The sequence below is a fragment of the Pelodiscus sinensis genome, chromosome 1 (genome assembly GCF_052426305.1).
Source record: "Pelodiscus sinensis isolate ZL-2025 chromosome 1, ASM5242630v1, whole genome shotgun sequence".
NCBI lineage: Eukaryota > Metazoa > Chordata > Testudines > Trionychidae > Pelodiscus > Pelodiscus sinensis.
This window is the reverse complement of record NC_143052.1, coordinates 129,301,489-129,362,436: the sequence shown is the minus strand read 5'-3', so window position 1 is coordinate 129,362,436 and position 60,948 is coordinate 129,301,489. Positions and strand designations below refer to the sequence as shown.

Sequence of the window (60,948 nt, the reverse complement as noted above, 5' to 3'; positions counted from 1 at the left end):
CCTGCTTTCATGAAAGACCCACACAAACGTGGGAACAAAGTAATGGAAATAACTGTAAATTACTACACAAAGCACACTGGGAAAATAGATATACATATATTTTTCTGAAATCTCTTTTAGCTATGGTCATGTAGATAATTATTAACTTGGTCCACAATTAAGCCTCATAGATAGTAAAAAAGATATTAATAGGTGGTTACAAAAGTTCATAGGTATAACTTCTGAAAGCAGCATGGCAGTGACAATACAGACTTTCTCAGCCAACCTGCATCAGTCTTGGATGGCCCACTTTAGGTGGAAGGAATAGTTCATTCTTGCTATTGGTCTAGCTGGCCTTGCCACACAAGGGCCAGTTTGTGCCAGTCAGAAAACTGGGGCTGGAACGAATCTTGGAGAGATAATTTAGCCTACTTCCATCATCTGGAAGCATGATTAAAACATTCCTAATCAATGTTTGTCTAACCTACTTATAAACTTCAGTAACAGGAATTCAACAACTTTCCCAGGTGACCAGTTGGTTTCCTTGTGCCAGACTTTCTTGTCACTTTTCCTCTTAATGTGGTGTTATGGCTTTTTTCTTCTTCCTAGCTGTCATGTTCTTGCTGTAGAATAGTGATAGAAATGTAGCCGTGTTAGTCTGGGGTAGTTGAAGCAAAATGCAGGACAATGTAGCACTTTAAAGACTAACAAGATGGTTTATTAGATGATGAGCTTTCGTGGGCCAGACCCACTTCCTCAGATCAAATAGTGGAAGAAAGTAGTCACAACCATATATACCAAAGGATACAATTAAAAAAAGTGAACAAATATGAAAAGGACAAATCACATTGGAGAACAGAAGAGAGATGCGGGGGGGGAGGGGGGAGGAGGAGAAAGGAAGGTAAGTGTCTGTGAATTGATGATGTTAAAGGTAGGGAGAGTGGGATGTTTGTGAGTTAATGGTATTACAGGTGATAATTGGGGAAACTGTCTTGGTAATGGGTGAGATAGTTCAAATTCTTGTTAAGTCCTTGTTGGCAAGTGTCGAATTTTAACATGAATGACAGTTCAGAGGATTCCCTTTCAAGTGCAGATGTAAAAGGTCTTTGTAGCAGAATGCAGGTGGCTAAGTCATTTAGAGAGTGTCCTTTCTGGTTAAAGTGGCAAGAAACTGTTTTCTCTTTGTGATCCTGTCTAATATCTGTTTTGTGGGCATTAATCCTTTGGCGAAGTGTCTGAGATGTTTGTCCAATGTACATAGCAGACGGACACTTTCGGCACATGATAGCATAGATTATATTTCTGGATGCGCAGGAATATGTGTTCTTGATCTTATAACTCACTTGGTTAGGTCCAATAATGGTATCAGCAGAATGAATATGTGGACAAAGCTGGCAACGGGGTTTGTTGCAAGGGAAGGTACCAGGGTTGGTATTAGTGTGGTATGTCCTGTGGTGGTTGGTAAGAATCATCTTGAGGTTAGGTGGTTGTCTATAGGAGACAGTGGGTCTGTCTCCCAGAGCCTCTTTGAGTATGGTATCCTGTTCCAATATAGGCTGTAGTTTATTGATAATGTGTTGGACAGGTTTAAGTTGGGAGCTGTAGGTGATGACAAGTGGTGTTCTATTGTTGGTTTTCTTGGGTCTGTCTTGAAGTAGATGGTTTCTAGGTATTTGTCTGGCTCTTTCAATTTGCTTTTTTCTTTCTCTGGGTGGGTAGTTGAGATTTATAAATGCTTGGTAGAGATCCTGAAGCTTCTGGTCTCTGTCAGTGGGATTAGAGCAGATGCGGTTGTATCGAAGGGCTTGGCTATAGACGATGGATCGTGTGGTGTGTTCTGGATGGGAGCTGTATGCATGTAGGTAACTGTATGAGTCGGTGGGTTTTCTGTAGAGAGTGGTGTCTAATTTTCCATTGTTGATTTGTACGGTGGTGTTCAGGAAGTGGATCTCTCGTGTAGAATGGTCCAGGCTGAGGTTGATGGTGGGATGTAGGTTGTTGAAATCTCTGTGGAATATCTCCAGTGTTTCTTGGCCATGCGTCCAGATCATAAAAATGCCATCGATGTACCGTAGGTAGAGGAGGGGTGAAAGGGGACGGGAGTTGAGGAAACGTTGTTCTAGGTCAGCCATAAAGATGTTAGCATACTGTGGGGCCATGCGTGTACCCATGGCTGTGCCGCTGATCTGGAGGTATAAGTTGTTCTCAAACTGGAAATAATTATAAGATCAAGAACACATATTCCTGCGCATCCAGAAATATAATCTATGCTATCATGTGCCGAAAGTGTCCGTCTGCTATGTACATTGGACAAACATCTCAGACACTTCGCCAAAGGATTAATGCCCACAAAACAGATATCAGACAAGATCACAAAGAGAAAACAGTTTCTTGCCACTTTAACCAGAAAGGACACTCTCTAAATGACTTAGCCACCTGCATTCTGCTACAAAGACCTTTTACATCTGCACTTGAAAGGGAATCCTCTGAACTGTCATTCATGTTAAAATTCGACACTTGCCAACAAGGACTTAACAAGAATTTGAACTATCTCACCCATTACCAAGACAGTTTCCCCAATTATCACCTGTAATACCATTAACTCACAAACATCCCACTCTCCCTACCTTTAATATCATCAATTCACAGACACTTACCTTCCTTCCACCCCCTCCCCCCCCCCCCCCGCATCCCCCTTCTGTTCTGCAATGTGATTTGTCCTTTTCATATTTGTTCACTTTTTTTAATTGTATCCTTTGGTATATATGGTTGTGACTACTTTCTTCCATTATTTGATCTGAGGAAGTGGGTCTGGCCCACGAAAGCTCATCATCTAATAAACCATCTTGTTAGTCTTTAAAGTGCTACATTGTCCTGCATTTTGCTTCATGTTGTTGCTGGTGGATCTGTAGAAATGTTGGCTTGGGGGCATGATTGGAACAGGTGGAATTAAGAACTTATAAGAAAGCATAAGGATAAGCGAATAAGGCAAGTCAACGCTAAAAGATTTTGCTGATATAGTAATGTCAGGTAGGGACACAAATCATTTATAACAACGTTTCTTTACCAGAAAAAGCTTATACTTCTGAAGCTTAGTGTAGGACCCTCTACAGCCTGAGCTACAAAGCCAGCTGGCACTCAGCTTTGGCTGTAGAATTCCCTTGTTCTTACCTCTCACTGTAAGTAGTCGAAGCACCACTACATGGGACAGTGAACTACACCTACCTGGTGCGTGGGACACATAAGCACTGCCAGATAACTACTTCATTTCCTAATTAAAATCAATATTTTTATATTCAAAAAGCTTCTTACATTAGTAACTGGTCATAGCATCTAATGGCCTGTCATTGTACGTTAAACATCTTACTATTCATAGAAGAATGGTGCCAGGAATCAGATACGGAGATGTTTGCGTTTATATACAAAACATTTGCAAATAAATACTGCATAGGAAGTGTACACCACTATAAGTACTTGAGGGACAACAAAGGTTTTCACATTTAACAGTAAAGACGAGTTACAAGTAACCAATATTGTCTGTAAAACATTTCCCACACATAGATAAAGACGTTAGCACATGGGTGGACAATATCGTTTGACCGGAGGCCACTTCAGAAATTTTTGAAGTGGCCCTGGGCTGTTCTGGATGGGGCAGAGCCTCTGGTGAAAGGGCAGGACCAGGACACTTCTGCCTGTTCCCCTGTCTGTAGGCCCTGATTGTCCTGGAGGCTTGGGAGTGGAGGACCCCCATGGGCCAGATCAACCCGCTTGGTGGGCTGGATCTGGCCCGTGGAGGCCCTTTTGCCCACCCCTGCTATAGCATGTTTATAAAAGATCAGTTTCAATAGGGCTATGCGTAGAATTAATTCTTTGTGTATTTGAACTACTTTATCTTGCAAATAGGAGCCATTAAGGGGGTTCAATTTTACAACTGAAAGTACAGCTCTGATAATACATTGTAAAGATGACTCATTTTGAGGCTATTCTGAATAAAAAAATATTCTTACATTATTTTACAGTCTCCATGATCTTATAGACTTTGTCTTCGTTAGATAAAGATAACACCTTAATCAGAATGGTGTGTTGTATAGGACAGATGTTTCCTTTACTTTGATGAGATATTCTTTGGTTGATTGATTCCATAGCTCCTAGATTTACAAGCTGCCACGTACAGGACATTTACAACTTGTAGTTATAGATTCCTGTCAAATCCTTTATACTAGTTATGGGCAACCAAGCTTAAGAAGCTATGTCTACACAGCAGCATTATTTTGGAAAAACTAACATTATTGCAAAATGACATAGTGCACGTCTACACAGCAAGTCCATTAATCTGAAATAAATTTGAAATAACGTCTTCTTACTCCAACTCCCATAACCCTCATTGTATGAGGAGTAAGGGAAGTCAGGAGAAGAGTGCTCTCTTTTGAAATAACTGCTGCGTAGACTGCGCCAAAAGTCAAAATAAGCTATTTTGACTTAAACTGGTGCAATTAGCGAAGCTGAAGTTGCATAGCTTATGTTGAGTTTAGCCCTGATGGGTAGACGTGCCCTGAGTGGCCCTCCTTCAACTCAGTGGGCTGCAGGATTGAAATCAGGCCTGTGCACTAACCATGACCCCAAGAATATGATTAAATCCATTGCACTTGATTTTCCTTCTTTTTCATGCCCTTTTCAATACAAAGAGATTCATTATTAGGGGTAAATTAAGTTGCCAGCAAAAGCGACATAAAAGAAGCAGAAGGTGCACATGGCTCTCACAACACTGTGTGTGACGAGCACACACCTTATACACATTTAAAGCGAGGGCATGTGCAACTTCTCATTTTGCTTGGGGCTGCTTGACCCTCCCCTCTGTTACATCCCTTCCCTCAACGCCCCCACTTTGCCTCTCCCTTTTCTCCTCCCCCATGTGTGTCCTATCACTACTCTTACTCTTCTCTCCCAGAGCCTGAACATCATGAATGAGATGATTCTAGCTCTGGGATGTACAAAGAGGAGCGAAGATGGGACATGAATCAGCTGATTTACAGCATTCTGGAAGTTCTGGGAAGAAGGAGAAGGTGAAGGAAAGTGCAGAGCTCCCTAACATGCGAGAGAAAAGGACAGAAGGGGGTTGCTGTAGCCCTCTGATGGGCTGCATGTGGCCTGTGGGTTGCCCCCCACTTCTCTATAATAAAGCATGAATCATAGTAACTATACCCATTTATATCTTTCAAAAGTAACATAAAAGAAAATAGAAACTATCATAGCAAAACGGAAGTTTTAAATGTAATAAATATGGTTTTGTGGTTATTCTGACACATTTGTTGCCTGTAGCCAGGAAATTGCAATTTGTTGAACATTTAGTTTAATTGAGTAAGCAACAAGGTCATAAGCATGTGAGCTATAGGTCATGTATATGAAAATAACTGTTTACTGCTAAAACTCAGTAAAAGCAGGCCAGTAGTAACCTAAAATTTTTTATAACCATTTTTGCATCAATACTGAGATTCCTGCCCTTTACCATGGAAATGCAAATCTAGTCACTGCTGCAGCGTGGATGTGCTGAAATCACATTCATTGTAATGGTGCTATGTCATATTGGCAATTCTCCAGTGGAGCACCCCTTTCAGCCAGGACATGACATTGCAAGAATTCTTCCAATATAGTGCTGCCTTTTGTATGTCATTCTGGTTCTGCAGTGTTATTGTCTTCTGAAGAATTTCAGCCAATTGGCCAGGTCATACTTACAATGCTGTTCCCTCCCAGCGCAACACAACTCCACCTAAATACCAAAAACAAATTCTTCTGCCCCACTTGTAATTGAGCCCTATCTCCCAGGGGTTTCTCCCGGGAGGCCCTCATCCCCAGAAGGTTCCACTGACTTCCCTCCTAGGAACTACTCTGCTTCCTGCCTCAGGGCCTCCCGCAGAAGCCTAACCAACTCCCTTTGGGTATGTCTACACTTCTACCCTAGTTCGGACTAGGGTGGCTAATGTAGTCATTCGAACTTGCAAATGAAGCCCGGGATTAAAATACCCCAGGCTTTATTTGCATCTTCCCAGGCACCACCATTTTTAAATGCCCTGTAGTTCGAACTCCCTGCCTGTGGCTACAAGCAGCACGGACTAGGTAGTTCGAATTAAAGCTCCTAATTTGAACTACCATTAAACCAAGGAGGGAAATCCTAGGATGTTTAAAGGTTGTTCGAATTATGAGCTTTAATTTGAACTACCTAGTCTGTGCCGCGTGTAGCTGCGGGCAGGGAGTTCTAACTATGGGTCATTTCAAAATGGCAGCGCCTGGGAACATGCAAATAAAGCCCAGGATATTTTAATCCCGGGCTTCATTTGTAAGTTCAAATGCCTACATTAGCCACCCTAGGGTACGTCTAGACTACATGCCTCTGTCGCCAGAGGCATGTAGATTAGGCTACCCGACAGAGTAAAATGAAGCGGCGATTTAAATAATCGCCGCTTCATTTAAATTTACATGGCTGCCGTGTTGAGCCGACAAACAGCTGATCAGCTGTTTGTCGGCTCAGCGCGATAGTCTGGACGCTCCCCTGCCGACATCAAAGGGAGTTGTCGACAACCCAGGTATGCCTCCTGGGATGAGGCATACCTGGGTTGTCGACAACTCCCTTTGATGTCGGCAGGGGAGCGTCCAGACTATCGCGCTGAGCCGACAAACAGCTGATCAGCTGTTTGTCGGCTCAACGCGGCAGCCATGTAAATTTAAATGAAGCGTCGATTATTTAAATCGCCGCTTCATTTTACTCTGTCGGGTAGCCTAATCTACATGCCTCTGGCGACAGAGGCATGTAGTCTAGACGTACCCCTAGTTCGAACTAGGGTGGCAGTGTAGACATACCCTTTGTTCTTATCACAGTTTCCTCCTGACACGGATTTCTCAAGCACTATTACTTTGAGCTCCGGGAGTTTTCATGTCTGACCTCATTAGCCCTGCCCTCTCTGGCTGCAAGGCAATTACTAGTTACGGCAGAGATCTAGCTAGATCCATTGCTCCCTAAAGGGGCCAGGCATACTACAACAGTGGAGTGTTGAAACATGGTCTATACCAGGGGTCTCCAAACTTTTCTGCCCGAGGGCCGCATTAACTATCAAACAGCAGTTCGGGGGCCGACTACACACTTGAGGTCCAAATAAAAAACAATCAAAAAATGGATGTTGTTTTAAATTATTGATTTAATATTATTTTATTCAGTTATTATTTAATAACACATTGATACACTACACATGAACACCTGTATTAGTGTGAATGGTGAAATTGTTTCCTGGATGCCAAAATAGCAGACATTTCTGGCTTTAGAAATCACTGTTTGAAATTGGGGGTGGTGCTTGTCCTAGTCCTGCAGGAGGGGCTCCAGAACGGGGAAACTGCTGAGAACTCATTTCCACCTGCGCAATGTGATGAAAATTGCAAGCAACATAATCCTGGCAATATGTTCAGCCTAAGACACTCACACTTGAAGAGATGTGATCGCTCTCCTATCATGCAGGGAATGAGGTGACAATTTGTAACATAGCCCCATGGAACAAGGGGCATGCATTTTAATGGGAAAAGCTGGTTTGAAAGCAGACACGTTATCACTTGGTAAAGGAAATTGGAAAGCAGTGCCCAATGCTCCCACAGACTGATATCCGGCAGGGCGGTGCTGCTCTGGGTTGTGGATGAGAGAGACCAGTCGTGGAAGGGAGAGGGATGTTTCTTCAGGGCGCACTGCAGGGACCAGGGCAGTGCGCTAGGCATGGCACAGCGTCACCCAGAGGCTGTGCCACAGCAACCAGACCGCCTCCTGCAATGGGCACCAGCTCCTCAGCCCCGCCCCCGGAGAAGTAGCCCCTCGCTCCTAGCCCCTGAGAAACCACCGTCGGGTTTCCTCCCCTCCGTCCAGCCTCCCGCGATCCTCTGCCGCCGGGTCTGATCCGGAGCCCGCCTTCGAGACCCCCCTTTTTCGCCCGCCCGGCCAAGCGGCACGCGGAGCCGTCCCTGACCTGGGCTACCTGCTGTCCCGTGCGCGCGCTGGGGCCTCGCGCAGCCGCCTGCGAATCCGTTTCTCCCGCTGACACCAATGCTCGGACTCAAGCGCCTCAGGGATAATCTCGCCGGCATGCGGAAGAAGGCGGGGCCAGACAAAAAGGTCTCCACGGGCCGGATGAGAGGGCCTCGGCCCGCGGGCCGTAGTTTGGAGACCCCTGGTCTATACAAACAGGATTCCAGGCATGGAGACAGATCCACACGTACAGTAGGAAAATTATCCATTGCTGACCGGGTTGCAACTGATTAGGGTAACTGCAGCAAAGGCCAAATAGCATTCAACTATGATGGTTTAACCAGCTTTTACGTGTGTGGTTTCTGATATTCTGAATGCAACTTGTCCTTGGCTATGCTTGGTAATTAAACAACATGCAGCATCAACATAGTTGTCCCTATGGCTAACAGCTGGTATCTACAATTGACTTTTCTTCACATAAATGAAGTCCTACCGAGCTGGAACCATGATTCCTAAATGCAGACAAGGTTTCAGGTACAGAGAAGAGGCTACCAGGAGTTCAGTTGCTCTGCTGACCCTATGAAGTACTAGTCTCACTGGTCATTCATATGTGTGTGCCACTGTCTATGAACTGCTTTTCCCTGAAGCAGTTCAATTGTGCAACTGGTGTTTCTTATGGTTTACCATGGTATGGGGCAATATTAGCTCTCATATCCCCCATGTCCCACATTTATCATTGACTGTCTTGATTCCCAACCAAAGAGCTGACAAAACTTAATATGCAAATAATACATGTATTAATTAGGTGAAACTATGTAGTGTCAATCTATTACCCACAAGCAAAATTGATAAACTTAAGATAACTCAGCTGCTAATTCCCTGACTGCCTCTAGAATGTACAGCCCAGGTGACTAGAGTGTTGGCCTTATAAAACCTCCTGTTGTCAGGCAGATTAGCCAGTCACATGTCCTTTACATTTCCCGCCCTCCTGCTAAAAAAGCACCAAAATCAAAAAGGGCATTAAACCTGGGTCAAGAAGGCGACAAACATGGAGGCCAAATAACACATAAAACCCAAAATGGCCTGCTAGGTAATAAACTTTAAAAGCTAAACCTGAGTGAAGAAGGGGAACAAATACGGACGCTAAAACAACAATACATAATAGTCAAGATGGCCTACTAAGAAATAAACTTTTAAACCCAGAATTTTTCCCACATTACCCTTATTTAAATAAACTAACAATACAAGGGTAAGGGTGCTAAGGAGGCAAACATGCTACAAACTCAAACTTGGCATGAGCTGGAGTACATGGCATTAAATGAAGCTATTAATATAATAGACATGACAGAAACGGTGCATGGGGAATAATCAATGGGATGAGGTGATAGCAGGGTACAAAAGATATAGGAATGACAGATTGGGACTAGTTCATGCAAGCTAGGACGGGGGGGCTGGCACCCTCTATGAAAGACAGCATAATGTCAAATAAAGTAAAAATCTGAAATCACTCAAACTGTATCAAAGAATCTCGATGGATATAATTTCCATGCTTGAACAATAAGGCTGCGTCTAGACTGGCCGCTTGATTTTGCGCTAAAGCACTGACGTTCTACTGTCTGAAATCAGTGCTTCTTGCGCAAATGCCCATCCGGGCAAAAGCTCTTTTCTGGAAAAGTTTTTGCACAAGAGGGCCAGAGTAGACAGCTAAAAAGTGTTTTGCGCAAAAAAGCCCTGATGGCGAAAATGGCGATTGGGGCTTTCTTGCGCAAAACCGCGTCTAGATTGGCACGGACACTTTTCTGCAAAAAGTGCTTTTGCGGAAAAGCGTCCGTGCCAATCTAGACACTCTTTTTCGCAAATGTTTTTAACGGAAAACTTTTCCGTTAAAAGCATTTGCGGAAAATCATGCCAATCTAGACGTAACCTAAGAGCATAATATTCGGCATATACTGCTGGCCACCTGATCAGGATGATCATATTGACTGTGAAAGGCTTAGGAAGATTAGAGAGGTTACAAAGCAGAAAACACAGTAATAATGGGGGAATTTAACTATTCTCACGGTGACTGAGTAGGCAGAGGGAGAGAGAGATAACATTTCTAGACACAATAAATGACTGCTTCTTGGAGCAGTTCATCCTGGAACCTGAAGAAAAGATGCAATTCTTGATTTAGTTATATGGATAGCGCAGAATTTGATGTAAGAGAGTAATATAGCTGAACTGATTGGTCATAGGGAACATAATGTAATTAAATGTAATATATTTGTAGGGGAGGGAATGATGAAGAAACCCACCACAGTAGCATTTAATTTCAGTTGAAATTTAATTTTTTCAGTTGTTCACCATGACAAACATTTGCATATGACAAACAAATACAAGCAGTAAGAATGATTAATACAAGAGGAATTACAGCTGACCCTAATCAAACAACAAATGTACAGCAGAAAATGAAGCAGTGTTGTGCTGTCCACTTGACTCACACCAAAAAGCCTAATTTGCCTGAAATCACCTCTGTTTATCAGGGGTGAGGGAATATGGTATCTACTTATTCAAATACATTTACTCGCCACCATAACCAAAGAGGGAGGCAACAGCATGAGGCCTCCATACCAATAATATGTTCCCCAAAAAGTTATAAAGTCTACCTGAGATAATCTCCATCGTTTAATGTACCTAGCAGCATAGAAAAAAATTCTGCACAACATTTTTTCAACAGAACTTTTATTCTTCTTTGGAAAACTCTGAAGAATATGTTTTCCTGGTGACTCCAATTTCCCCACTTCCTTGCATCAATACTTTGAAATAAATAAGCTAACTTGAGATTCCATCATCTCAGAGTACCTGTCTTGCCCCAGTCCTTAACTGTGTATTGAATATTCCATTTTTGTCCAGTGCAGTTCTGCATTACAAGCCTGTATGCTGAAGATGGATTATCCTTTACAATTTCGAGGCATCTCTTAGTTTTCTTGTTCATTACGGATGATCCCTGTAAAATGAAACAAGCACAAGCATGTTGCTGTCTATGTTTCAGAACTGAGTGCCTACACAGTAAACAATTATGTATGTGATGTGTTAGGTCAGTGAAAATGTTCTCTGCACACAGACAGAATACATTTTTGTCATTGAATTTAGCTTGACTGTGGTCAGAGGTTGGAAGTGACTGAGTGAACCAAAAGATGCAGCTTTAGAAGGTGGAAAGTTATTACCCTGGAGTGAAATTAGTATCAAGATACCAGTTAGAAATAAATTAGTAACAGAAAGAATACTTTGGTCTCATTTCGGTTGCTGGATTAGTGGGGAGGTGCTGCATGCAGCCCAGAGCCTGCTGACCAGGAGGTTAGATTCGGTGACCTAGGGATTCCTTCTGGGTCTTAAAAATCTGTGCCTCCATAAGTTAGCAAAGACAAGGACAAACCAGTGAGATACAAAAGAATGATCAAGTTATTCAAGTTTTCAAAGACTAGATGATATTTACAGATGTAGTCCCTATAAATTAATCTGAGATACAACATATACACCTCCAGTCTTTTCTGGTAAACAGAAGAGTCTTCATATGTACTGACAAAAAGGAACCTGTAAGCTATGTCTTGACTACAAAGAAAAGCAGAAAAAGATATGCAAATTGCAAACCTCAATTTGAGTATCTTTTTCTGCTTTTGTTTCGAAAGAGGCTTTTCCAAAATTTGGCACGTCTACACAGCACCAAATTTCGGAAAAACCTCCTTTTTCAACACATCCCCTCTTCCTCATAAAACGAGGTTTACAGGGATATTGAAAGAATGCGTCTACTTTTCCAAAATATTTTTTTGGAAAAGTGGACGCATTCCTTGGACACGGCATTGCTTTTCCGGGATACCTCTGGTATCCCGGAAAAGCTCTGCTGTCTAGACGTAGCCTTAAAAGGAAATATCTAAAGCCTATTAAAATACAGTTACCTTTTTTTGAGTTCAGATAAACCACTCAATAGCACATGTTGCACAAGCATCACCCTAACATCAAAGGGATGTATTTTCTCAAGGCGATACTAGAAAGGGAAATGTTTTGTATAGGGTGGGGTAGTATATAGAAGTAAATCTCAGAGATATCAATACACTGCCAAATCTTAAGGATTGATATACTCTGCTTCAATGGACTCCACTACGAAACTCAACTTTTTGTGTGTCCCAGGATAACCTAGTTAGCAAATGACTTATATGAACTAAGATGGGTCTGGCAGCTTTTCAAAAATATTTGTTCATAAGAACGTAAGAATGGCCATACTGGGTCAGACCAAAGGTCCATCCACCCCAGTACCCTGTCTGCCGACAGTGGCCAGTGCCAGGTGCACCAGAGCGAATGAGCCAAACAGGTAATCATCAAGCGATCTCTCTCCTGCTATCTATCTCCACCCACTGACAAACAGAGGCTAGGGACACCATTCCTTACCCATCTTGGCTAATAGGCATTAATGGATTTAACCTCCATGAATTTATCTAGCTCTTTTTAAAAACTGTGCTATAGTCCTAGCCTTCACAACCTCCTCAGGCAAGGAGTTCCACGGGTTGACTGTGCTCTTTGTGAAGAAGAACTTCCTTTTATTTGTTTTAAACCTGCTGCCCATTAATTTAATTTGGTGGCCTCTAGTTCTTATATTACGGGAACAAGTAAATAACTTTTCCTTATTCACTTTTTCTATACCGATAATGATTTTATATACCTCTATAATATCCCCCCCTTAGTCTCCTCTTTCCTAAACTGAAAAGTCCTAGTCTCTTTAATCTCTCTTCATATGGGACTCGTTCCAAACCCCTAATCATTACACAGTATTCAAGATGTGGGCGTATCATGGATTTATATAAAGGCAATAAGATACTCTCAGTCTTATTCTCTATCCATTTTTTAATGATTCCTAACATCCTGTTTGCTTTTTTGATTGCTGCTGCACACTGCATGGATGTCTTCAGAGAACTATCCATGATGACTCCAAGATCTCTTTCCTAATTAGTTGTAAATTAGCCCTCATCATATTGTATGTATAGTTGGGGTTATTTTTTCCAATGTGCATTACTTTACATTTATCCACATTACATTTCATTTCCATTTTGTTGCCCAATCACTTAGTTTTGTGAGATCTTTTTGAAGTTCTCACAAAGTTGGTCTTAACTATCTTGAGCAGTTTAGTATCATCTGCAAACTTTGCCACCTCACCGTTTACCCCTTTCTACAGATCATTTGCCTTTCAAAAGTATTTGTTCCCTACTTTAAATTGTCTCCAGCTGTGCTCACAGACCAGGTTAAGGACAACATAAATCTGTTGGAATCCCACCCTTCACTCCAGATCTGTAACGTTTCTGAGGTGGGTGATCCAGAATGTTTCAAAGCATTCTGTCCTGGGAGCAGCCTAATTTGGGGGATGGGTAGTAAGAAGCTGGCAACTAGTGGACAGCTGGTTGAGAACTTTGGGAAGCAAAGCCAGGTTGGACTGATTTCTGACTGGCCTCAAGTCCCTCTGCCAAGAACCTGTCAAACTCTCCAGCAGGCCCTTCTCTCTCTTCTCCATCTATGTTCTTATACCACCCATCACAGTGGTATCTGAATGTCTCTGACCAGATTCCCAAAGAAGCAGAAGGAGGCCATGTGACCAGACCTTGCGTCTTTCTAATGCCTGGAGGCCTGCTATCACTACGGTGTTTAAGGATTATACAAAATTAAGGAATTCAAATCCCAAATCAAAAGGCATTTTTTCTGGGTCAGAGGAGTGTGGCTTTATTTGGGTAGGGCTGTTTTGCCTTTCAAAGACTGTCAGTCCTGGGTGAAAGCTTTACCACATCACTCTGTACTGCGCACAATCAGCCCACTGTGATCTCCTCTGACAAGTAGTTCCACAGCCAAGCTCCTGCTGCTGAGAATGTCCAGACCCTATTGAGTGATGGTCAGAATCCAAGTCTGTCCTGCTGGGGTGACCCTAAGGAGGTGGGGTCTTCTTGAGAGATGGGAGGATAAAATGGAGTTTGAGATACACAGGTCCTGATCCATTTGATGTGGAGGACCTACTGTTCTCAATGACATCAGCGTGGTGCCTTAAATTGCAAGTGCAAATCCTACTGCTGGGGCTTCCCTGTGTGAAAATGTATCCTCTTGTGTGTAAAGCCTTTTAGGCTCCTGCTGGATGAAAGATGCCATTGAAACATAAGGACATAGACATTGACTTACCTGCTTAAAATCCCAGTGCATATTCAGTCCCTTTTTCACAGCCTCGTTACATTGCTCTATGAAGGGCAGGTCCCCCGTTCCAGAATCAGTTAGGCACCGATCTACTGTACTCTTTCGAGACCGTAGGCCTCCTATATATATTTCTCCAGTGCTGAGGTAAAACAAGTGCTGGAAGGGAACAATACATTGGAGTAAGTGAGCTAAGACTCTGACAAAATCCCAAAAAAGGGATTTGTAAAACTGACTAGCATTAGATACATGGGGCCAAATTCACTGTTGTCGTTTAAGTTAAACGAGGATGAATTTGACCCCTCCCCCCGCCTCCCAGGGTGCTTATGACACTACTCCTGCTCTCCTCTGTTCGTGCAAAACAGGTAGATTATAATGGTAGAACTGTAATCACTAGCTTCCTGCCTCAGGGCCAAATGAGAAGTGAAGAGTGAAGACTTCAGTCTGCATCACATTCAATCCTTCGCCTGTTGGCTGAAACTACCACCCGCAAGAACAATGACTGTCAATGTGTGGAGAGGAAGGGAGGTGGCCAGTAAGATCACTTCCCCATAAAGCTGGAAATGACTTAATGTATTTAAAAGCTTCAGAGGGGTAGCCAAGTTAGTCTGTAACTAGAAAAAGTTAAACAATGAATAGTCTAGCAGCACCTTGAAGACTAACAAACAATGTAGATGGAATCACGAGCTTACATGGGTACATCCCACTTCTTCAGATGACTGGACATTAAAAGTCCAGATCCAAGAATAAATAAGGGTATAATAAGGGTCCCTCCCCTTCCCTTATTTATTCTTGGATCTGAACTCTTAATACTTCAGTCATCGGAAGAAGTGGGTTTTGCCCACGAAAGCTCATGATACCATCTACATGTTTTGATAGTCTTTAAGGTGCTATTAGACCAGTGGTCTCCAACCTTTTCACACCCAAGATCACTTTTTAAATGACAGACCAAGCCAAGATCTACCACCCCCGCCCCTTCCTTGAAGCCCCGCCCTCTCTATTCTCCTCCTCTCCATCACTTGCTATCCCCAATCCTTATACTGCTGCTTATTTTTTTATTATTATTATTATTCTGTAGGAAGAGGTTTTTCCAACATTTGGCCTGTCTACCCTGGACCAAATGTCAGAAAAAAACCCCTTCTTTTGGAAGCCACCTTATTCCTTGTGGAAAGAGGAATATAGGGGTGACCAAAAGAGCCTGTTTGCTCTTCCACTAAAAAAGTGGAAGAACAAACGCAACCCTGGATGCAGAAGAGTTTTTCTGGGATATCTCCAGAATCCTGAAAAACTCCTGCTGTCTAGCTGGACCCTTGCTGTGTTGAGACAGGATGTGTAGGCTCTGGGGTGGGAATGAGGGATTTGGGTGTGGGAAGGGGTGAGGTGTGCAAGCTCTGGGAGGAAATCTGGATGCAGGAGGAGGTGGAGAAGGGGACACTGGCTCGGGGAGGGGGCTCCAGGCCAGGCAGTGTTGGGATACTAAGCAAGCCACAGGCTTGCTGATGTGAGGGTTCAGGAATCTCGGTTGGGGTATGTGAGGGGCTGAGGGCACGAGGTTCCAGTGTTTGATAGGCTCAGATCTAGGGTCTGGGGAAGGGGGAATGTAGGAGTGGTTGTGGCCAGATGGGGGCTTGGCCCCAATTGGGGGTTTATTGGCCAGACTTCATTTTTAAATAGAATACTATGTTAAACACAAAAAGTTTCTGCATTGTCTTTATTTATGAGAATGGCAGGGAACCTGCCTTGAGTCAGGGGTCACTGACCCATAGAAAAGTCATTTGGGAGCAGGGGACACTGTACTGGGGAGGGGTGCTAGTGGGTTCTGGAGCAGGGAACAGGGTGCCAGTGGGGGCAGGGGAGAGGGGGCAGGGTGCCAGGACAGGATTCTGCAGCAGAGGTCAGGGTGCTGGGGGGGACAGGTTTCTGCAGAGGGGAGCAGGGGGACAGGTTTCTGTAGTAGGAGACAGGGTGCCAGAAGGAACTGGTTTCTGCAGGGGGGGCAGGGTGCCAGGGGACAAGTTTCTGCAGGGGAGGGCAGGTTTCTGCAGCGGGGTCGGGGGGGGGGGGCAAGGGAGAGGGAACAGGGGGCCAGGAGGGCAGGGGACAAGTTTGGGGCAGAGGAGAGGGAACAAGGTTGGGGGAAGAGAGTTCCCTACCCCAGCCACGGAGGGAAGCCTCTGACCCGTGCTCCCTCCGGACTGACCGCAGGGCAGCTGGGCTGGAGCGAAGAAAAGTGGCTGCCCAGCCAGCTGGCCATGGTGCTCAGCCAGCTCCACATGGGCAGGCGCAGAGGGGAAGCCGCCCAATCAGCTGGAGCGCGGTTCAGCCTCCTCTGGGCTGAACGCCACAGCCAGCAGACCAGGCAGCTTCTCCTCTGCGCCAGCCCACGTAGAGCATGGTGCACCCTGGCTGAGCGCCATGGCCAGCTGGCCGGGCAGCTGCTTCTCTTCCCTCCAGCCCGGCTGCCCTGCGCTTAGCCCAGGGAGGCTGCACCTAGCTCCAGCTGTGAAAGCCACAGTCAGCTGGCTGGGGTGTTTCAGCCTCCCAACCTCCCAGCTCCCACCATTCCTCGCAGCTACTCACCTGTGTTGTTGCTCAGTGAGTAGCTGCTCCTCAAATGAGGAAATCTAATGTAAACATACTGTGCAGGTGTGCAGTTCAGAGAGGGCTCAAGAGCTACTTTTAGAGCCCCTGAGATCTACCGGTAGCTCATGATCTACTGGTTGGTGACCACGGTATTAGACTATTCATTGTTTTTTAAGTTTTTTTAATGTATTTAGACCATGATGGAATCTGCTGTAACCTGCATTGTGCAGAAGGTCACATTAGATGGTCATGATGGCCTCTTCTGACCTTAAAGTCTCTGAGTCTACTGCCATTCATTTTTATGTGGAATATTATTTCTTTTACTTATATAATGAAATTTAGTTTTCTCTGCATGACAGTACATAAAGAACAATTTTCATTATCTAGTAAAGAATGCACAGCAAAGTCTAATAATGATTTCTAATTGCAGTGAAACAACATGTTTGTAATACCTGTGGAGAGTAAGCATGACAGCCATACAGTATAGGAGTGTTTCCAGGGACTGGGCCTTGATCTATGCAAATGTTCTCATTCAGAGTGTTTTTCATCTACAAAGATAAATTAGGCATGTTAATGCATGGAATAACTACTACATCTAGCTGTTCCTACGACTATTTTTATAAACTCTACTCAGAGCTATGCCTGTTTGCAGTTCTGCCTGAGAGTTCTGAAATAACAGGAGAGCACAGGATAGATTTAGAAAGAACCACAAAACAGTTTCAGAGTTGACTTCATCCTAGAAAACACGAGAGGCAAATCTAAAGGCTTTTCTAGTGTCTATACATCAGAGAAACAATGGCACTTGGTCTACAAAGATGTGCTGGCAGAGCTATGTTAGATATAAGGATGAACAAAATCACATCTACCAGCTGTGTTGGGGTGTATCTACCCCGCACTAATGGGTACTACAACTACTACTACTACTGCCGCTGCTGCTGCCGCCACCACCACCACTGCAGTCACAGTTGCCCCAGCAGCAGCAACCCCAGCAGATGCAACAGCCTCAGCCGCAGCAGCCACAGCCCCGTGACCGCCCTGGCCAGGGAGGCCATCCAGGAGGCCCCGACTCGCTGAGCAATGCCGCGAAAGCAGGAATCGCCGCTGAGCAGACAGTGAAATCCGGCACTGCCAACAGGGCATTGGGCTAGGACCCAGTGGAGTAGGAGGGCCCAGGTCCCTCTCCCTCTCCATCCCACAACAACCCAGCTCCCTAGCATTCTGGGAGGTTTCCCTTTGCACTAGGTCTCTAGGCCCTAGTGACTCTGGGAGAGCGGAGTGTGTTTGAGACTAGGCCATAAGGCTGTAAATACCCTGATAGCGGGAACTGTACTTTGGAACTAGGCCTGCAAGGCCATACATTCTCTGATAGAAGGGACTGTACTTTGAATTAGGTCTGCAGGCTGTATATACCCTGATAGAAGGATATTAGCTACAGACTGAGTCTATGGCCCTGCGGAAAAGGAACCCTAACCCAGACTTCGGGGACTTCTAGATCATTGAGGGGGCCTGCCCCTCGACACCAGATGACGCAGGTATGCCAGCAAAACCCCTCTATAGACACAACTATGCTGATCAAAGGGTGCTTAGCTTAGCTCATCTCATCTCATTAAGTGTTTTATCTACACTGGCAAAAGAACTCATTCTATTAATGTATATTACTTCTCCACCAGGGGTTCTGGCAAAGGCTTTTTTGTGTAGATAACACCTCGGGTTGGGGAACCCCAGTATAACACATTTTTTTTCACTGACAATATAATCATGTAGCACTATAATCCACATCACTATCCATATAATCCACATATAATCCATATCACTACCCATATAATCCACATATCATCCCATATAATCCACATCACTACCTGTATTACTAATAGCGGTCTGATTTTTTTTTTCCATTGAAACTTTTTGGAAGTGTCTTTTTGACCAAAACAAAGCTTTTTTCATTTGATTGGATTTTTAGAAACAATTGTGTTCCTGTTTCATTGTGCACAAAACAAAGGTTTGCATGCATATGAATTTGTATGTATTACAATCTGCATGAGCCTACTTCAGCCAGATGAGTGTTGAACATATAGTCCATTGTTTTTAATTATTTCTTTCAGAGTCTGTATATTTTACTCTTTTTTTTAGCTATTTCCCCCCTAAATTCAGTACAATCAATTTAGGACTGAATAAGGCCCTTAACTGGTTAACACACTACAACGGCAATTTCCCCCCTCTTGATATTCACATCTCTACCTCAAATGCCCTGAATGAGTCACACTCGCCCTGACTTAATTAGCCTCATTAACACTGGTTCTGCACTTGAAAAGTAACTTTTTGTTGTTCATATATACTCCCCTACCTCAGTAAGGGTATGTCTACACTACAAAGTTAATTTGAACTAACAGACGTTAGTTCGAATTAACTTTAATAGGCACTACACATACAAACCGCTAGTTTGAACTTAATTCGAACTAGCGGAGCGCTTAATTCGAACTAGGTAAACCTCATTATACGAGGACTAACGCCTAGTTTGAATTAAGTAGTTCAAATTAAGGGCTGTGTAGCCACTTAATTCGAACTAGTGGGAGGCTAGCCCTCCCCAACTTTCCCTGGTGGCCACTCTGGGCACCACCAGGGAAACTATTCTGCCCTCCTCCCGGCCCCGGAGCCCTTAAAGGGGCACGGTCTGGCTATGGTGCCCATGCCAGGTGCAAGCCTGCCAGCACCCAGCCAGCAGACCCTGCACCTGGCACGGCACGAACCAGCCACCTGCTGCCACCCAGCCCTCCGCCTCTTCCCAGGACCAGGCTGGTGGCTCCCAGGAGCCTGCCCGGGGCCGGAAGAGGCGGGCGCCCGCCTGGTCTAGTGCGGAGATCCTGGACTTCATCCAGGTTTGGGGGGAAGCTTCCAACGTCCACGAACACCGCACTAGGCACAGAAAAGTGGCCGTCTAGGACAGGATAGCTGCCAGCCTGGCCAGCCAGGAGCAGGTTTCCATGAAAATCAAGGTGGTCCAGTGAGACCCCCAACTCTGAGCCCTGAGCTTAGAACATAAAAACATAAGAACGGCCGTACTGGGTCAGACCAAAGGTCCATCTAGCCCAGTAGCCTGTCTGCCAAAAGCGGCCAACACCAGCTACCCTGGAGGGGATGGACCGAAGACAATGACCAAGCCATTTGTCTCGTGCCATCAATCTCCAGCCTTCCACAAACAGAGCCAGGGACACCATTTCTACCCCCTGGCTAATACCACTCCATGGACCCAAACTCCATGACTTTATCTCACTTCTCTTTAAACTCTGTTCTAGTTCTAGCCTTCACAGCTTCCTGCAGCAAGGAGTTCCACAGGTTGACTATTTGCTTTATGAAGAAGAACTTTCTGTTATTAGTTTGAAGCCTGCTACCCATTCATTTCATTTCGTGTCCTCTAGTCCTTCTATTATGGGAACTAATGAAGAACTTTTCTTTATTCACCCTCTCCACACCACTCGTGCTTTTATAGACCTCTATCATATCCCCCCTCAGTCTCCTCTTTTTTAAGCTGAAAAGTCCCAGTCTCTTTAGCCTCTCTTCATATGGGACCTGTTCCAAACCCCTGATCATTTTAGTTGCCCTCCCCTCTCCCACCCTCTCTCTTCCCCTCTCCCACCTCCTTTTCCCAGTCTTCCCGAGTTTTGTTCTATAAAGAGAGTTTCTATTTTTGAACACACGTGTCCTTTATTTTGTACATCAGGAAGGGGGGCTAGGGAGGGGTAAGTGGAAAGAGGTGAGGGAGGAATGGGGTACAAGCCCTGATGGGGAGGACTGATGTGGCTCTGCGGGCTTCTCGGGGTGGAAGCTCTCCTGCAGCCCCCCGATTGACCCCACCCCACCCCCGGATGGCAGCCTGTGGCAAGTGCAGCCGGTCTGATGGCTGAGTGCTGTGATGTGCCTAGTGTGGGCACTCAGGGCACTCCAAGCCAGGACTGCTTTGCAAGCGGGGAACCCCTGAGAACTGTCTGTCCGGGGTGGGAGTCGGGTCCCTTTAAGCACAGCCCTCGGCTAGCCTGAGACAGCAGCTCCACACTCTAAGTCCTAATCTGATGCCCTGCTGGCACTGCTTCCGGCCATCCTTAACCTCGGTTCAGGGTCCACTCAATGTGGACATGCTAGTTCGAATTAGCAAAATGCTAATTCGAACTAGTTTTTAGGTCTAGATGCACTAGTTTGAATTAGCTTAGTTTGAATTAAGTAATTCGAATTAAGTTAGTTCGAATTAGTGCTGTAGTGTAGACATACCCTAATTTCCACTCCAACTCATCTGATGAAGTGGGTTTTATCCATGAAAGTTTATGCCCTAATAAACCTGTTAGTCTCAAAGGGTACATCTACAGAGCAGCATTATTTCGGAATAACAGATACTATGCAAGCACCTACACAGGTGGCTTATTTTGGCATTTGTAAACCTAATTTCACATGGAATAATGCCTCTTCCAAAACAGCTATTTCAAAATAGCAGTACTGTGGACGCTCCACTGCTGCTGTTTCAAAATAGCTCCTCCCCAAAGCCATTCAAAGTAATTACTCCCCAGGGCCTCCTGGGGCTCAAATGGAGGTAGCACGTCCACATTAGGGGAGCCTGCCTCGGACTAATTTCCAGGCTTCCCTGTAGAGTAGATGCACTATTTTGAAATAAGCTGTTATGGAGCATATCTTCCAGAATCGCTTATTCTGAAATAATCGTGCAGTGTAGATGTAGTCTAAGGTGCCACAGTCCTCGTTCCCTTCTATATGACATTAATGATTATTGTTCCAGTCCAAATTAAAAAAGCAACTTAACTGTGAGTGACTAAAAGATGCCATCTTCCCTTGATTTATAGGCAGGGCTCACCGAACCCGGCTCTTCCGGGTTGCACTCTATTCGCCAATAGCAAGTAGATTGTATTATTTGTCAAGCCCTGTTTACAGGTATACAGTGGACAATGATTACTTTATTGAACTTATTTTCTTTGATGTATCTGCGTAATATTCTGTTGAACACTGTAGTCAATTATAAGGAGAGATTTCATCCATTTTTGTTCCCTGCTCTATGAACATTCTTATGTTGCACAAAAATGTTTCCTAAATACCTTCCTATACTATTTTATGTTTATGTTGTAGACTAGCAATGGGCACAGTATACATATGGGCTGTGTCTAGACTGGCCAGTTTTTCTGGAAAATCAGCCGCTTTTCTGGAAAAACTTGCCAGCTGTCTACACTGGCCACTTGAATTTCCACAAAAGCACTGACTTCCTACTGTAAGAAATCAGTGCTTCTTGCGGAAATACTATTCTGCTCCCATTCAGGAAAAACTCCTTTTGTGCAAAGCTTTTGCGCAAAAGGGCCGGTGTAGACAGCTCAGATTTGTTTTCCGCAAAAAAGCCCCGATCGTGAAAATGGAGATCGGGACTTTTTTGCGGAAAAGCGCGTCTAGATTGGCACGGACGCTTTTCCGCAAAAAGTGCTTTTGCGGAAAAGTATCCTGCCAATCTAGACGCTCTTTTCCACAAATGCTTTTAATGGAAAACTTTTCCGTTAAAAGCATTTGCGGAAAATTATGCCAATCTAGACGTAGCCATGTAGTAGGTATAGAAAGTTTTGCAGAAAGATGTCACTGAATATACCTTTAAAATTTCTAGTGAATAATACCTGAATATGACCAATTTACAAGGGTAACCCAGGTTAGACTAGAAGAACATAGAAGAAATTGCCTTGAACATCCCTCATAATATTGGCATTATCTAACTATGGCATTATTCAGTAGACATGCACAATACTTACTGTTCCATAGCCAACAACGGTGGTCAAAGGTATTAAATTAGGATAAATGTTCTTTATGTACCAGTCAAAGCTTTTACAGTTGAGTTTCTTTCTAAGCTCCTTTCTGGAAGAAACATCGCCATAGTCTATTCCATGATTCTGGAAAAAACACATTTTTTTCAGAGAACATCTTTTTGTTCTATGTACTGTGCCTATCACTATGGCATTCTGGTCTATGACTCAAGCTTCTAGGCACCACAATATTATTTTTGAAGCGCTGTTGCCCAATTTTTATATTGTTAGTTATATGTTGATTACTTAAGAATTCCCAGTAATTACTTTGAGGGTTGATCAGTTCTTGTCCCAAGATTATGCCTAGTATTATTTAAATTGAAAAATAGATGGGACCCTTGATGTGCATAGTTGCAACACTTACATGTTAGGATGCTTTTATATTTACAAATATAATTGTATTAATGCATTTAGCACAGTCTAATAGAAACAAATGATCAAACCCATAAAAAAATAAGAAACTTAGAAGAAAAGACCTATAATCAAGCAAACAGACTAGCCTACAGGCTACAGGACAAAACTCACAAATGAATCTGTTTGCTATGTCTGGCCTCATTATGAGCTATGTCTAGACTACCATTATTTTCAAAAGAGGATATGCAAATTCCTCAGGAATTCCTGGGGAATTTGCATATCTTCTTCCAATCTCACTTTCAAAAGTGGGTCTTTCGAAAGTAAAATGAATCTGGACATGTCTTTTCCAACCCCCCCTCCCGCCTTTTTAAAAAAACGCTCTTCCTTAAAAAATGAGGTTTACACAGTTTTTTGAAAAGGGGGGGGCGAAAAACACTGCATCCAGGTTACTTTCACTTTCTAAAGTGAAATCGGAAGAAGATATGCAAATTCCTCTTTTGAAAATAAAGCGTAGTTTAGAAGTAGCCTTGGTCTGCTAGAACATTACTTTGTTCCCAAACCAATGACCATCTCAATGTAACAACCAAAAAAGCATCTACACCTCAATTGGAAGATTCCATGCAAAATAAACCATGTATTTATAGTCGTCCATCCACACTTCAGCCACTCTCAGGGCGTTGCGTCTCATCGCAATGCTCAAGTCCAGCATATAGGGTTTGTGCGCTCTTTCCAGATGAGCAATTCTTGAACAGGGCAAGACTTCTATCTGCCCTCCACACTGCCAAGCCTGTATGGATAAAGCAGGAGTTCCTATGAATGTGCAGTTGGACTGTTTTTTTTTTAAACATGATTGTATCCTACACAAATGATTAAAACTTGCATCTCCTTACTCAACAGATCCGCTCACTGTCGGCATTCAGGGTTAATTTCTCTGGACTCTGGCGATTTAGGGGAGTTTTCAGTATGTTTCTTTCAGGCCCCGCAGAGACAATGCAGGCACAGGAGAATGAGGTGGAGGCTGTTTAGTCTTTTGCATGACTATCAATTTCCAGTTACAGGACCAAGCAGTTACTCCTGCGTAAATGAGGCTACAGATGTGACAAAGTACAAAATGGACCCTACAGAGTGTTAATTATGATGAAGGTGAAGAGGAATGAAAGAGGCCAGGCTGACTTTCAAATCCCAGGCTGAATTTATCTAGAAATCCCCCCGTCACCTGTGAATCAGCTTATAAACTGAGTGCATTTTATACAAGAAATCACTGAAAGGCAATACAGAAGGAGCCTTACGATGCTATTTTTGAAGTCACTTTTCTGAGTAGCAATGTATTTAATGGGCCTGATTCTCTAGTACCCTTGTGCAGACAAATATACCGGCATGGAGAAGAGGTACAATGCTACCATTTGGATAGGGTGATGCTTTAAATGAAATGTGTGTGAATATACATATATCAGGACAACAAAGAATCTACCCTATTTGTTCCTCCCACACTTCAATCATTGATATGCAACCACCACCCTTCTTGCCACAGAAAACTGCCTGGGATTCCCTTCACAAGATACCCGTGCTGTCACATGAGTCACTGCAGCAGTTGTTGAATAAGACAAAACACATTCTGCCTGTAAATTATAATAAAAGACCTCTGGTGCCCTAGAAACAGTGGGCGCCTCACAATCTCTAATGTGTATATTCTCACAAAACCTCTGTAAGGCAGGGTATTGCTGTTATCCTTATTTTACAGACAGGAAACTGAGGCATGGAGAGACTAAGAGACTTGCCCAAGTTCACACAGGACATATGTGGCAGAGCTGGGAACTGACTTTAGGTCTCCAATCATTACCTTGCTAGCCTGGGATGTGGGACTATTCTTCTAGTTTAATCGCTGTATGCATGCTTTCACCGCTGCGGCTAAACTTTAACTGGCCACCAAGGAATGGTTTACAAATCCAGCAGAGGTGTTTATCTGAGAAGAGGGGACATCAAATATGAGGAAAAGGGAACTTTCCTTTGCAAGGTTGGCATCTTCACAAGAAATAACTGTATCTGAAATGCTGTTAGTTGAAAACATGTGCTGCAGCAAGGAATGCTGGTGATTTAAGACTCAACAGTCTTCCTTTTAAATTAGTACTGAGCTAATACTGCTGCAGCAAGATGTTTGGGAGTCTTATGCAGCTAGAGGAACTTTAGACTGAGGTGGTAGTCCTCGGGTCCTGGCTAAATTCCTCTCTGAGTAATTACCTTCTGCCTTCCTAAATTCTTCCTTCAGAGTCAAGTTATATGGCATTCCAGCTGTCTGCTCCAGAGCAGGGTCATTTCCTCCTTTGGTTTCACGTCATGTACTACCCTGAGTCCCCCCACATGCTCCCCTCACACTCCTGCCTTGACCCCTCCACAGCCACATGCCCCGAGTCTCCAGTGCACCCTAGCTCCCTTCCCTGAGCTCACATACAGACACACCAACCCCCTGCCCTGGGCCTCTGGCACATCATCCTATACTTACATTTCTTACAGGTATTGTCCTATTGCAACCTCCCCCATCCCCCACTTCGATTCTCCCAGGGGGGTAGCAATAGAACAGCACCTTTAAGAAATTTAAGTTACTTTCATCCCTGACATACACCTTTTGCCCCATGGTGTCTGTGACAGGTTGGATCACAGCAGTCCCCTGGCGTATGTCTACACAGCAAGGCTAAAGTTGAATTACGCTATTGTAGCCAGACAGCCCCCCCATCTCATCCATCTTATTTGCCTCTCTGAAGCATACAGGACAGAGAAGGAGCAATAATATCAGCATAGTCTATGCTGGCTCATCTGATCCTGAGAAGCTGAAAAAACAGATATGTGGAAAGAGAGCAATTAAGTCAATCAGCATAGGCATTAAGCTTTGATCTGCTTTGATGCAAGATCAGGATATGTGAGTCTGCCCCGGCTGGCACCCATGTTGATTCGAACACACACACAGTCCCTGGGAGAGGAATTTCCCACTGAGAAAAGAATCCCCAGTAATTCCAATTTAGTTATCTCTCTTACAAGTGTAAATTAAGTTCACAACTCCCTTGTAAGAACTGGTCTCACAAAAGACAGACCAGCCCCATTTGGCATGACAGATAAGAAAGAGAAATACGTGACCCCATGAGTATAAAGGTGGTACAGCAACACACTCTCTTTTGAGTGTCATTCTACCCTCTACCTGCTGGTCGGGTTAGGTGTTTGACCTCCCGAGGTTCTATGGGGACGCCCACCTCGTATTTTCGTCTTTCCTAGGAATTGAGGGACAGGCCCTGGCCTGACATGCTGGAGTCGAGAGGCACAGAAGGGGGTAAAAATTGTACCTGGATGTGGTCCTCTGTCTTAAGTGTACACATAGAAAGAGTAAGCTGTTACTTGGTACCATTATTTCTATTTTTCTATCTTTATCTTCTTTGTAACCATTTTTAAGATCTATATTTTGCTAGTAGTTAAGAAATAGAACAATAGCCATTGTAACCATATGATTTATAAGCTTCCTCAATAAACCTGTAACTGTTTAAGTTTTAACCTGACTCCTTCAGTTGCTGTAACAGAACCAAGCACAATTTAAAAGAACTTCAGCCGGTCATAAAGGGACAGTTATAGGAAGAGCTTGGGCGTTTGGATCTGTGTCACTCCCAGGTGACAGGGTCCACTGGGGCACTTCTCAGCCTTTCCTGGGCTGCCCGCTGCGAAGGAATTATGAATTCTAGCAGGTAAAATCTGAAGTGTAATAAGCTCTTCCTGTACACACTGGGGCGTCTGTTAACCTGTTTGGCTACCCTCTGCGACGGGACCTCGGTCCTAGCAGTAAAGTCACAGACGTTAAACTATTTTTCGGGGCGCCCTCCAGCCTCCTAGGCTGCTCGCTGCAACGAGACTTTGTGTCTCAGCAGTTGAAGACTTGGGTGTAACACACACGCACACACTGCCCTGACCGTCGGCTGACAGAATTGGCGTAGTCGGCAGGATTGTGCTACTGGTTCACATACAGCAACATGAAGCCTGTCATGATAGACATGGATTTTAGTGGTATAGAGAAAGGGTTTGCCCAGGAAGGTTGGGGCAACCCAAAATGGGATAGAGAAATGTTAGAAAAGGATTGGGGAAATCCTGAGGAGTTGTGGGTGCAGTTCTGTAAGTATAGAACTGCCTGCAAGCTAAAGAATGGGACAAAGCCTGAGTCTGTGGAAAGGAGCCACTTTCCATTTAGCAAGGAAAACAGGATCAGGCCCAGACAAGCAGGCAGAAATGGAAAACAGGATCAGGCCCAGACAAGCAGGCAGGTAACAGATAAGATTGAAAGCCTTGTGGTAGAACTGAGAAAAAGGCAGTAAGTACTGGAAATCTAAACCCTTAAAACGTACTTACAAGAGTAATATCTGAAACAAGGCCAGTTTTTATTTTAGAGATAAGAAAGTGTTTTAAGAAAAGAGAAACACAGAGAATTTATACTGGCAGAGAATGGAGAGAATTGAGCAGTTGTGCAAATGCTAAAATGGTGTAGATAGAAAATTGTGGTTCCTTTGCAGCCATTCTGAAGGAAAAATGGGCCCTTTTTCCAAAGGAATGTCTGTAAATAATCCAGGCAAATTTGACTCAAATTCGTACATTTGATTAGAGAGACTGCTAAAAGAACTCTAAAGGGAGGGGGTTCTATTGGAACTGAACTACCCCATTGAATAAAAAGGGAATGTAATTGTTGTACAGCTATGTAGAAATAGTGTAAGAAAGGTTCAGAGAGAATGTATGTGTATCTGTGTGTAGAGATATATATATATATATAGTGTAAATAATATGAAGTTTTCAAGGTCCAGTAATCTTGTTTGTAGGTTTAAAACAAATTGGTTTGGTAAGACCATTTTAGTCCAAGTTGTTTAATGAAGGTACAGGAAAACTGTAAGCATAAAGAAAGAGTTACACTCTATGCAAAGTTTAATGTGGCTAAGTAGTGTTGTAAACAAAGATTGCACATTTTCCTGTAACATGCTATGTACACTATAGAATGAGTAAAAACTGCAAACAAACTAAAATGCTGTGAAAGCTCCAGGAGCCACAACAGGTTGTGATTTCCTTTGTGGTGCAAATGCCCTAGCTGGCAGCACAAAGAAGCTTTGTAGGTAATAGCTAAGTTTGATTAGCAAACTACCTGAGATCAGAAAGTTCAAATTGTAGCCCTCCAGAAAGAAAGAAAAGGAGGTATTGGTATTGCTATTTTAGTCCCAATAGGAGGTTGGGTATACTAGAAAATGTTTAAATGTAAGCAGTCTTTTAAGAAGGCTCCCAGAGAGAAGACTGAGAAATTGGCATTGGAAAAAAAAAATGTTACCCCTTTTTGAAAAAAATCTTGCAAAGATTCGGGCATAGCCCTTGGTCTGATCAAGTGTTAACTGCTTGTCCATACAATTTCAGACCTAGAAGACTAATTGGCTAACTACGTGTGGATATGTAAACCCTCAACTCCAGTGAAGAGGGAAACAGATGCAGCTTAACTTCTATGGAAACCCTGTAATGAGGTGTTCTTCATATAAGAATGCAAACATGAAACTGCAAAATGTAAAAGCCTCTGCTGCAGAAGTGGAGAGGTAGAAATGCATGTCCCTCAGTACCCAGACAAGCTAGATTCCCTTAAGGATGGGTGCTGAGAGTTAAAGCAACTCTCAGATTTATTTTTTTCCTTCCCTCAGGAATATGCTTAAGAAAAGGACCAGGAGGTATGAGGCTTAGTGAACAAGCTCACCCTCCTTACCAAATTAATAATAGACAAACCTGTCTCATTTGGAAAAGTCATTTAGCAGGAATTAGGATGGACCAAAAAAAAGGGAAGGCAAAAAGTTTGGAGCCCTATGGGCATAGTTGAAGGAATAAGGAAAGTAGAGCAGACATTGGAAAGTTACTAGGAATGAGAAACATTTTCTTTGAAAGGACAAAGCAAGTGATTTGTGGGAGAGTGAAAAGAATTAAGTAATGGTTGTAATATGTGAAGGGAAATCTTGTTTTAAAAATGACACCTTGTTTCTTTGCAGCCTCTTAATGTGCAAACTAGCTATGCAAAGAAACAATCAAATGTAAACATTTTGTCTTTGCACACCTTTGTTAAATCTGCAAAGGAAAATTAGGGATTCTACTGAAACTTAATTGGTTAACTGCGTAAAGGAATGAGCTCTATATATTGTAACTCTATTTTGTGGGTTTCAAATGAACTAGTTTTATTTTGTTTTGGATAATGTCCTCTTGCATAAAATTGCAAACAGACAAGGCACAAATTGGTTAGTGCTTGTGTTGGGCATTCAACTCTTAAGGTTAAATTTAACTTTCTAGAAACCAAATTATTAGTTTAGAAATTCAAGCTTTGAAACTTAACTGTCTCTTTTCAAGGCTGAGTTGATAACACTTTTGGCTTGCTTTTAAATTCAACATTATATATGAACACAGGCTGCCTGGTTATTTCAAAGGAAAGTGGACAGAGAAGGCTGCTGCTGTCTCAGCAGACTTACACTAACTCCTGTGCTATATGGGCTGGAGCCACCCAGTGGATAACTAATTGGAAGAACAACAACTGGGAAATAGGAAAGCCTGTTTGGAGATTGGAATACTGGAAATGGATATACCAGCATGCAACCCAACATGCCTTAAGCATAAGTCATGTGTCCAAAAGAAACAACACCCTGGCTGCACAGCTAAATAACCTAGCAGATGCAGCAGTACAAATTTTTGCTGCCCAGGTGTATTGGGAACGCCTGTACATTTGGCTACATGAAACCTTGGGACACACAGAAAGCGATGAGCTGGTGCGGCAGGCACATGCCAGGGGGTGGCCTATCACCCACAAACAAGCCAAAGATCTGGTACAAGCTTGCACCCTATGTGCGGAACTCAGGAAACATATAGCAGAAGGACAATGGTTTGCCAAACTAAAAGATGGAAAAGCACTATGGGCAACCTGGCAAGTAGATTATATTGGTACACTACCCACCAGTAAGCAAGGGTGGAAGTATGTTTTAACTGGAGTGGAAATTGTTTCAGGAATTGGTTTTGCTTACTCAACCCCAGTGGCAACAGGGTTGTTTACAGTCATGGGACTAAACCGCTTAATAGCCCTTGTCCCAACACCCCAGTTTGGGAACACAAATCCATTTACTGCACTCCTACAAGGGAAAAGGAGTCTGGACCACTGCAGATGCTGGGCTAACACCAATAACCATTACTGAGGCTTGGATTGTATCCAAGACCGGCGAACCTTATGTTTTATCACAGGAAACTGAGGCAATATCCCTGAACAGCGCTCCAGTGGGATGGATCCCTCCCAGTGCTGGTGTGGATCCGGGAAACCACCATGAACTTTTGTATGTATATATATATATACCGCTTGCTGTTGTAGCGCTTGCAACCACTGTTGTTAGTTACAAACTATTGAAAATGAGACATGGTACTCCAACTCGCCATGGTCTTCTTCCTCATCCCAACTGCTACTGCTGTACCAGAACACCTTACTTGACTCCTCCACTGGACTGGGAATCGAGTTTGTCCCTCTCAGCCCAAATGAGTGGTGAAAAAGAGTGACATTTTCAGATGGGGACCGGTATGGTTCGATGACAGCGACTACCGCAGTCCTCAAAATAATTTTGGGGGGAGGCAAGGGAAGTAGCAACGGACGGTATGGGATAAGACATGCTGTAACTAAGAATGTAAATAACTCATGGCTAACTTGGTTAGCCCAACAGCTAAAACTTTCCTTAACTCCTTTCCTACACTCTATTATAACCACTGTTTTAATTGTTTTGATTGTTGTACTCCTTTTCTGCATAAGCCTATGTATTGTGCAATGACTAGTTATTGTAGTTATCTCTTGTGTGCACATTCGATACACAGCACCAGGAAAGGACCCTAATCAATTTCTAGATCCTAAACCCTCTAATCAGGCCATTGGGTACTTTTAAATTCCTCCAAGGTGGGCAAGAGGTACTGGCAAGCCACCATCTTGCATTCCTGGGACGTGGTGTGTCGTATCAGGGGGTGGAATGTAGCCAGTCAGCCCCCCCCATCTCATCCATCTTATTTGCCTCTCTGAAGCATAAAGGACAGAGAATGAGCAATAATATCAGCATAGTCTATGCTGGCTCATCTGATCCTGAGAAGCTGAAAAAACAGATATGTGGAGAGAGAGCGATTAAGTCAATCAGCATAGCCATTAAGCTTTGATCTGCTTTGATGCAAGATCAGGATATGCGAGTCTGCCCCGGCTGGTACCCATGTTGATTCGAACACACACACAGTCCCTGGGAGAGGAATTTCCCACTGAGAAAAGAATCCCCAGTAATTCCAATTTAGTTATCTCTCTTACAAGTGTAAATTAAGTTCACAACTCCCTTGTAAGAACTGGTCTCACAAAAGACAGACCAGCCCCATTTGGCATGACAGATAAGAAAGAGAAATACGTGACCCCATGAGTATAAAGGTGGTACAGCAACACACTCTCTTTTGAGTGTCATTCTACCCTCTACCTGCTGGTCGGGTTAGGTGTTTGACCTCCCGAGGTTCTATGGGGACGCCCACCTCGTATTTTCGTCTTTCCTAGGAATTGAGGGACAGGCCCTGGCCTGACATGCTGGAGTCGAGAGGCACAGAAGGGGGTAAAAATTGTACCTGGATGTGGTCCTCTGTCTTAAGTGTACACATAGAAAGAGTAAGCTGTTACTTGGTACCATTATTTCTATTTTTCTATCTTTATCTTCTTTGTAACCATTTTTAAGATCTATATTTTGCTAGTAGTTAAGAAATAGAACAATAGCCATTGTAACCATATGATTTATAAGCTTCCTCAATAAACCTGTAACTGTTTAAGTTTTAACCTGACTCCTTCAGTTGCTGTAACAGAACCAAGCACAATTTAAAAGAACTTCAGCCGGTCATAAAGGGACAGTTATAGGAAGAGCTTGGGCGTTTGGATCTGTGTCACTCCCAGGTGACAGGGTCCACTGGGGCACTTCTCAGCCTTTCCTGGGCTGCCCGCTGCAAAGGAATTATGAATTCTAGCAGCTAAAATCTGAAGTGTAATAAGCTCTTCCTGTACACATTGGGGCGTCTGTTAGCCTGTTTGGCTACCCTCTGCGACGGGACCTCGGTCCTAGCAGTAAAGTCACGGACGTTAAACTATTTTTCGGGGCGCCCTCCAGCCTCCTAGGCTTCCCGCTGCAACGAGACTTTGTGTCTCAGCAGTTGAAGACTTGGGTGTAACACACACGTACACACTGCCCTGACCGTCGGCTGACAGAATTGGCGTAGTCGGCAGGATTGTGCTACTGGTTCACATACAGCAACATGAAGCCTATCATGATAGACATGGATTTTAGTGGTATAGAGAAAGGGTTTGCCCAGGAAGGTTGGGGCAACCTAAAATGGGATAGAGAAATGTTAGAAAAGGATTGGGGAAATCCTGAGGAGTTGTGGGTGCAGTTCTGTAAGTATAGAACTGCCTGCAAGCTAAAGAATGGGACAAAGCCTGAGTCTGTGGAAAGGAGCCACTTTCCATTTAGCAAGGAAAACAGGATCAGGCCCAGACAAGCAGGAAGAAATGGAAAACAGGATCAGGCCCAGACAAGCCGGCAGAAATGGAAAACAGGATCAGGCCCAGACAAGCAGGCAGAAATGGAAAACAGGATCAGGCCCAGACAAGCAGGCAGAAATGGAAAACAGGATCAGGCCCAGACAAGCAGGCAGGTAACAGATAAGATTGAAAGCCTTGTGGTAGAACTGAGAAAAAGGCAGTAAGTACTGGAAATCTAAACCCTTAAAACGTACTTAAAAGAGTAATATCTAAAACAAGGCCAGTTTTTATTTTAGAGATAAGAAAGTGTTTTAAGAAAAGAGAAACCCAGAGAATTTATACTCTGCAGAGAATGGAGAGAATTGAGCAGTTGTGCAAATGCTAAAATGGTGTAGATAGAAAATTGTGGTTTCTTTGCAGCCATTCTGAAGGAAAAATGGGCCCTTTTTCCAAAGGAATGTCTGTAAATAATCCAGGCAAATTTGACTCAAATTCGTACATTTGATTAGAGAGACTGCTAAAAGAACTCTAAAGGGAGGGGGTTCTATTGGAACTGAACTACCCCAATGAATGAAAGGGAATGTAATTGTTGTACAGCTATGTAGAAATAGTGTAAGAAAGGTTCAGAGAGAATGTATGTGTATCTGTGTGTAGATATATATATATATATATATATATAGTGTAAATAATATGAAGTTTTCAAGGTCCAGTAATCTTGTTTGTAGGTTTAAAACAAATTGGTTTGGTAAGACCATTTTAGTCCCAGTTGTTTAATGAAGGTACAGGAAAACTGTAAGCATAAAGAAAGAGTTACACTCTATGCAAAGTTTAATGTGGCTAAGTAGTGTTGTAAACAAAGATTGCACATTTTCCTGTAACATGCCATGTACACTATAGAATGAGTAAAAACTGCAAACAAACTAAAATGCTGTGAAAGCTCCAGGAGCCACAACAGGTTTGCTCTGGCAAAGCCTCAGAGGCGCGGGACCCCCCCGCGGCTGCGGCTTCAGTCCGGGTGCCTGTGGTCTGCTGGGGACCGTCCCCAGCAGACCACAGGCACCGGGTCTCAAGGGGCAGCAGCAGCGGTTCCCGCGCTTCTGAGGCTTTGCTCTGGCAAAGCCTCAGAAGCGCGGGAACCCGCCCGGTGCCCCTGGTCTGCTGGAGACGGTCTCCAGCAGACCAGGGGCACCGGAGCAGCTTACGAACGGGGCTTTCTCGCCCCGACTTCCGGGGCGAGAAAGCTCCGTTCGTAAGTGCGGATCCGACATAAGTTGGATCCGCGTAAGTCGGGGACTGCCTGTATACAGTCCTCTCCTCCCAACTTCTTCCCACACTCAGTCATCACCTATCCTTCACATTTCTTTTTGCATATGTATTTGCTGTATCCTCTCTCACTGTATTAAAAACCTAAAATAATAATTTATCTGCCACATGTCACTGCTCAGAAAGCCTGTGTGTTGATACATAATCTAGTCAAAGTGCAAAGTCAAACCTTGCCTCTGCTTTAGGAAAATAGGAAAGGTGGACTTGTGAAGTTCATGGCTGTTGAACTTATGCTTACCAGTTTCAAGGCTAACATCTGGAATGTTAGTCTAGTTCTGCTGTTAGGTTAGCAAGCACGCATCATAGTAACTTTGCACGGAGAGTTGTACATCTCACATTTGGTAGTTCTGTATTAGCTCACTAGGCCAGATTTACAAGAGAGCTTAGTTCCAATTTTTTTTTGAATCAAAACAAGGCCATGTTGCATTTGTTCCAAGAGCTTCTAGTTTATCTACATGGCAATTTACTGTGTAAAAAGTCAGGGTGTGGCTCTACTATGCACCTGCTTGCCATGCTACAACACCCCATGTGGACAGTGCTATACTACAATAAAGGCCTGGAGTGTGGCACAACTACTTGAAAGCATAATATGCCCAGCTGCACATCAGAAGTTCCAGTGTTCCTTAGCAGTGTCTGTGTGGGATGGTATACCACAGCAAAGTAGTAGATTGTAGATTCACAACCTGCCTTTGTAACCCACACACCTTGGCTACGTCTACACTGCTTCCCTCTTCCACAAGAGCCCATGCAAATTAAGTGCAGATTAGCATATTGCCATGCTTCATTTGCATAATTAATTAGGGGCTGTTTTTGCACAAGAAGTTTTTGTACAAAAAGGCTCCGTCTACACATTTTTTCAGGAAGAATGGCTCTTGCGCAAGAGAGAGTTTTTGCACAAAAAGGCTCTTGTGCAAAAACCTCTCGAGCAAAAAGGCTCCTAATTAATTATGCAAATGAAGCATGACAATATGCTAATCTGTGCTCCATTTACACAGGCTCTTGCAGAAGAGGGAAGGAGTGTAGACGTAGCCCTAGTGTGGCTCATCGTCCCATGTAATGGCACTTAGACCACTTACAGTGAGAAATAAAAACAAGTGAGCTCTATAGCCTAAGCTGAGTGCCAGCTGACTTCATAGTGCGAGCTATAGAGGCTCCTACACTATGCTCCAAAGGTCACAGGTTCAAATCCACCCCATAGTAGTTACACCGTGCTGCACAGTAGCTAGATATGTAGACAAGGCCTCAGTCTGTCAGGTGCTGAACTCTTTAGAATGTACATCACAATAACAGCTGTAAGTAGGGTTGCCAGGTGTCTGGTATTCACCCAGACAATCTGGTATTTTTGCCTCCTATCTGGTAAAAAAATTCAGAGAATACTGGACACCTGAGATGTCCGGTATTTTCTGAATTTTTCCCTGGAAAGGAGGCAAAGATGCCAGGCACCTGGCAACTCTACAAACACTCAGCACCTGGCCTCAACAGAATTTTTTCCCGGTGTTTTTTTTGGGGGGGGGAGGAGGGAGGTGTTCGGTATTTTTATTTTAATCATCTGGCAATCCTAGCTGCAAGATACTCAGCGCTTTTGGAACTCTGCCCATTTCACTTGGGTTCCCAAATGGGAACAGAGCTCTTTAATAAAAAAAAAAAAAAAAAAAGGCACATTTGTCAGTGTTGAACATTTTGAAATCTGGCCCTGGCTTCTTTTGCAAACTTGTCTCACAATGATGTAGGTTATTTTGTAAGAGAAGGAGAATTAAACATACCCGCAGGCCAAGCTCCACATTTTCCCCTCCATATATATGCATTCCGCCATCCAGTACCCCAATCTCTCCCAGAAACTCTCTATGTGCGGCAAGTATTCCCATAATAGATGGGCTCCTGGGAAAGAGAACAGATACAGTTGAAGAGAAAAAAAATAAACTATGAAATAAACAGGAAGAGGAATAAACAAACATTTGAAAATTAAATATGCTAATTTGCATTTGCTGTTGAGTATGAAACTGACTATTTGGACACTTCTTATTTTGTTTGTGCTAGTTTGGGGACCCTTAAAAAATTGGTTTTTTTTTTACTTAGATTTGGGTTCTTCCCATCTCACTTTTTACCACTGCCGTCCTATATTTACAGTAGACAATTCCATAATGCTTAGCGTGCCAAATTCTGCCCAACCTTATCTATCTGGGCATTTACCCATTGCCAAAGTGTCTACGTGTGTAATCAATTTACTCAGAGTGGAGTTATGTTAGAATTAGTGCATCCTGTATTTGTATGCTGCTTTGTATAGAATTTGGATGGTAAATGCCTCATAACAGTTTATACAGTACTGCCTACTCTGTCCATCATGTACTACTTTAACTGTACTGTGAAGGACCTGAAGGATGCCTGTCATATCTCAGTTTCAATATGTGATGTTATGATATTGTTTGCTACCTGGCTATAAGGTGCTATGAGGTGTTAGATCCCAGGAAAGATTCAGATGAGTCCTTCAGCAAATGTCAAGGGCAACTGGATCTGCTGAGGAGTCAGCAGGAGTGCAGAGACCTGCAGGCTAGGACTCCTGTCAGAGTGGGAGAATTGTGAGATTCCACCCCAAGGAGGTGAAGGCACAAAGCCTGTCATTTGGAGAGATTGCACTCTAGCAGAGTTCGGGTAGGTCTATACCATGATTCAAATCTTGTGGCTGGCCTGTGCTGGCTGGCCCATTCCAGCTGATTCTGGCTAGAGGGCTCACGATAAGGGCCTATTTAATTGTGGTACACATTTTCAGACTCAGGCTGGACTCTGGGCTCTAGGACCTGATGAGGTGAGAGGGTCCAAGAGCTTAGAATGAAGCCCAAGCCCCATAAGCCTCATATTTACACTGCAGCTAAACAGCCCCTTAGCTTAAGCCCCATAAGCTCAACTCAGCTGGCATGGGCCAGCCCTGGGTATCTGAGGGTACATCTAAACTACATGGCTCCATCGACGGAGCCATGTAGATTTGTTTGTTCGGCAAAGGGAAATGAAGCGGCGATTTAAATAATCACGGCTTCATTTAAATTTACATGGCTGCCGCGCTGAGCTGACAAACAGCTGATTAGCTGTTTGTCGGCTCAGTGCGCTAGTCTGGACGCTCCCCTGCCGACATGAAAGCCCTTTATCGACCTCCCCGGTAAACCTCATCCTACGAGGCATAACGGGGAGGTCGATAAAGGGCTTTCAGGTCGGCGCAGGAGCGTCTAGACTAGCGCACTGAGCCGACAAACAGCTGATCAGCTCTTTGTCGGCTCAGCGCGGCAGCCATGTAAATTTAAATGAAGCGACGATTATTTAAATTTATTTATTTATTTCCCTTTGCCAATCCGCCTAATCTACATGGCTCCATCAATGGAGCCATGTTGTTTAGACACACCCTGACAGAAGAGTAGACATATCTTTAGAGAACAGTCAGAGGTACAGCTAACTCTCAACTGTGACCGCACATAAATATTATTACCCATTTACATAGAGGGCGAAACATGGACAGACAGATTAAATGATTAGCCCAAGATTGCAGTGGGAGAAAAGTTTAGGAGCAGAATTAGAATGCAGGAGAACCTGGATCCCGGTCTTCTACACAGACCACATGAGATCTCTAATGCTAGTACAGCACTCTCAGATCCAAACCAACAGTTTCAACTTATCTGCATTTTGCAGATACCTCACTGACACATGAGAAAACCCTGTCTTTGTGAGGTGAGCCTGAAAACAGCTCACATATGGATTTTTTGTTCCCCCAAGAATACCATTCAGACTTACCGGACTGGAGCAGTTTCATCTTTGAGCTCATACCACTCTTTAGGTAATGGTTCATAGAGGCACCATAGTGCCCAGTCAAATCCATCTGCAGCCACAGAATACTCAAGAAGCTTAAAGTCATCAAAGCGAATATTGTCAAACACTGGTGATATTATAACAGTGCGATCCTCTTTGATTCGAGACAGAATAGGCTCAGCCCTAAGATAAATGAACAAACGCATTATTTTCACCTTGCTGAGAGTATGAACCAAAGTGCAGGGCACCATAATGCTGACATGCGCAGCCCATTTCTTACAACTAAGACCAGAGATGTTTGAATTTTGGTTCCTGTCTCAGCAATGCCAGGTTTTATGTCCAACAGCTTTACGCTGTCTCCCAGGCTATGCCAGCAGTTCATGTGCTTTACCCACTGCTAATTACACTAGCCACGATCACCCCTCTGTTACCATGCCTGTCCCTTATACCCCCCTTTTGCCTCTCACCAAAGACTTGTATTGTAAACTATTGGGGTCAGGAGTCTTCTTTTCATAGTATGGGCACAGCACCTAGCACAATGGGCCCACTCAATGCTGATGCAATAAAAACAAACTAGAACAAATAGGCGTTGCCCCTGGTTGTGCTATCTGTGATGAACAAAGCCATCATGATCTGGGGCAGGTGGCATGGGTGTTGACTCCATGAGTGCCCCAACACTCGAGCACCCTTGGGAAAACAATTGAAAAATAGTTCTGAGCAGCCAGGAGCCAGATAATGAGGGTGAAATGTGATGAGTTCTGTGCTGCTTCCAGCTTCTGCCCTTGGGACAGGGAGTTTATTTATAAATAGAGGCAGGGTGAGTAAGATAAAAAAGGCTTATAATTAAATTAAGGCTCTGTAGATGCTTACATTTAAGGATTACATTTAAATTAAAGATCCTAAGTAAGACAGTTTCATCCAGAAAACCACAGTGAGACAAACTGGGGGCATTAGTGAAGACAGCTTGTGGGTGACTGCAATAATTTTCATATACTGTAATTAATGGTAATGTAATTGTGTAGTTCAAAGCAAATGAGCAATTATTAACATAAAGGTACTAATGACAGATTTAATAACCAGAATACGAAAGTGCATAAACACTCTGAAACTAGCCCTCCCCCACAAAACTGACAGCATGCCCCCCAAATGACATCGTTAAAAACAACCACCAGCAAAAATATAAGTCACTGCCTATAGTAGGTTGAGATTAGAGAGGCAATACAGTTTCAGAGGTGACACGCTACCTGCCAAGGAAGTGAGACAGTAAGGAAAGTGGTCAAGCACTGAAATTGACCAACCGGGGTAAAGGTATGTTAGGCTATGTCTACACAGCAGAGTTATTTGGGAATAACTGACGTTATTTTGAAATAACATAGTACGGTATGCATCTACTCTACAAGCCTATATTTTGAAATAATGGCAAGCTGGAGGAATTCTTACTCCAACTCCTGTAACCCTCATTATACGAGGAGTAACGGAAGTTGAAGGAAAAGCGTTCTTCCTTCCACTTGCTTTTGTGTAGACAGAATTAAAAGCCGAATTAAGCTATTTTGACTTCAGCTATGCAATTGATCTAGCTGAACTTGTGCAGCTTAATTCAAGTTTTGCCCTGCTGTGTAGACGTTCCCTTAGAGAGAGGTTGTAATGAATGGGAGGAACACTACCCTTTTATGGATATTCCAACCATTCAGTTAACTAAATTGCCTGTAAGGGTTAAAAATCTACAGACAGTAAGTCCAAGAGAGTATTCAGGAATACTGGGGAAGCAAGGACAGCCAACTAAAAGAGTGTGGATTTTATAATTGGAAGCAGGACCTTCCTGCTTCAGTTTTTGTGTGACCAAAGCAGATCTGAATAGAAATGAGGTAAGCCAGGAAAACAGGAATGGAATATTCAGCAACATCCCTGACTCAGGAAGGATTAAATCTCGAAACTACAGAGATGTGAGCAGAACAGAGAATGTTTAGTTAGATGCGATCAGGTTATTTTCTTTATTTTGGGGGTTGTTGGACTTCTTTGTGTTGAGCCCATGTTAATTCTCCCACCACCCTGTACACTGTGACTTTTAAACTGAATCCCAGGGAAGCAATTCTCTGTGCCCTTAATCTTATTTTTAGTTGCTTTGTAACATCAAGCATCCAAATAATGTTTTGCCAAGCATGTTTTCTTTGTTTTTGTTAATAAAATCACCTTTTAAAGACCATGATCTGATTCCTGTGTCTTAGATGGCAGGCGTTCTGTGTGCATGTGTCTAAGGGTGCGTCTACACTGCATCCTTAGCTTGAAATAAGATATGCAATTTGCACTAAGCAAATTGCATATCTTATTTTGATTTTTTTCAAAATATGCTATTTCGAAATATGGCATATTTATACAGTGCCAAATTTCAAAATAATACAGTATTTCGAGACATCTCTTATCCCTTGTGCAATGAGGTTTACAGGTATGGCGAAATGATGCATCCACTATATTTTGCAATGGCGGACATGTTCAAGAGACGGGGGAGGAGGGGTAGCGATTTTGGGATACCTCTGATATCCTGAAATAGCATTGCAGTGTAGCTGTACCCTAAGACAGCAAATTAAGCTGTTAAGGTTTCTTTTTCAATCTCTCTCTCTAGAGGGAGGATTAAAGAGTTTGAAGGTACCATACAGAAAGAAATTCCTAAATGCACCTTGCTGGGTCCTCAAAGGGGTTTAAAAACATAAGCCTTTAGTGGCAGGATATTTTAAAGTCTCTTGCGGGCCTGCACCTTCTGCACTTGAAGTGCCAGAGTGAGAAACAGCCTTGGCAGAGATGGTATAAAAATGGGAAGGTAAATATACTGATCTAAGATAGATTATAAGTGCTTGTTACCAGGGATCGTGTCTTGATTATCTCTGTAACAGGCCATGCACATCTAGATTTTTTTATACAATCATTCCTTCATAATAATAATTAACAATGCTCAATAGACAACAGGTACACATTTTTTTAGTTTAAATTCAGTTTAAAAGTCAACGCACTTTATTGTTCTTTAGGAATACCCAAAAAATGACTTTATTTTCTTTCAATGATGATCTGCATAAGTTCTGATTGGATCTTATTTTGCATACATAGGGACAAATATACATACAAAGAAGCTAGGAACTGCTTACCTGCTCTTCTTTAAACAACCTATTGTGTTATTTTACCAGCTTCACTCATTTGAAAGTGCCAGTTCTTTTTCAAACTGTGCTTCCCTTCTCCAAACAAAAGTAGACATCCAGCTACTGGCCTCAACTTGTCATATGCAACACCACGGCAGTGTTGAGTGAGGTAGAAGAAAAACCATGCATCTCAGCTCCACAGCTGGGGCCCATCTACAGAGCAACATTATTTCAAAATAATAATATTATTTTGAAATAACTGCCTGCTGTGTAGATGTGGACTAAGTTATTTCAAAAAAAATGTTGAAATGCTGGAGGACTTCTTACTCTGACTCCTGTAACCCTTATTGTACGAGGAGTAAGGGAAGTTAGAGGAAAAGTGCTGTCTCTTGAAATAAGTCTGTGTAGCTATAAGTCTGAAATAAGCTATTTCAAAATAAGCTACACAATTGATGTAGCTTATTTTGAGTTAAGCCCTGTTGTGTAGATGCACCCCGGGAGTCCTCCCTCCCAGAAAAGTAGTCCTTTGTGATCTTACCATCCAATATTCACTTCAATATGGGCATCCAAGATTGCGACAACATCGGCAGTGGATGCTTCCCAGCCTGAAATCCGAGCTTGTGTTAGGCCTTCTCTCTTCTTATGTCTCACAATTTTTAGCAGTCCAGGATGTTTTGCATTGAAATTTTTGATCTGTTCATCCAAATGTCCTTTTAGATCCTCTAAAAATAATATGGCATATTTCAGTTTTTTTAAAAGTTAATGGAAATTGTTGATATTGGGAAACAGAAAAGACTAATTAAAACATCTTTTCCAGCTCCTCACAGCCTAAACATCAATACAAATTTCTTCCTTCAAAAATAGTGGCTAGAATTACTCCAAAGAACTCCTCAAGAGGTACCCTATGTCAGGGTTAACAGTTCATCCAGTTTGTAGTGGACCTGATTTTTAAACCCAGTTCCTGTTTTGTGGTCCACAGTTTTGTGCCCAAACTTAATTGCACACACAATAATTATGGACACATATACCAGACCTTAGACCTCTAACTACCTGAGTGTGCCCAAAGAGCTGCTAATGAGATGTCTAACTGCTACGAGTTGTGTCAACAACTAACGACACCTGCAAAAGAATGAATAAATATGGAAATGCTAAGCACAGTTTTATTTAATACTAGCAGACTTGATGGGTCCTTCAGGACAGGGGGCTAATGGTGTGGGAGCGGGGAAGGTGCAGGAGTCAGGGCAGGGCCTTGGGAATGTGGAGTGGAGAATGCTGGAGGCTCAAGGCATTGAGGTTACAAGAGTGACGGGTGAGGAGGGGCTCAGGGCAGGTGGTCCCATCCATCACAGGTATTTTCTCTCCCTGCAGCCTCCTTCCCTGGCCACCAGGAGTCTTTTTTTCTCCTTCTCTCCCCTCTCCCTCTCCCCTCCCTGCCCCCAGGTGCCCCTGGCCACCAGGGGCCTTCCCAGCCCCCGGCACCTCAGCCAAGGCATGAAAAGGAGGGGAAGAGTTTAGGGCAGTGGTGCTACTTACTAGTGAGCTAACAGGCAAGATGGCAGAGCCCCAGCATGGGCAGCTGGTAGCCCAGTAGCCGAGGCAGGGAAGGCACTGCCTTTCCAAACCTCCAGGCATGGCTCTGCCCATACTCTGCTCCCAGAACACCTGCTGTAGGCGTACTGAGGTGGAGTGTTGTTGCTCCTGAATGCCTGCCCTCCCTGTGCTCTGAGGCTGGAGCTGCGTGGCTTCCTCCCTACCTGCAGTGCCAAACTGGAGAGGCTTGTGCCACATGTCCTCCTCCCTCTCCAGTACTCCGGGGCTGGGGAGGCTCAACTGTGCGGCCTCCTCCCTCCCTGATGCTCTGGGGCTGCATCACACTGTTGACTCATATTTAGCTTGTGGTCCACTATGACCCCTGGATCCCTTTTTGCCATTCTCCTTCCTAGGCAATCCCTTCCCATTCTGTATGTGCGAAACTGATTGTTCCTTGCTAAGTGGAGCACTTTGCATTTGTCCTTATTAAACCTCATCCTATTTACCTCAGTCCATTTCTCCAGTTTATCCAGTTTTTTAATTATGATCCTGTCCTCCAAAGTACTTGCAACCTCTCCCAGCTTCGTATCATCTGCAAACTTAATAAACGTACTCTCAATGCCAATGTCTAAATCATTGATGAAGATATTGAACTGAACCAGTCGCAAAACAGACCATTGCGGAACCCCACTTGTTATGCCTTTCTTGCAGAATTGTGAACCATTAATAACTACTCTCTGAGTATGGTTATCCAGCCAGTTATGCACCCACCTTATAGTAGCCCCATATAAGTTGTATTTGCCTAGTTTATTGATAAGAATATCATGTGAGACTGTATCAAATGCTTTACTAAATATCACATAAGCCTCAGACACGTCCAAGGAGAGTGAAAGAGCAGTACTGCTAGAGCAGCATGATCAAAACCATGGAGACCAGTGGTTTGTATAGAATGAGCACTTACAAAGGCTGAGAATCAATTTACCCAAATAGCGAAAGAGGCGTTGACTTTAATCCATAAGTGTGAAAGAGTTCATAGAACCATAGAAGATTAGGTTTGGCAGAGACTTCAGGAGGTCATCTAATCCAATCTCCTACCCAAAGTAGGACCAACCCCAATTAAGTCATCACAGCCAGGGATTTGTCAAGCCTGGCCTTAAAAACCTCTAGGGTTGGAGATTCCACCATCTTTCTAGGTAACCCTTTCCTGTACTTCACCACCCTCCTAGTGAAATAGTTTTTCCTAATATCCAACCTAGACCTCACCCACTGTAACTTGAGACCATTGTTCCTTGTTCTGTCATCTGCCACCACTGAGGACAGTCCATCTCCATCCTCTTTGGAACCCTGCTTCAGGTAGTTAAAGACTGCTATCAAGTCCCCCTTCACTCTTCCCTTCTGCAGACTAAATAAGCCCCGTTTCCTCAGTCTCTCCTTATAAGTTATGTGCTCTAGTCCCCTAATCATTTTCATTGTCCTCTGCTGGACTCTCTCCAATTTGTCCAGATCTTTTCTGGAGACAGAGACAGAGACAGTGAGGCTATGTCTACACTGGCACCCTTTTCCGGAAATGCTTAAAACGGAACAGTTTTCTGTTATAAGTATTTCTGGAAAAAGCGTGTCTACATTGGCAGGATGCTTTTCCGGAAAAGCACTTTTTCCGGAAAAGCGTCCGTGGCCAATGTAGACGCGCTTTTCCAGAAAAAAGCCCCGATCGACATTTTCGCGATTGGGGCTTTTTTGCGGAAAAAACTACGGGGCTGTCTACACTGGCCCTTTTCCGGAACAGTTTTTCCGGAAAAGGACTTTTGCCCGAACGGGAGCAGCATAGTTTTTCCAGAAAAACACTGACAATTTTACAGTAGATCGTCATTGCTTTTCCGGAAAAGCAAGCGGCCAGTGTAGACAGCTGGCAAGTTATTCCGGAAAAGCGGCTGCTTTTCCGGAATAAGTGGCCCAGTGTAGACACAGCCTGAGCGAGTGTGTGTGTGTGTGTGTGTGTGTGTGTGAGAGAGAGAGAGAGAGAGAACGAACTGATGTGCTCTCTGGAATAATCACTTCCCTTGATCTGATGACAATGCTCCTACTTATGCAGCCTAATATGCTATTAGCAGTTTTTGCAACAAGGGCAAACTGACATAGCCAACTTCTGATCCACTGTAATCCCCAGGTACTTTTCTGCAAAACTGCCACTTATCCAGTCAGTCTCCAGCCTATAAAAATGCTTGGAATTATTTCATCCTAAGTGCAGGACATTGCACTTGTCCTTGTTTCATATTTTTATTTATGGGAGACAGGTGTTAGTTGAAACTGACTATACACGGCTTATTTCTATGGCAAAAGGAGCCTGGAAAACAACTCAGAGAACACAGAGGTGACTTTTCAGGTATAGATGTCTGATTTGTAATTCAGTGCAAAACTGCGAGAGATTTGGTTTCTGCAGACATGCGCACACTACAGAGCTTTTGATTAAAAAAAAAAATACCGTGGAGCAAGTCCAGAGCTAGACATTGTAAAACTTTGATTTAAAAACAAAATTACCCTGTCAAATATCTCATGAAGTGCGGATTGTAATTGTTAGAGCTACTACTCAGGATGAGACGCTACAGAAAATTAAGGCTATAGGCTGGGACATCGTGTTCCCAACCCCTTTCACTGAGCCAGGGGAAGTTTTCAGTTTTAGATGGGATTACTAAACTGTTACAGAAAAATCAGTTTAAAAAGATACATGTTGGTCTTTTAAGGACTGATTGAATCAAAGGGTATATCTACGCTTGCACCCTCTTTTGATAGATGGATACAAATGAAGACATTCGAAATTGCAAAGGAAGCCAGGATTTAAATATCCCATGCTTAATTTGCATAATCACGTTATGGCGCTATTTCAAAATAACAAATGTGGTGTAGATGCGGTTATTTCAGGAGAACACCCTTCTTCCAAAATAACCCTTATTCCTCATAAAATGAGGTTTAAGTTATTTTGGAAGAAGGGTGTTCTCCTGAAATAACCGCATCTACACCACGTTTTGTATTTCGAAATAGCGCCATAACACGATTATGCAAATGAAGCACAGGATATGTAAATCCTGGTTTCATTTGCAATTTCAATTGTCTTCATTTGCATCCCTCTATCGAAAGAGGGTGCAAGTGTAGATACATCCAAAGAGAATTGTGAGAGACAATTTATACTGGCCTTCAATGAGCAGCAATATTGAGAAATCTCTCAAGGCTTATTCCATCTGCTGGAAATGCAGACCACATCAAACAAAAGAGTTATGTTGGCAACACAAAAAAAATCTCACCTTCTGGAGCACCGCAGGTGTAGATTTGTTTATGGTAATGGGAAAATATATATACTTGTTCTGGGTTATGGGAAGATACGACCGTTAAACACGTGATTAGCAAAACCAGATTTGACAGACATGGTATATGTGAAATAGCAAAGCCTGACAATATGGCTGCAATTCAGCAAGCATGAATTTAAGTAGTTTCCATGGCAGTTTGGTTTAGACATGGACAAGTCCTCCTGATCCCCAGGCCAGTGGGCTGGTCAAAAATGATGTCAAAATAATAAAGCCACTGCTGCAAAAAGTGCTTTGCACTGTCACTTCACGAGTTTATCACCTGCAGAAGTTTTTTTTAACAAAGCTGAAAACTAGAACGCCTGGAAGCATAGAAGCTGATGTCAGACAAACTGGGAATTTGCAGATGTATAAAGAAACAGATAGGGCCGCCAATGGGGGAAGAAATGGGTCAGCTGCCCCAGAGTCCAGTGATTTCAAAGGGTCTGGGGCTCCCGGCTGTCACTGCTATAGCAGCAGCCAGAAGTCTGAGCTCTTTTAAATCCTTGTCAGAGCCCTAGGCTGCATGGTCTGACCAGTGCAGAAGGGCTAAAGGGGAGAGACTAGCCCCTATCCCATTCCTTCTACTTGAGGGGTGGCTCCTTCAGGGAGAGCTCAGAGCCAGCTGCACTCCTCCCCCTTTCCCAGGGCCCCTGTTTCTGTCCTCAGCCCTGGAAATATAAAAAGCAACAAGCAACATCACATGAATATGACACACCTTTGACAGTGATCAGTGATCTCAAAGAAAAGTGATAACTGCAGGGCAATCCCTTGTGACATCTAGGCAGATACATATGGAGGAGAAACAAGCAACACTTTCTTCAATGTACAGAAGGCTGTGAAATATAGCCCTGAGTTCGCACTTTTTACTCAGCGAGGCAACAACCAGATGAGGTTAACATGACTGAACCTGCCCCGCCCCCCTCCCCGCTCCAATACTGCCAGAACAGATAGACTCATTGCCTCCTGACTTCAGTAGCACTGATATTTCAAGAGAAACCTGCAAGTCCAAGCGGTGATGCAGGGTGTCTCAGAGGCTAACTGACTACGGTTATAATCAACCTATTAATTGGACTTAAGCTTCTTAGAACTGTCTGTTATTTCAATGTTGTTTAAGTGTTATTGTTAAATTTGGCTGGGAAAGGGAGATGTGCTATCAGGAATTGTACCCATAAATGTGATAGCTTCCCAGACAGGCAGTCTGTGAGAGGGGTGCTTCAGAAGCCCATAATCAGTTATGCACAAGCATTTTTGACTGGGTCACTGAATACAGAAGATCTCCGTCAAGCATGTTGGGCTCAGAGCATTTCCTGAACGCCACTTTCCTCAATGTTTCAACTTTTCAAATAACTTGTAGACTGTCAATGTAGTCTCCTCTTAGTTGTTTCTTCCCAGGCTACATAGCTTTATTTCTCCTCAATCCCTCTCCTCATCTTGGTTGCTTTTCTTCAAAACTTGCTCCGTTGTACCAATATCTTTTAGTTAGCATGCCAAGAGCATTCAGAAGGAAAAGAATATGTCTCTGCCTTTACAGTGTCACTTACCATTTGAACTGTAATCATCTACCAGGACAATTTCTTTCAACAAACGAGGAGGTGTTCGGTTAATGATACTGGTAATTGCACGTAAGATGATCGATAATGCCTCATTCATAAATATGAGAACGACGCTAAGTGTCGGGAGGTCTTGGGGATATTTTTTCACTTTACAGCTGTAGGAGTGAGAAGAATATTAGTAGAATTCCTGAAAAGACACAGTGGAGAAGTAGCCAAGTGAAGGGAGCATCTTCATTTTTCAGGGTTAGGCCCAACCAGCACAAAGGGGGAAATTGTTCTGAATAGTGGCGACTCACGGAAAAGATCCTTCAGGGCCTGATTCTGTAGAAAGGGGCTTTCATAGGTGTGACGACGTGTCGGGGTTCCCCCAACCCTGCACCCCCGTACCAGCAAGAACAGACTCCGCCAGCCAGTAGAATAGAGGGGGTTTATTGCTTCTCCAGGATACAGCACAGCATAGATGTGATGTGTCTACAGAAGTCTGGACCAGGATGCCTCAGACCCCTTGAGATGGGGTAGCTGGTCCCCTAGATTCCAGCACCTCCTTAGTCTGTCCCCTTCATGGTTCCAGCCCAAGACTCCCTTTCCCCGCATGCTCACTTCCTTTTCCATCCCGTCCCTTAACCGGTAGAACCGGTTCCGTCACTGCCATGGGGGCCCTCAAGGTGCCCCCTGCTGGGCAGTGCTTACAGACAGAGGCCAGTCATCCACAGCCCTCGGCCCAAGCACAGCAACCAGCAAGGTACTGACACTAGATCACAATAGGACTGAGAACCAGGCCCTTGTCTTTTCGAAGATCTTGCCTCATCACAGAATCACAAGTATTCTTTGCCAGAGCAAAACATAGACATGTGAATTTCAGTGAAATCAAAAGCACTGGTTTCTTGTATCTGTTGGAGTAGATTCAAAATAATTCCATTTTACTTTCATTCTAAATTTCTACTTGAATGTAGGTCTCAGGTATACATTCTGTGTCTTTAAGGGCAGAGCACATGTTAAAAAGAAGGGGGATCAGCTTAGGAAGGCCAGATAGAAGCCGTCTAGAGTCAGCTTCACTAGATGCGCAGCTAGGAGCACCCTGCTGTCCTTTGTCTTATGTAGTCCTGATTTAGTTCTTAAGAGTCCAAACTATGCCTCCATCTTCTAAATGCACAAGACCAGACAGTGGATTCACTTTGTAAGCAAACGTGGCACCTGGCAATCTTCTCCCTTATAAAACAGAGCATTATCTATCTGATTCCTCTGTATCTTTCAAGTTGGCACCATGTAAGATGCTCTGCCACAGTATAAGAGAATGTCTCATTCCTTACACTATTCACACATTCTTTGCTCCATTACTCTTTTAGAGGAAGATTTCACCTGCTTGTTGTACCCATTGCAGCTGGCTCAGTCTACTTCTCAGGATACAAATCGTTCCTAGCTAGCCACAGCAATGACGTAATCAAGTTATAATGAATGAATAGGGTTGATGAGATAAGAAAGAATTTATCTTTTTTCCACAGGTCCACATGACCAATTTGCAGGGAGATTAATAATTTTCCTCTTTGCTGCTATTCAGTATTTTTTGGGGGGGGCCTGTTATTGAGGTAGGAACTTGGTGTCCACATATTCATTCAGCTCTGAATTCTCCTAAAGTTCAAGAGAGGTGGTTCTGTATCTTTAAAACAGCCTGCTTGCAGCTTTTGGGACCTCTGAGAAGAAAATCAGTGGAGAGCCTGCAATGCTCAGACATTATGGTGGGGGGTGAAGACACCTCCACAGATTGATAAAGTTTATTCCGATCCCATTTATACTTGAGTAAATCATGATTCAGGCTTCTGAAATCAATGAACATCATTTAGAGCTGATCAAAAATGGGAACTTTTTTCACAAAACCATTCAAATAATATGTCCCTGGTTTTCAATAAAAAAGTCAAAATTGGTTGACCAGCTGTAGTTGAGTAAGAATGATGTTTATGACCAGAGCATCAAGTCTATGAACTTGAAGAATGCACTAGGGAAAGGGAGAAAGCACTCAAGGATTTTGTAGCACATTGCCAAGGATTATACAAGCCCTGGTTAACTGTTTTTTAGCCAGACTTTTGTCCTGAGTGCTAACATGTTCAGTCTCTCCATTTTCATGAATCTCGGCTCAACCTATCATTTATCATAATGCTTCTAAAGGATACTAGGCTTAGTGTCTCCTGCCATTAATAATACCTACGTAACTCCAGATATCTTTTTCTCCAAGTACATTACAAAGATATGTATGTGTTAATTTTTAACATATTATTATGAGATGGAAAAGGGGAAGAAGAGAAAGTCTGAGTGACTTGCACAATATCCCACAGTGAATCACTGGCATGAATTTCACATCCCCTAACAGCTGGGCAGTGCCCTAGCCTTTTGGCTACACTGTCAGCTTCGTATAAACATAATAAAGCTGCCTTGTCCTTTCTAGATTTTTTCTTCCCTGAGCAGGGCTTGTGCACAGGGAACAATTTCTCAGATCACAAGTGGAGCTTAAAATACAGCACAGGGTAGAAGGCCTTTTGAATGCTGCTTTTATTTCCCCCCTGTGCTAGCACCATTGTTAAGAAGATCCTACTTTACTTAAAACTTCCCTGTTATATTTTTTGTATACATCTCCTACAAGCTCTGCCGTTCTGACGTGTATTTTGTGTGTACTGAGAATTATCCACTGCTCTTTGTAAAATTCGGAAGAAAGTGAATGAAAAAAAATCAAACTAACTGCAGCACAAATTCAGATCTGCTCAAGGATACTTTATTAACTGCCATTCCAAATCAGCCTGGGGCCTTGGATAGCACCTCTTCAAATTCATTTGCCTATGAATGTATGCAAAGTTCATACTGCACCTGGGATATCTGGTATCTGGAATAGGCCGATCCAGGGGCAGACCGTCACTGAGATAAACATTATACCCATATTTAATGAATAGATCCTGTGCGGTGGTTTGTTGCTCTTCTGTTAAATCTGCACCCCAGCGCTTGAACAGACTTGAGTCTGGAAAAAGCTTTCGGTGCACAGCCTTCTTTTCCATTTCCATCTTATCGTCTTCCTTTGCTTTCTCAGCCTGGCGCCCTTTATCTTTTGACTCCTCTGGCAGCTTTATTTCATCTTCTTTCTGTTTCATTCTCTCATTATGAAAGGGCTTTTTCATGGAATTTGCTGCTTAAAAAGAAAGTATATTTAAGGTCTGTTGACAAGAGAGAATAAAGATAATGGGCCAGATTCTCCTCACAATGGTTTAAATCAGGAATAAATCAATTCAGTTACAATTACTATGAAACCGACATGAAAGGAAAATCAGTTTCTAGCTTCTTAATAGAAAGGACTTTGTAAAGAAAAAATCCCAAAGATCAGTCCTAACAAATTCAATATTATTAGTCACATTCTGCTCTCAGTTTCCCCAGTGTGCATAAAGAAAAACTCCATTGAAATCAGTGGAAAAATGCAGAAAGAAAACTAGTGCACCAATGATATAAGAAGCAGGACTCAGTATTGTTAGTTCTGGCACACCGAAGTAATTAAAATCAGAATCTGGCCTTACCTGAACCATGTTGTTTATGCAATATGGGCTAAGAGATTAATTCTAAGCATAAAGAACAAACAGCCTCTCCATCTTGTCCCCATTACATGACTGCGTAATACATCTCCCTTGCCTAGATAAACTTCTGGGCTGTGTCTACATTGGCATCCCTTTCCGGAAAAGCGATGCTAATGAGACACTTCGGAATTGCAAATCCGCGGGGAATTTAAATATCCCCCGCGGCATTTGCATTTACATGGCTGCCGCTTTTTTCCGGCTCGGGGTTTTTGCCGGAGAAAAGCGCCAGTCTAGACGCGATTCTCTGGAAAATAAGCCCTTTTCCGGAGGATCCCTTATTCCTACTTTCAAGTAGGGCTTTCAAGTAGGAATAAGGGATCCTCCGGAAAAGGGCTTATTTTCCGGAGAATCGCATCTAGACTGGCGCTTTTCTCCGGCAAAAACCCCGAGCCGGAAAAAAGCGGCAGCCATGTAAATGCAAATGCCGCGGGGGATATTTAAATCCCCTGCGGATTTGCAATTCCGAAGTGTCTCATTAGCATCCCTTTTCTGGAAAGGGATGCCAATGTAGACACAGCCCTGGAGAATTGGCAAATTAGGCTGTATGAAAAAGGCAGGGGATTCACAGGCACTGTCTATGGGCATATATCTTAGGTCTTTTAAATTTATTTTTGGACTTCACTAAATGTTTTAATATTCCCTTTTTATGTGTGGCTGATTATTTTATTGGATAATAAATTCCTGTATTTATTTCAAAAGGAAAATGTCCCCAAGGGCACGTCTACACAGCAGAGAAAAAGTCGAATTAAGCTACGCAACTTCAGCTGCGCAATTGACATAGCTGAAGTCAAAATAGCTTAATTCGACTTTTGGAGCCGTCTACGCAGCAGGAAGTCAAAGGAAGAGCACTCTTCCTTTAGCTTCCCTTACTCCTCATGAAATGAGGATTACAGGAGTCTGAGTAAGAAGTCCGCCATCTTGAAATTATTTTGAAATAACGGGCTTGTTGTGTTGACGTGCACTTTGTTATTCCGAAATAATAGTACTGTGTAGACATACCCTAAAGGAATTAATTGTATGCCACAGAGTCTTTGTTAAAGATATTTCCCCTTTTAATTTAGAATACACACAGTGTCTCAAATACTGAATGGAAAACACCTGGTACTTTTCATAGCTATATACAGCAATTAGCAGATATATCAAAGCAGCAGGTGCTCACCTGAATTGGTGTTATATTCTGTCACTAAAGGTGACGTGGTTATTGGGCCATGATAGCTACTGTTAGAGCTGGAGAGCAAAGGGGAGGGGGAACACACAAGTACTGAGTCACTTCCAGGGCTTCCTAAGGAAGGGCTGTTTTAATCTCTGGCTGGCCACTTGTGCTGTATATTCCTGCTCTATACCCCCCTTGCAAGCCTGTTTTACTGCAGAGTAAGTCTAGACCAGTGATAGAAATGTAGCCGTGTTAGTCTGGGGTAGTTGAAGCAAAATGCAGGACAATGTAGCACTTTAAAGACTAACAAGATGGTTTATTAGATGATGAGCTTTCGTGGGCCAGACCCACTTCCTCAGATCAAATAGTGGAAGAAAATAGTCACAACCATATATACCAAAGGATACAATTAAAAAAATGAACACATATGAAAAGGACAAATCACATTGCAGAACAGAAGGGGGATGCGGGGGGGGGGGAGGGGGAGGAAGGAAGGTAAGTGTCTGTGAATTGCTGATATTAAAGGTAGGGAGAGTGGGATGTTTGTGAGTTAATGGTATTACAGGTGATAATTGGGGAAACTATCTTGGTAATGGGTGAGATAGTTCAAATTCTTGTTAAGTCCTTGTTGGCAAGTGTCGAATTTCTCACAACAAGCTTTGGTGGCCTCAGTGCGCAGCTCTCAGCTCTTTCTGGTGGCTGCTCTGACAATTTTTCCTGAAATACTTAATTAACTTTAGGGGGTAACAAATCAATATACACATATGCGCATTGGGACTTATTTGTGTGGTAGGAAGGCGACCTGCCCATTCAGCAGGCATGGACTTTGCTCCTATTCTTGTGCTCGGGAGCATGTCACAGAGCAGGAGCCCCTCACCCTGCTGGGGAGCTGCCAAGCCCTGCGACAGCCCAAATCCATTGAACAAATGTAAACAGGGATAGTGCCGTAACTATCTAATTTTGCGCTTGAGGCAAGAAAATAAAATTGCACCCCCTCCTGTGTATATATTCATAGTAGTTATTTTGTAGAAAAAGGGAAAATACATAAATAATAAATCATAATAACAACACCACAACATTTATTATAGTTATGAGAGATGCATAAACAATCAATTCATACATATATACATATCATTATAAAATATCACCATGTCAGGTACTATTAGGTATTTGTTTATAATTGTACTTTGCACACTTTTAGTGAGGCAAACTCATCAATAATTGTGTTGAAATTAATATTAGTCGCTACCTCATGTTCTGTTGATAATATGGACATATTTGATCATCTCTCCTGACCCGTGGATGCTCAAAGGTAGTTCTTAATTAATTTTAGTTTACTCAAACTTTTTTCGCAAGAAGCCACAGTCACTGCCTCGTCCCCTTGGTTTGTGTAGCACATTCAAAGCACTTGGCACAGGCGGCTCAGCAGCATGTCTCCAACAAGCTAAGGGCCTAGATCCCGACCCATAGAATCCAGGGATAATAACTCCCAGACCCCCAGCTCTAATCACATACTCCTAAGACCTAGAACCACTCCCCTGGCCGAGATGAGACAAGACTCAGGAGTCCAGGCTCTCATCCTGACACCCCCACCTCACCCCCTGCACCTCTGTCCCTGTGCAGGGCAATCTGAGTCCCTTCTCCTCCGGCCCCGCACCTGGGAACTGTGCTAGGGCACCTTAAGATGGTGCTTGGTGGGGCTGAGCCGGTTCCCAGCCTCCCACACCACTTGGAAGCAGCTGACATGCTGGGCAGCTGCCAGGGCTGGTGATGGTTGGATTGAAGAGCAACAACATGCAGCCTGAAATGTAAACTGTGGCCCGGCCGATGCTAATAGGAAGGGGAGGGAAGGGGCGCTGTCTTAAAATAAGTAGCTGTCTTAAAATAATTTGTTTTCTATATTATATTTCTGAGCCCCCTCAGCTATGCGCCCGAGGCAAGTGCCTCACTCTCCTAGCCCTAACAGGGAGTGTGACTCCAAGCAGGGAAAACACCTACCCATCTCTCTGTCCCTATAGCCTCCCTCTCCCTGGGATGGCACTGCCTATTCTTGAGCAACTTCCCAGTTTCAGTCAGCTCTGCTCCCTTTTTGGAGCAACACAGCCCTTGGGCTGATTTCTTGAGCTTCTGGCAGACAATAAAAGCTAACTCCACTCCCAGGGGCTGACTGGCAATCAAAATAGGCCTGGGAAATGGGTTGAGAACAGTCTACTTTTTCACATCAAAGAATGTTTTTAAAATTTACTCTTTGACCCCCAATAGCCACACCTCTGGCCCCTGTTAACCACGCCCCGGAGCCCCATTAGCCACACCCCCTGATTCCTATTAGCCAGGCCTTTGGAGGTAACTCTCTCAGGGCAAGATGGACACATGACCAGAAGTAAAAGGTGTCATGTGACCCCCCCCTTCCAAGGACTTTTCCCACCATCCTCCTACCAATAGGTATTAGTTTGGCCCCCACCAAGCCCCGCTCATGCAACTATCCTGCAATTGCATTAACCCAACATGTGTGACATTAACTTGGGGGCAGAGAGGCTGGGGGAAGTGTTCCCGCTAAGAGTTTCCTCCCATGAGCAGAATGAATTTTGTGTTGTGCACCAGTATTGAGTTCATGTGGCTTGTTTGGATGTGCCACTGTGGCACCCAAGTTATTAATAAATATCTTATAAACCTCTACCTTTTCCCTCTGCTGCCATGTCTCCTCCCCTTGCTCCATCAGCTCCCCTGGTGCCTGCTGCCCCCAACCCCTCACCCTCCTCTGCTGTCCTGACTCCTGCCCTTCTCACTGCCCTCAGCCCTCCTGCAACCTGCCCCTTCTCTCCCCCCTGTACCCACTCCTCCAGTACCCCTCCTCATCCCCTCTCCTAACACTTCCCTCTACATTCCTGCCCTGCCTATCTCCTCTAGTGCTGGTCCCTCCCCTGCAGGTGTCTGCCCTTCTGCTTCACCCCCAGAATCCCCTGGTACCTGCACCTTCCCTAACCCCTGCACCCTCCTGGTGCCCCCCTTCCCTCACTGCCCCTTTCCCCTTTGCCCTCTTTTTCCCTGATGCTCACCCCCTCACCACTCTCTGCCCCCGTTCCTCTCATGCCCCTGTGCCCTCACACATGACTTGCTCCATCCCTGCCTTCCTCATGCCCATCCCTTCTTTCAAGCCTTCTCCCAGCACCTCCCTCTTCCCTCTCTAGCTCCCAGTGCCCTTCCCCTCTCCTCTCCCAGCATCACCCTGTCCCCCCTCCCACTGACACCTCCCCTCCTGCCCTTTCCCTCATTGTCTGCACTTGGCCCGCTGGTATTTGTCTCTCCTCCACCCTGTCCCTTGGTGCCTTCCCCTTTCTTCTCCTGACCTGCCGCCCTCTCCTCAGCACAAGCCCTTTCCTCTCCCATCCCTTCCTCCTATTTTTCCCCCTTTCCCTCCTCTCCCCCACCTTCTGCCTTCCAGTTTGTGGCACTGGAGTCTGTGATCGGGCCCCAGAAGTCCCCATAGCCCTGGCCCCAGCTGCTTCCAGGGCTCCAGGCCACTTGCCGGGCCTGGTGCTGGGTCGCGTGGTGCAACTCTGGGCCGGGCGGCAATAATGTTACACGACTTCAGGGCTGAAAGTTTGTTTTAATCCCACCCAAGTAGTCCCCTCAGTGGTTTAACCTAATACCAACACTTCAGTCATTTCCTACAAGGCCAGGCATTGAGTGTTCTCTGAGCCCTAGAGGCCACAGCTAGCCCCCAAACACAAACTTTTGCTCCCAGTGATGCTAAGTTTTATGCATCAGGGCCAGGATCACTTACCCAAGCTCACTGGGCATAGTCGCCACACACTCTTATCTAAGTCTTCTGGACTTTGGAATCACTTTGCCGTCTCTGCTTGCAGATTATATACTTCAGTCTCAAATTTGAGAGTCATGAGGAGTAAATGTTCTCTGTTCTCTTAAGTGAACTGGAGACCTGTGGCCATTTTTTTCCTTCTTGATCTTTAGGCTCTGTAATTTGCTTTTCTCTGATTTCAGTTGCTCTATAAGGTCACCAGGACTTTATAGGGGAACCATTAAATAGATCTGTGCTACCTCTTTCCTTGCATGAGAGCCCTGTTTCTCCCCGTCCCCGTATTGTTGGAGTAGTGCTGTCTGAAGCCCCACACTGGTTCATTTTACAGGTAATTCAGCCTGGGTCCACATAGTACCCCAGCTCCCTAATCATTTTCATTGCCCTCCACTGAATTCTCTCCAATTTGTCCACATCCTTTCTGTAGAGGGAGGCCCAAAACTAGACACAATACTGTAGGTGTGGCTTCACCAGTGCCTAATAGAGAGGAAGAATCACTTCCCTCAATCTGCTGGCAAGGCTCCTACTAATGCAGCCCAATTTGCCGTTAGCCTTCTTGGCAACAACTGCACAGTGTTGACTCATATCCAGCTTCTCATCTATTGTAATCCCCAGGTCCTTTTCTTCACAACTGCTGATTAGCAATTGGCTCCTAGCCTAAAGCAATACTTGGGATTCTTCCATCCTAAATGTGGGACTCTGCACTTCTCCTTGTTGAACCTCATCAAATGTTTGGCCCTTCCTGCAATTTGTCTATGTTACTACCCTATCCTTATCCTCCAGTGTATCTACCTCTCCCCCTAGCTTAGTGTCCTCCATGAACTTGCTGGGAGTATAAAACCAACCCATCCTCCAGAGATCATTGGTACTTTCTAAGCTGATCCCTCAGTCCTAAGGAAGGTTGTGACCTCTCCCTTGGTCTCCTTTTGCCATCTTGACTCCAGCCCCTAGCCCTCTTATTTCTTTTCCTAGTGAATGTCAAACCCTCCTGGTCATGGCTGTTGTTCTAGCCCCTGTTGGATGAGAGCTGGGATGTCCATCCAATCTCGCCACAGAATTGTGGACCCAGGCAGTCCTTTGACCACGACAGTGTACAATCAAGCTCTTGGACCCCAAACCTTCAGCTCAGCTTCTTTGATGGGATAGATGCAGGTCTCACCATAGGCTCAGAGCAGTGCTGGTCCAGGCTACTTATCCCCACCTGATCTTCCTGAACCAGCATGTGCATACAACTTGAGTCTACAAGTCCCTTGACTATCATTCCCCCACCCTAATTTCTACTACGTGCAGTGGGACTCTGCTGACTTTGGGAGTGCCCCCCACTGCTTGGTCCCACACTAGCCACAGTTTTACTGTGCCTGACTGGTCACACCTGAAGCAAACCACAGCACCCTCTGGTTCCCTCTCAACACTATTAGCAATTAACTGTCCTCTTGTAGGTCTTGCATGTCCCCGAGTCTTGGTCACTCAAGACCTTTCCTCCTTGTGAGCTCCCCCTACTGAATTCCCCTCAGTTTATCATAGTGCCCTGAACACTTACCTCATTTCTCCTCAAAGAAAACTTCATCTCATTCCACCGCTTCCCTCACGAAGGCCAGCTCTGTGCCCCCCTGAGTAGAACTTTCAGGAATGGCTCCAACATCATCTGATCCAAGACTTTCTCCACTGAACTGATCTCAGCGTCACAAGGTCCCATAATTTCTGACCCATGCCTGCCATCAGGCCCTTTGTAAGAATGGTTCTACCCACAACCTGAGATTATATGCCTCAGGATTCAGCCCTAATCAGTCCATGATGGCAACCTTCAGAACTGGATAGGAGAGTTCACCAGCTCATCTCTTACTAACAGCTAAGCTTCCTGCATCTTACCCACTAGGAAGATGCCATAAAGCCACCCTAGTCAACACCTTCCAATCTGCCACTTTTGCCACCCACGCAAATGTTCAGAGGAAGGCCTCAGCAGCATCTTCCAGACCAAGTTTCTCCAGGCCCAGGACCAACCAGCCTTTAGTCCCATGTGTGTTACCAGATGTGGCTCAACCTAACCTTTTCTGTATTCACTCTTGTTGTCGAGAGTGAAATTCTTCACACTTTTGTTATGCAGCAAACTGGGCCACCAATTATATCAGCAGGGCCTGGTCTGCTGTTGTTGTCCTGCCACTAATGAGTGGTTTTTAGTGCCTCCGTCTTTCCCCTTATTCGAGGGTGGGCTGGCCACCTCACTCCTGGTACCACATGTTACCAGGTCAGGCGTCTACCCAGTGCCAGAGCATGGAATGCCACGTCTAGTCTTTCACAAGGCAGTTTATTTCTTTCATGGAGGTTTAGCAAACAAACAGGAAAAAAAAAAAAAAAAAAAAAAAAAAAGCTCATTCAGTACCCTCAGGCTTCAGGGCCTCTCCTTAGAAGGATCTTTGGCACGCCTGCTTCTGAGCAGTTTCCCATTTTCAGTCAGCTCTGCTCTTTTCTCGGAGCAACCCCGCCCCAAGGTGCTATCCCCAGCCTGCTGTTGCTTTCCCTCCTCAGGACACAGTTTGTCTCCATCCATCTCCTACCTGCTCCTGAGCAGCCCTATATAGGTCCAGGTACTGGGAAGCCCTTTTTAACTGCCTGGATTGGACTCCCTTGCTTTGGTCCAGGGGAGCTGGACTTTTTCTATCTACTTGGACTAGCTACCCTGTGACACAGGGATTTCCTTCATCGTCAGTCCCAAAGCCCCAATTGCTTCTAAACGATTGTTTCATCCCATTCAAGACTGCAGCTAGGAAGGGTAATTCTCAGCTCAGGCAAATGTACACATGCTAAAACATATTGGGCACTAAAAATAGAAGTGTAGGTATAGCGCATAAGCAGCAGGTAGGGTTAACCAAGTACATGCCTAGGCTTCAAACAGGATCATACTCAGGGCAGTTAGCCCCTCCTGAAGCTCCACTGCTTTGTTTAACGTGCTATTGCAGGTGTGTCTACCTGAGCTGAAAATTTGCTTCAGATGTTTCTTGCCACGTTCTGAGTTCCCAGGGTTGAACAACCTTCCCTTCAGCTCTCATTTGGTGCTGCTTTTGTACACTTCTCAAAAGTCTCAGAGGGGTATCTGTGTTAGTCTGTAACTTTAAAAACGAGTAGTTGTGTCCACATGCTATAGATTTTGTTAGTCTCAGGTGCCACAGGACTACTCGTTCTTTGGTACACTGGTCAGTCAGCTGGTATCCCCAGCTTCAGCAACCCACTTAGACAATATCACCTCTGCCAGCGCTTTCTAGCTTAGGAAATCACAACAACAAAGAAAGGGCCTGGTCATGCTTCTCCATGTTCAAACCCTTTGCTTCCCAGGACAGCGGAGACCAGGTAAAATGAGCGAGGGGAATTGCAAGGCCTCCCTTCCCTTCCAAACAGGCACATTCCCCACAATAGATTTCTTACAGCACCAAAAAAATCTAAGAAATTATTTTTTCTTGTGAGTCATGACTAATCTGCTAGTGTGATCAGCTCTGCCTACTGTTTCATATTTGATCTTAACTGCAAACTACAAATCTGGCTGTTTCTGACATTTACAGCTATGAACCCCTAAATGATAAACCCTGTTCAATCCTAAAAGAGAGTAGGGCAGTACCAGGCTAGAAAGAAAAGCAGGTAAAACAGCTATCAATGAGAAGCTATTCCCTGTAGATGGGACAGAAAAACACTCAAATCTTTTCTTAAATCAGAATGTTGCAGAGAAGACGTGTCTAGACCAACCCAGGAAACACACAAAAATATAAATGACTTCTACAGTGCTACAAAGTACCCCTCGGGCAGAAGAACAGAGAGACCTAATTAATTCTAGTGAAGTCAGAACTTGTAAATCTGCTGCTGAACAGTGAAATGATTTACTTACAGAAGTTGTGAATGTACATCTCCAAGTGGTCCAGCCGCTCAATTACTGCATTTTCTTGGCTAACAAATCGGGGTTGAACCTCTAAGTATCCACTGCTCCCCTTTTTCAGTTGATGCATTACATTCCTCACATAAAACACAAGGAAGATATTTGCAGAGGATACAAAAAATAGCATGGTTGGAAAGAGACCTGGTAACCTTCTCCATGACACCATTCTCTCTTTCTCTCTCTCTAAATATCTCTCTGTCCTGGAAGTGATTCTTTTTCCGTTGCAAATCGTTGCTGCCCCCAAATTAGCTCCAAATAGACCTCTTTGGAGCAGACATCAAGACTGCTCAGGTGGAGCAATCTCTTTGAACTTGAATGTGTCGAGGAGCAGGCAGCAATTATTTACAGTTCCAGGAAGGGATGGGCGTTTTCAGCCTTTTACCAAGACTATGTGCTATGCAGGTTAGCCTTCAGTGGAAAGGTACACAGCTCTAACAGACTTGCCTAGTAAGTTAAAGGATTTGATTGCTCTCATGTAGCACAAGTTGCAGGAGGTCTAGATAGAACAGGTGGAGTGAGGTTATTGTGTATCTCCAGGGGGATTTAAGGCTCCAAACAACTGCAGAAGAGCAAATAGCTTAAGGACATTTAGGAAGTATAACAAAAGGGAGTGCATGTCTCAAGACTCTGAGAGATGGCATAGTGCTCGGCTACGTCTACACTGGCCCCTTTTCCGGAAGGGGCATGTAAATTTCACTAGTCGTCGTAGGGAAATCCGCGGGGGATTTAAATATCCCCCGCGGCATTTAAATAAAAATGTCCGCCGCTTTTTTCCGGCTTTTAGAAAAGCCGGAAAAGAGCGTCTAGACTGGCCCCGATCCTCCGGAAAAAGTGCCCTTTTCCGGAGGGTCTTATTCCTACTTTGAATAAGGAAGTAGGAATAAGACCCTCCGGAAAAGGGCACTTTTCCCGGAGGATCGGGGCCAGTCTAGACGCTCTTTTCCGGCTTTTCTAAAAGCCGGAAAAAAGCGGCGGACATTTTTATTTAAATGCCGCGGGGGATATTTAAATCCCCCGCGGATTTCCCTACGACGACTAGTGAAATTTACATGCCCCTTCCGGAAAAGGGGCCAGTGTAGACGTAGCCCTCGTGTTTGTGTCCTGGCTCACTCCACTCTCTGTACAGTGTGAGATCCTCAGACATTAAGTAGCTGCATTTGGAGCCACTTAAATTCACCCAAGAAGAGTTGTGGGTGGTTTCCTACCTGACCTAAATACTGGTAAGGATTACAGCGCTGTCCTGGATTTCCATTTGAGATGAAGCTTCATAGA

The 60,948-nt window shown here is 44.0% G+C and overlaps 1 protein-coding gene across 2 annotated transcripts; it reads right to left on the bottom strand.

The window, feature by feature from the left end:
• Window positions 1-10,250: 10,250 nt before the first annotated feature.
• Window positions 10,251-60,316, bottom strand: GALNT8 (polypeptide N-acetylgalactosaminyltransferase 8). 2 transcript variants are annotated; one of them, XM_075900795.2, is made up of 11 exons: window positions 59,629-60,316; window positions 50,033-50,348; window positions 47,165-47,331; window positions 41,291-41,474; window positions 37,610-37,807; window positions 35,596-35,710; window positions 23,555-23,740; window positions 22,549-22,686; window positions 17,215-17,310; window positions 14,171-14,338; window positions 10,251-10,964 (listed from the first exon to the last, which is right to left on the bottom strand). In XM_075900795.2, the coding sequence occupies exons 1-11, from the start codon at window positions 59,840-59,842 to the stop codon at window positions 10,806-10,808; spliced, it is 1,941 nt and encodes a 646-aa protein (XP_075756910.2). In that variant the 5' UTR covers window positions 59,843-60,316; the 3' UTR covers window positions 10,251-10,805. The 2 variants fall into 2 exon arrangements, with proteins under 2 accessions (XP_075756910.2, XP_006115536.3); XM_006115474.5 differs by having other exon boundaries at window positions 10,252-10,964; window positions 50,033-50,345; window positions 59,629-60,314.
• Between the last annotated feature and the right edge of the window lie 632 nt (window positions 60,317-60,948).

Bases quoted from the DNA above. Each gene is read 5' to 3' on its own strand.
- GALNT8 (XM_075900795.2), bottom strand. From the start codon at position 59,842: ATGGTGTCATGGAGAAGGTTACCAGGTCTCTTTCCAACCATGCTATTT. The intron at 50,349-59,628 runs GTAAGTAAATCA...TTTCTTTTTAAG, and splicing joins GATGTACATTCACAACTTCT to CAGCAAATTCCATGAAAAAG. The intron at 10,965-14,170 runs GTAAGTCAATGT...TTCATTTTACAG, and splicing joins TGCACTGGGATTTTAAGCAG to GGATCATCCGTAATGAACAA.